General features: G+C 32.0%; 8 protein-coding genes across 10 annotated transcripts in view; 4 read left to right on the top strand and 4 right to left on the bottom strand.

Moving 5' to 3' along the window:
- The window catches only part of LOC124910678 (pentatricopeptide repeat-containing protein At2g27610-like), a 4,477-nt gene extending 213 nt beyond the window's left edge, over positions 1 to 4,264 (bottom strand). Inside the window, exons 1-4 of one of the 2 annotated variants that reach the window (XM_047451352.1) lie at positions 3,997 to 4,264; positions 503 to 2,609; positions 315 to 370; positions 1 to 13 (exon numbers count right to left, since the gene is read on the bottom strand). The exon at positions 1 to 13 is cut by the window's left edge and continues 213 nt beyond it. In XM_047451352.1, coding sequence (XP_047307308.1) covers positions 640 to 2,609; positions 3,997 to 4,138 — 2,112 coding nt within the window. In that variant the 5' untranslated portion in view covers positions 4,139 to 4,264 and the 3' untranslated portion in view covers positions 1 to 13; positions 315 to 370; positions 503 to 639. Of the gene's footprint in view, positions 14 to 314; positions 371 to 502; positions 2,610 to 3,699; positions 3,779 to 3,996 lie in introns of those variants that run through there. The other variant, XR_007096438.1, reaches the window with a different exon arrangement.
- Positions 4,265 to 5,826: 1,562 nt separating this feature from the next.
- Positions 5,827 to 7,505, bottom strand: LOC124910445 (copper transport protein ATX1-like). The gene is made up of 3 exons (XM_047451088.1): positions 7,372 to 7,505; positions 6,256 to 6,331; positions 5,827 to 6,172 (listed from the first exon to the last, which is right to left on the bottom strand). Exons 1-3 carry the CDS (start codon positions 7,378 to 7,380, stop codon positions 5,958 to 5,960), a joined length of 300 nt encoding a protein of 99 aa, XP_047307044.1. The 5' UTR covers positions 7,381 to 7,505; the 3' UTR covers positions 5,827 to 5,957.
- A 4,979-nt stretch (positions 7,506 to 12,484) lies between these two features.
- Positions 12,485 to 15,914, top strand: LOC124945527 (kinetochore protein NDC80 homolog). Of its 2 annotated transcripts, none has more exons than XM_047485982.1 (5): positions 12,485 to 12,666; positions 13,744 to 14,852; positions 14,950 to 15,196; positions 15,286 to 15,432; positions 15,510 to 15,914. In XM_047485982.1, exons 2-5 carry the CDS (start codon positions 13,744 to 13,746, stop codon positions 15,723 to 15,725), a joined length of 1,719 nt encoding a protein of 572 aa, XP_047341938.1. In that variant the 5' UTR covers positions 12,485 to 12,666; the 3' UTR covers positions 15,726 to 15,914. The 2 variants fall into 2 exon arrangements, with proteins under 2 accessions (XP_047341938.1, XP_047341937.1); XM_047485981.1 differs by having other exon boundaries at positions 13,741 to 14,852.
- A 4,725-nt stretch (positions 15,915 to 20,639) lies between these two features.
- LOC124945697 (pleiotropic drug resistance protein 2-like) lies at positions 20,640 to 30,709 on the top strand. Its single transcript, XM_047486176.1, has 19 exons — positions 20,640 to 21,046; positions 22,244 to 22,364; positions 22,502 to 22,675; positions 22,763 to 23,053; positions 23,124 to 23,214; positions 23,294 to 24,194; positions 24,294 to 24,454; positions 24,817 to 24,920; positions 25,002 to 25,167; positions 25,256 to 25,309; positions 25,885 to 26,030; positions 26,121 to 26,453; positions 28,685 to 28,975; positions 29,037 to 29,120; positions 29,201 to 29,334; positions 29,401 to 29,634; positions 29,708 to 29,879; positions 29,949 to 30,203; positions 30,279 to 30,709. The coding sequence occupies exons 1-19, from the start codon at positions 20,640 to 20,642 to the stop codon at positions 30,546 to 30,548; spliced, it is 4,389 nt and encodes a 1,462-aa protein (XP_047342132.1). The 3' UTR covers positions 30,549 to 30,709.
- Positions 30,710 to 44,758: 14,049 nt separating this feature from the next.
- On the top strand, positions 44,759 to 49,452 carry LOC124945695 (pleiotropic drug resistance protein 2-like). The gene is made up of 9 exons (XM_047486173.1): positions 44,759 to 44,879; positions 44,963 to 45,295; positions 47,465 to 47,755; positions 47,817 to 47,900; positions 47,981 to 48,114; positions 48,181 to 48,420; positions 48,494 to 48,665; positions 48,736 to 48,990; positions 49,066 to 49,452. The coding sequence occupies exons 1-9, from the start codon at positions 44,871 to 44,873 to the stop codon at positions 49,333 to 49,335; spliced, it is 1,788 nt and encodes a 595-aa protein (XP_047342129.1). The 5' UTR covers positions 44,759 to 44,870; the 3' UTR covers positions 49,336 to 49,452.
- A 1,443-nt stretch (positions 49,453 to 50,895) lies between these two features.
- LOC124945696 (pleiotropic drug resistance protein 2-like) lies at positions 50,896 to 57,763 on the top strand. The gene is made up of 16 exons (XM_047486175.1): positions 50,896 to 51,309; positions 51,408 to 51,528; positions 51,643 to 51,731; positions 51,825 to 52,200; positions 52,285 to 52,375; positions 52,893 to 53,784; positions 53,886 to 54,046; positions 54,725 to 54,828; positions 54,917 to 55,082; positions 55,170 to 55,369; positions 55,444 to 56,151; positions 56,229 to 56,362; positions 56,440 to 56,667; positions 56,737 to 56,908; positions 56,993 to 57,247; positions 57,338 to 57,763. The coding sequence occupies exons 1-16, from the start codon at positions 50,918 to 50,920 to the stop codon at positions 57,605 to 57,607; spliced, it is 4,359 nt and encodes a 1,452-aa protein (XP_047342131.1). The 5' UTR covers positions 50,896 to 50,917; the 3' UTR covers positions 57,608 to 57,763.
- Positions 57,764 to 58,298: 535 nt separating this feature from the next.
- On the bottom strand, positions 58,299 to 64,344 carry LOC124944852. Its single transcript, XM_047485197.1, has 3 exons — positions 61,697 to 64,344; positions 59,397 to 59,701; positions 58,299 to 59,046 (listed from the first exon to the last, which is right to left on the bottom strand). The coding sequence occupies exons 1-3, from the start codon at positions 64,111 to 64,113 to the stop codon at positions 58,661 to 58,663; spliced, it is 3,108 nt and encodes a 1,035-aa protein (XP_047341153.1). The 5' UTR covers positions 64,114 to 64,344; the 3' UTR covers positions 58,299 to 58,660.
- Positions 64,345 to 66,441: 2,097 nt separating this feature from the next.
- LOC124910546 lies at positions 66,442 to 68,030 on the bottom strand. The gene is made up of 2 exons (XM_047451210.1): positions 67,540 to 68,030; positions 66,442 to 66,729 (listed from the first exon to the last, which is right to left on the bottom strand). Exons 1-2 carry the CDS (start codon positions 67,894 to 67,896, stop codon positions 66,619 to 66,621), a joined length of 468 nt encoding a protein of 155 aa, XP_047307166.1. The 5' UTR covers positions 67,897 to 68,030; the 3' UTR covers positions 66,442 to 66,618.
- Between the last annotated feature and the right edge of the window lie 3,283 nt (positions 68,031 to 71,313).

The following is a 71,313-nucleotide window of genomic DNA, read 5'->3' as shown; positions in this document are numbered from 1 at the left end:
AAGGACTCCAATCCTGACAATGAAATAAATCAAGTGGTTATTAATATTGACTTCAATCAAATTACACCAAAGAATAAAGAAAGAAATATCATGTTAATTTAAAGGATATTATTTATGCAATACAAATGAATTCATTTTTAAAACACTTTTTATGTAACCGAAACCTCTTGCTAACGATCCAACCATATATGATTAGCATACGATTTTAACATTTTGTAAATATCGAAATTTTTGTATTGTCCCAAGTTTGATCATAAATCTTCTCAAGAATCCAAGAAAAAATTCAACAAAAACAAATATCTTAAGCAGCAAACCTTTCATCTTCTCCGCGACCCCTCTCATATGACAAACCAACCTTTAGAACAACAGTCTGCATTTATACCAAATAGTGTTAGAATAGAAATAAAACATTAAACATTGTAACATTTTCTGTCAAAACTTGTAAGATCAACTGAAACTCATTGCCCCAGATGCTGAAGCTTTCATACTAATAATGATATACCTCTAAGGATGGTTGTTTCAATATGCCCCGATAACCAAAAGGGACGCGTCGCTTTGAGGGAAGAACAATGGAGGAGAGTATACGGTTATTGAGAGAATTTTCAGGAATGTGCAATGAAATGAACTTTGTGCTTAAATCTACAATTCTTGTTGAAAGTTACCGCCAATTCCCATAGAAAGCTTAGCACCAGGAAGATATCCTGCATCACACAACTGAGCAGTCAAACCATCCAAAACTTCATGGGCTTTAGATCCTTCGAATCCCAAACTATGATCTGCACCAAATAGGTAAATTTGGTTATTTAACTCAGACCAGCTATATCCGGGATCTTTCTTAAGTGCCTTTTCCTTAACAGTCCTTCTCATTTGAGCAGCTTCATTCCACATCTTTGCCTCTGAAAAAATATTATACAGCATGATATGAACAGATGCATCATCTGGATCAATGCTCAAAATCTTATCAGCAGAATATCTCGCTAAATCCAAATCTCTGCTACCTCTGCAGCCTGATAGAAGACAACGCCAAGCCACCTTATCGATTTTCTCAGGGAAACGTTTAATAAACTCAAAGGCTTTCGCTGTCTGTCCTTTACGTGCAAAAATACTAACCATACAAGCTACGTGGTCTATTTCAGGAGTTATATGGTAAACACTAGTCATGCAATCGAAATATCTCAATCCTTCGTCTAAGAATCCCGCATGACTACAAGCAGATAATACTCCAATAAAGGTAATTCCATTCGGCTTCACCTCTCCTTTCTCCATCATATCGAAGATTTCTAAAGCTTGTTTACCAAATCCATGCTGAGCATATCCAGTAAGCATCGTGTTCCAAGAAACCAAGTTCTTTACATGTAGATTATCGAAAACTCTCCTGGCGATATTTAGTTGTCCACATTTAGCATACATGTTTATGAGTGCACTTCCTATAACAACATTAGAAGTGTAACCCGGTTTCAAAATACAAGCGTGAGTTTGCCTGCCCCATTCAATAGCTGGGGTATCCCCACAAACATCCAAGATGGTCGAGTATGTGTAAAAGCTTGGATTAAATCCTTTTTCCAACATAGATTTGAAAAGTTCAATAGCTCCTCTGTATAGACCAGTAGTGGCGTACCCAGAAATTATCGTATTCCAGGAAACGATATCGTGTGCATCCATTTCCACGAATGCCTTCCTGGATTCCTCTAGAAGGCCACTTTTTGAATAAAAATCAATTACTGCATTGCCAACATAAGCAAATGAAAATATTCCACATTTCATAATTAATGAGTGGAACTGCTTTCCTACTTCAACTTCCATCGTATCAGAAAATGCTCCTAAAACAGAAGCAAATGTTCTTTCATTTGGTTTGAGCCCATAAGAGTGAAGCTTACAGAAAAGGTTAACGGCTTCTGTTCCCTTTCCATGCTGAACATACCCTCCAATCAAAGCAGTCCATGCTGACAAATCAGGATAGTTTATCTCTGAAAATACTTTATGTGCCGAATATAATATGCCAGACTTACCATAAAAGTTAATTAATGCAGAAGAAACAAACTTGTCCATTTTGATTCCACATTTGACAGCTTGTGAGTGAAGTGTCATACCAAGCTGTAAGAACCCGAGGTTAGCACATGCGCCAAATAAGGTTGCACAAGAGAATTGGTTCAACATTTGTCCCGCCCTTTGCGATTGCAAGAAAATATTTAGTCCCTCCAAATTGTCTCCACTTTGGCAGTAGCAGGAAAGAAGAGAAGTCCAAGAAACGGGATTTGGCTCAAAAATCATATCAAACACAGATCTGGCAGACCTCAACATCCCACATTTACCATAGAAATTTACCAAGCCATTCATGACAAAGCTATTTAAAATTTGCTCTCTCCTATATATCCTACCATGAATCTCTTTACCAATTCTGATGTTACCAGTGCTAGAACAAGAAGATAGAGCACCAGCATAAGAATACCTGTTTGGCTCAAAACCATCCATAATCATAGATCTTACACAATCTAAAGCATCTTCAGCCAAACCCTTTTGTGAATACCAGGATACGAGTTTTGTCCATGAAATTAGATTCCGTTCAGGCATTCTATCAAACACCTCTCGAGCATCATCTAATGGACTACCTGAAGAATAGAAATCCAAAATTGCAGCCAATATTTCAGGTTTCAAGAGATCCTATTCACCATCTTCTGATTCTGTTAAGCACGAATTCTGGCCATAGAAAATACAAGTAATCCCTAAAACAAAACAACACTACATGGATACACCAATCTGGACTAAAATCAAAACCAAGGTAATAGGTGATGTATTTAACCAATAATCAAAAGAAAAAGTGCACATATTTCAGAATAAGTAAACAAATGCACTTATCTAACATACCAAAAGACAAAGAAACCATGTCAATAGTAACACTTCAATCAAGTTGTACATGTATTAGAGTTAGGTTTAGTGGAGGGTACATAATTGTAGGAGACCCTCAAAGTTATTATGTCTTTTAGTTTTAGCTGACAGTTTTGGAAGCTCATTAGTTTGTCAGCTTATTGGACAAACAGCACTCTTTAGCTATAAGAGAGTTGTTAGTCATAGAGAACAATATTAACCACAATCGAGACTTAAGTTGTTAAATGAACCGTGTTCAACTTAAGTGTTAAACATTCAATATTTTGAACAAAAGTTCATGAATCATTTCATAGAGAATATTATCAAATGAATAAAGAAGAATAGTCTTGGCCCCTCTCCTTCCTTTCTTTCTAGGGTCTCCTCTCCCATTCTTCTAGTTCACCATCTCAACTTTCTCTCTTTCGAGATCATATTCTATAAACCCTAAATCACGTCACAACTAACAAGTCGTGTTAGAGCTAGTGATTCTACCCTGAAATAGGTTGGATCACTAGTGGATGGTGTTTGAAGGTGGCACGAATTTCAGTGTATCCCAGCTAGCCACAACTTTTATACCTATCGGATATGGATTTGTATCCATAAATCCATCGACAGTTTCTCATCCATATTCAAATTCAGATAAAAAAAGAAGAAAAACAAACAACAAATTCATATTTATTCGCTTAATTTTTAGTTTGATCGAATAGACGCATATCCAAATGTATGTAAATCATACCAACAAAATAACATACTCATAATGAAATGAAAAAGTGAAGGTAAACAGACTGAAACAAGGAGAAGCAAATCCCCATATGTTCATAATCATTGGATTACCTAAAGAGCTTGACTTCACATTGTTCCTGCAATCTTTAGATATCTCCTACAATTCTTGCTTCTCGCATCAAAACAGACCCTAAAGAAGGATAATAAAGAGACTAATTCATTCAAGGTGCAGCCATCTACTTGCACAATCCTCATCTACTTGCACACACTAGTAATATCATCTCTACTAAGTTTAAGCTAACAACAGTCTGTGAACTGAAATGTTTAAAGCTAAAAGAGATCAAATGGAAACATTAACAACTTCATGTACAAGTGGTTGAAAACAGTAATACAAACAAATTGACGAACCTGCATAAAGACCCAAATGTGAAGGAAAGAAATCCGATGAAGAACAGAAGAAGCGGCTTGAAGCATAGAGACGGCCAATTTGATTGAAAAAGTCCTTGTTGATAGTGGACAAACTGATTGGCTTTCCTATACCGCACATCATCTCTTCGTCTGCAACCCTTCCTTAGTTTAATCAATCGATGAGTTCCATCGTTGGTTTTCCAGCTTCACACTAGAAAGATCTATGCTTTGTTCGAAATGAGATTATTTGGAAAAAAAAACAGGGGTTACCGAGGATGTTCCAAGTCCAATTTACTTCGTACTCTAAATCGAATTTAGGCTGTTTTCATATTTATCAAAAATTATTTTAGTTATAATTTAACCCAAAAAAATTCATAAGAAAGTATTTTATTACTTTTTTTTTATATGATTGTTTTTTTTTTTTTTAACTTTTTCGGAGTATAACTAATATGGCTACGAACCTTATAATCTTCTTTTTTTTAATGTAATTTTTTATACCTCATTCGATTTTCTCGATGTGCTTCATTTTATCTTTTACATATGTTTTTGGAGTATTCATTCGGTAATGTCGTTAACAAAATATTTCAAAGTAACTAGATTCTTGATTCGGATTATTTGTGTTGTGCCTCAACTTTTTTCCTTGAGCCTTAGCTCTTAGATTTTAAATGTTGAGATTTTAAGTTTGGAAATGATTAAGAATGTTTTGATTGTATTATGTTATATAAACTTAAGTTGGGAAAAATGTATTATAAAAAATAATAAAATAAATAAATTTAAGGTTGTATTCGACAAAATTGGTCTCTATATACTTAATTTTTATAAAAAATAATAGACTACGATTTGTCAAGTTTCAGTTCACCTCCTTCTAGGTTTATAGTCAAAAAAGCAAAATATACACTATTTATCCTCCTTCTAAGGCTATAGTCTAAGCAAAATATACATAGTTTATTTTAAAACCTATAGTCTATTGTTAGTGGAGACTTATAGTTAGAGCAAAATATACACTGTAGATTTTAAAATCAATATTCCATTGTTAGCCTAGTTCACCTCCTTCTAGACTTATAGTCAAATCGAAAATATACATCGTTTATCTTAAAAATAAAATCAATAGACTACCGTTCACCTCCTTCTAAACTTATAGTTATAGCAAAATATACAATGTTTATCTTAAAAACTAATAGACTATTGTTCGTCTAGTTCACCTCTTCTAGGCTTATAGTCAGGCCAGAATATACACCATTTATCTTAAAAATCAATCGAGAATACGACTACTGTTCGTCTAGTTCGCCTCCTTCTAAACTTATAGTCAAAACAAAACATATGTTATCTTAAAATAAATAGACTATCCTTCTAGACTTAAAATCTGAGCAAAATTATTTATCTTAAAAATCAATTGACTAGTCTATTATAAATTTAAAAGATTTGAATATATATATGTATAGTAAATAATACATTTTATTTACTTTTTGAGTCAAGTCATCACATTTTACCTACATCTATTCATAAATATATTGTAATTAAATAGTTAAAAATATTTTTTTTATTTATAAAGTATAGCATTGAAGTTATAAAGTACAGCATGACCTTCAAATTAAGACGGTTTTAAATAAGAATCAAACTTATTATCTGCACGAGTGAATTATTTTTGTTAATTAAGTTACATTGATTCAACTTTTTTCCAATTTAAGGATGAAAATAACGTAGTAACTTTTAAGTTAAGCTCTAAATTTGACAATTTTTTAAGTTAAAAGGATGGATATGAGCCAATATTATGATCAAGAAATAATGTATAAATATGATAGAGAACTCCATTTTAAAGAAAAGCACCACATAACCAAATTTAGCAACCACCCAATAAAGGGAAGAAGCATACTTATTCTTCTTTAAGAGAATTACAAAGGTTAAGAAGTAAAACATAGATCATCATGATTTGCATCAAACTTCAAAGACAAATTTGAGTATCATTCAGCTTCTACAGGCTTTGTTTCAGTTCCAGCTAATACTGCTTCGCCTTCTGCATCAAGTTTAACAGAAGCCGGGATTGGTGCAGCTACCTCTTCAAAGAAAGCGGTTTTCTTCCCAGTTTTGGAAACAGTATGAAGAACTGCCTCTGGCTGCACATTTCCTTTCACTGTCACTTTCTGTTCCTTCATATCAATGTCATAAGACTCCACTCCTAACAAATCATGTAATAGTCCTAAGGTCATTTGAACAAAATCTATAATCGGATTCTTAGTTTTTCAACAAATTCAATCAAACCTTCCATCTTCCCAAGGACCCTTCTCACGGCTCCAACACAGCCTTCACATGACATGCAAACCTTGAGGACAACAGTCTGAATTTGCACCAAATACAACCAATTGAATTTGAATATTTCGCGCAAAAACTTAGCATTGAGAAATAACATATTCATCTCTTCTTTATTATATCAATTGGAAGGGAATAGAATATCATAAGTCATAACCAAGGGGATTAGGCAAATTAAGGCCCTCAATTAGGAAAGATCTTCAAGAGGAAATTGATCTAAACAATCAAGCTTTCAATGAATAAGATAATTACTGTCCAGAACAGATAATACAAACTAAAGATGATAATTGTCTAGAACAGATAATACAAGCTAAAGATGAATAAGAGAAGAAAGTAGATGATACCTGTCTATCACAAATAATACAAATTAAAGATGATAACAGTCTAGAACAGATAATACAAACTAAAGATGATAATACAAACTAAAGAGAAGAAAGTAGATGATGATAACTGTGTAGAACAGATGATACAAACTAAAGATGATAACTGTCTAGAACAGATGATACAAATTAAAGATGAATAAGAGACGACAGTAGATGATGATGATAACTGTCTAGAACAGATAATATAAACTAAAGATGAATATCACAATCGCAATAAGAATTAGCAGTTGCAATGTCATTAATAGAAGATCTAAACTAGTGGATTAAACGAGGAAAAAGGCGATCAAGCATATCAAAAGTTGATTTATACTCAAAGATCAGAGATATTGATTAGAAGAACTACGTCCGAACTTGCTTAAGAAGTCGCACTCGCAATAAGAATTAGCAGTTGCAATGTCATTAATTGAAGATCCAAACTAATGGATTAAACGATGAACAAGGCGAAGATCAAGCATATCAAAAGTTGATATATACTCAAAGATCAGAGATATCGATTAGAAGAAGTACGTCCGAACTTGCTTAAGAAGTCGCGATGTAAGATGGAATTTCGTCTAAGCAAAAGGAGATTCATGAAAGCTAACATTGTAGTTGGATTATGCTAAGCATAAACAATCAGACATTAACGAGATTTGATCAACACTACTAGATGAAGGAAAAAAGTAAGTTCATAAGAAAGACGATATACCTGAGACATGCTGATGAAGATGAAGAAGGTTGAGAGAAATGGAACTTTGTCTTAGCAAAATTGAATTTCAGGAATTTGAAAAGCTTAATTGTTGAATATGGAAGGTCTTTAGGTCGGTTTATATAGATAAGAAAAGGAATCTGTTATTACGAAATTAAAATGTGAAAGGTTTAGTTAGAGTGAGCATAATATTTTTAAAATATTTTATTACGGATTTAATTCTCACGCAAAACGTTTTAAGTTTTTAGTCTTTCAGCAAAAGAAGGTGAATATCTCATCTCTGAAGTCCTGGGTTCGAGCTCATCAGATGATAAGTTTTGCGTCTAATTAAATTGATTTAGTAGGTTTGCGACAAGTTTTGCGTCTAATTAAATTGATTTAGTAGATTTGCGACAAGTTTTACGTCTAATTAAATTGATTTAGTAGATTTGTGGATCATGTGCTTAACTCGCGGGGACTAGTCGTTAGTCACACTCCGAATGAGTTGTAAAACCCAACGTCTGATTAAATTGGTAGAGTAGATTAGTCTCACTCCGAATAGTTACCGAAGTCATTGTTCAACAGAAAAAAGTTGAAATGGTGTTACTCGAGTTAGTTATTGTTATTTAATTAATATAATCACTTATCTTAAACTCACTAAGACAGTAAGATAAAAGTCAATTTAACCAAACGAACTCAATTATATTTGAAAACGCTTTGAGTTTAAGCGTAAAGTCATAGTCATGGAGTGCACGTCGGATGGAAGGGCAATACAACCAATGCAATTGCATAGACCCTACTTTTCAGAGCTCCAAATTTTTAATTTTAATATAAAATATTATTAATTATATATTATAAAGTATCTAGTAATATCATATTCCTTTTATATTTATTTCCTTATAATAATTTATAAGCTAATTTTTTCTATATATATTATATAATAATATTTTTTTTCTCCCTCCATATTATATAATAATATATTACTTATTTCTCTCTATATTATATATAATATAATAATTTTTTTTCTCACTCCATATTATATCTAATATAATAATATATTAATTTTTTTTTTCTATTATAATTTGTAAACAAATTTTTTATTTTTTTATAGCATTTTTTTATCTTTAATATTAGACTTATTTTCTATCTATCTCTATTTTAACTCTTTTATATTACTAACTCTATTTATATTATTTACATTGTAGATGTTTTTATATCTATAATGTTTTAATTTTTTTATCATAAATCCAACTAACCATAAAATCATTTTTGAGATTACATTTTAATACTCTTAAATTTATTTTTTTTTATTTGTTCTTATTCTTATATTTATCTTTATAATCTTTTCTCATTTTAAAATATCTATCATATTTTTTTATTATAGAAATATTATACACAATATATCACAAATATTATTAAAGAATGCTTCAAAATCATCAAAAGCATATCAATACCTATTACTATAGGTATTTTTTTCTTTTTTGAAATTAATAATCTAGTTATATATTTAATATATTTTTATAAAATGTACAACTATTATATTTATTTAATTTTGGGGTCATAAAATTTGAATTTGCATTAGGTATCCCAACTCTCGGAACCGGCCTGTCGCCCTGATAGGGTGTCAAGCATTTCTTTAATTCTAAAAAAACACACATATTAATATAAGTTATTATAAAAGAAAAAACATTTATTTTTGTTATAAGTTTGTAGGGTAAGGGTATATATGGTGGGTGTTGGTGGCGGGCACGGTGGGTTAGCAACCGAACTTCAAATATGCTCTCAACAAATTTAAAACCTTGTTTGTTTTGGAAATAAAATAAGAGAATCTATTACTTTCAAACAAAGCTTTGTAGTACAAATTCTCAATCACCTTTCTATTTTATTTGCTTAGTATGAATTGGTGTAGTACATTTTTTGTTTGAAGTACCAAAATACTTTAAAAAATAAAATATAGTACCAATATACCTCAAAATGCTTGTACTACAATTACTACTCACAAGTCATAGTTTTATTTGGAGATAAGAATATGAAATACTTTTTAGATTTTTTTATTTGATGTTTGAATGTATGTGGTTTAGATGAAAGTTATAACTTTTATATTAAATTGTATTCGTGATATTTGATTTTTTTTATATATTACAGTGTTGAAGCCATTTTTCGTAAATAACCAAGCACCCAACAAAATAATAATTCCTGAAAAACAAAATAGAAAATATAGAAACTCAAAAGATTAAAAAGCTTAAATTAAGATTTATTTTCTAATTTTTTAAAAAGTTAAATTATGTGATGATTCATAAACATAAACTAAACGGACGGACGGTAGAAAGATGTCCAAATTTGTAACGACTTATTTTTAGATTGTACAATAATACATTGTTTTTAATAATTTTCTAATTCATAAAAAGGATAATTCAATTAAAAGAGGTTGACTTTAAAAATCAATTTAGTAAAAAAAAACATGCTTTTAACATTTATCCTATTTAGAAAGACATGTTTTTTTTATTTGTATTCAAATTCAAATATATATATAATAATACATAATTTGAATTTGTCGGGTCGAAAACGAGAACGGTAGTTAATTTGGATATATATATATATATATATATGAGTAAATGGTTATTTGAGTCCGATCGTGGGTTAATCCGCACATAAGGTTCAGCCACGAATGATGATTCAGGGTTTAAGATAACGCCGAAATGTGTAATCGAATGTTGAAAATGTCGGTTTGAGTTAAGCATTATAATAAATATTAGTAAATCCACGTGGGATGCACACGAAAAACATAAAAAAATCAAAATAAATTCGACAACAAAAAAAAATTACAATAATTTTAAAATATGTACTCAATGTGTATTGTACTCACTAAATAAAATTATGATAAGAAATTTAATTAATTTTATTATATATAATGTTATATATCATTATTAACGAAAATATTTTTATTTAATATTAGAATAAGAGATATAATTATTTTTATTATATTTTTTTCGTATGAATATGGAAAATTTATAATAATATATATACTTATTCAAAATATAACTTACAATATATATATATATATATACACACAAAATTATAAAATTATTTGAATAATCATAAGTATAATGGGTAAAGTGTTAACATTTCATTCATATTGGTAGATGAAGAGAAAATGAGAATGTGGACTTGAGTAACGCAAATATTGGTGAGAAAATCTAAGGATTCGTCCGCGGAGGGTTAACTAAAGTAAACATTGGTGAGAAAGCATAAAGATTCGTTCACGGAGGGTGATTTAGAGCCTATGTTTATGTCAAAAAGTATAATTGAATGTTGGGAATGTCAGCTTGTGTAAAGAAAATATTGGTGTGAAAATCTAAGGGTTCGTCAACGAAGGGTGATGCAAGGCTCTAAGATTATGCCAAAAAATATAATCGAATGTTTAAGAATGCACATTGAAAACCGAAAAATTCTTTCATAGAGGGTAAACAAAAGCCAAAAAGTATATACTTAAGTATAGTAAGAATTGAAAATGATTATGGTTAAAAATGCATTATTCAAAAAAATTATTTAAATTATATAGATATAAATATAGATATAGATATAGATATAGATATAGATATAGATATAGATATAGATATAGATAGGGGAAGAGATTTTAATAATTCTTTTTTTAGTATTAAAATTATTAATTATATATATATATATAAATTCATAAAACATAATAAATATTTATTATTTTAATTTATAATATTTATCTATCTATATATATTTGAAATAATATTTTAAAACCGAAAAAAAAAAAATCAATATATATATATATAAAATATATTATTAATTAAAAAAACTAAAATAAAAGAAATAAAAAATATTTGTTAAAAATAAAAACGAAAAACCTATTAATAAAAATATTTAAATTAAAAATATATTTAATTAAATATGTTAAGTTTTAAATTTATTTAGAAATAGATTTGAGACTTATTTATTATTATAAAAAATAAATTAAAATATTTGAAAGAATAATTTTTTATTTAATTATTTATATATCTATATATATATATATATATTAATTTTAAATAGTTTTAATAATTTATTATTTTAAAAAAATAAATTAGAATTGTAGGTACAATTTTTTATTAGCACATACTTTTTGTTTAATTATTTATTAATATTTGTTTAATTATTTATTATAATAATGTTTTATTATAAAAAATACCATATAACAATTTTATTACCACATATCATTTTTAATAATTTTATATATATATATTAATTTTAAATATTTTATATTTGTTTAATTATCTATTATATTAATTTATTTATTTTTAAATAATTAATTATATTCAATTTATTTATTTTTTTTATTTTTAATAAATATCAATTCTTACTAAATTTGGTTATTATATAATTAAAATTATTATAAATATAAAAATATAAAAAATTTAAATGAATTAATTAGACAATATTTTAATATTTTTATTTTTTAAATAAGTATATAATAATAAAATATATTACACCCAATAAAACTTTAATTTAATGAATTTTTTTTTCTAATTTTTTTTTTACATAAACGTTGTCAGAGTTTATATGATGGGTCTGAATGTATTATAATTTTTTTTTAGATATTTTTAAATTTTATATACTTGATTAATTTAAAAATATAAATAAATATTAAATTTAGATTAAATTTAATTTTACAAAATAAAATTAATTCAAATATTTGAATAATATTATTTTTATATAAATAATTTTTTATTTATACGTAAATACACGAAATTTATGTTAATAAAAAATATATCATATTAAAGTAGTTCAATGATAGAAGTCAGCTTAAAAAATTAAAATATAACGAATTTAATTAAATCTGTTTAAGTATTTAAGTTTAAGCATGAATCATATCTGTGTGGGTGGGGGCGTTATTGTAATTAATTTTAATAAAAAATAATAATAATATATGCATAAATTTAATAAAGAAGAAAAAAAAGTTGAAATAAATAACTTTTAGAGGGCACTTTGGGCCTCGCACTAAATATCCAATCCAATGGAAATAGTTTGTTTTCTTGGCGGGATTACAACTTGAATTTTTTAAATAAATCTTAAAATTAAAATCTTTTTTATTTTATTTATTTATTTTCTTTCTTACCGCTCTTCACTTGGACCTAATCTTCTTCTTCTTAGTCGGTTCTCCACTATTCCGATCAGTACCACGGCAATCGTCGCTCGGTATCCGGTAGCACGGATCAACATCAACTCAGGCAGTCGGAAGTTAAGCCTTCTTCTACTGTTGTTCACTCTTCAGTCCAGCAGTAGCGTCCACGGTCCAGCCTCAGGATCCAGGTACAAGTTTTTACGAATATGGTATCAATTTGGTCTACGATTGAGTTTCTGAATGAATTTGATATCAATTTGGTCTACAAGTGAGTTTCTGAGCGAATTAGGTATCAATTTGGTCACCTGGTATACATGAAACATTGGTTTATTTTTCTTAACTACTTATTTGGTTAACTGTTAGTCTCATAGTCTGTTATGTTAGTAATTAGTATATACTTAGACTAAGTAATCAGTATGTTAGTTTGTGCTAGACTGTTGGTTTAGAAAGTTGGATTTAGGAATTAGGTTAAATGTAAATAATGTGCATCCTAATTGCTAAGAAGTACCATATCACAAGAGAAACTGCAATGATATCAATTGAAAATTGGTACTGGGATAAGATTGAGTACAATGACCTAATTGAAAAGTTTGTTTTCATTGGATCGGACTGTGCTAACTAATTGAAAAGTCATGCTAAAATTCAATATAATCTCTCTGGTTTGATTTCCACTAAGAACACCTTAAGTTGAAGTGGGGGGCCATGTTTGTGGGGATCTTGCTAGTTTCCAAAAATTTAAAAAGAAAATTTGCAATACAATCTAAATTTTGTTGCCGTATATATTATGATGCAATTGTGTTTTTTTATTTGTGTTAAATAATTGTGATAGTTGGGTAATATTGAACCATATGAGTAGTTGAGGATTAAGTGGGAATCATGTGAGTTTTAGATGATTTTGGTTATGTGTATTCTCCAGGGATAAGTTTAAAAACTATGGTAATATGCTTCATCTTCTTCTTATTTGTTTTGGCTTACCATATTGTAGTTGCAGACATTGTAAGAAATATGAACAAGAATTTGGAAAATGTGAAATGAAGAGCAACAATGATTTGATAACATTGGTGACCAAATAAATTTAGGAATTAGGAATTTGGAATTTGATGCTCTTCATTTAAGAATTTGGAATTTGGAGCACTTAATGTAATAGATAATGCAAAATGTCAAATTTAGGAAGATTCATACATACGATTTTTTGTTGTTGTTGTTGCTGCTATGTGTATTAATTCTTTCATTTTATTTATTTATTATGTCTGTAATTGTAGAAGATGAGGAACACCAGCCGTCGCCCTCCGAACGAGTCCTTCGCGGATGACAGAAAGCCCCCGCCGACCCCCATGTCCTCTGGAGATCCCTGGTTATACCCCGGAGTTGGAGGGCGTCGCGATTCTGACGCAAGCTTTTGCAGCAACCGCTCTGCTGCGAGTTCTGTTCCGATAACTGATCGAGGGAACCAAATTTCAGCCATCCGAACTATCAATTCGTTTCTTGCCTCTCACTCATGTCCAATCATCATCAAGCCTTCTTTACCATCCGGAAAGGAAGTAATTGAAACCCTAAAATTCATACTCAACTGCCTTGAGTTTCCTTTAAAAAAACTCGAAGATGATCTTTTCACTGTTTTAAAATTCCTCAACTGTCCAATTAAGATCAACAAATCGGCTCTTAAATCTCCTGGAACTCCTCATGTATGGCCGAGTCTCCTAGCTGTAATCCATTGGTTGGTCCAACTCTGCATGTATGACGACTGTTCAACCGAACCTACGCAGGTCATTTCGATGTTTGAGGACAATAAGATGCTGACTAATTTGACAGAGAGTTATAAACACTTCCTTCAGGGTGATGATGAGGCAGCTGAAATGGTGGATAGGGAGTTCATTGATAAGTTGGTGCTAGATAAGGATGCTGTGCAAGAAGGTGTGAATTTGGCGGAGGAAAACGTAAAGAGTTTGGAGGCAAAGTTGGAAAGTCTGAGGTCGGAGCCATCTCTTATAGAATTGAGGGAAAGAGAGATGAGATCTCTGGAAGAAGATTATGGAAAATTTCAGGTGATAGTTGATCAATATAATGGACATAAAGTAAGTTTGGAAAAATCATGTGAAGATAAAGAGAAGAAATTGGAAACAAAAGTTATGGAGACTGTCAAGGTTTGTGAGGAAAACGAGGAGTTGAGAAAGAAGATTGAAATTCAGGGTATTAATGCGAGGGATGCAGAGAGGATGAAGAAGGAATTGCAGGCAGTGGAAAGGGATATTGCAGAGGAAGAAACTGCAAGGAATTCTTGGGAGGAGAAGGCTTGGGAGCTCGATTCTTCTATTAGCCAAAAGTTAAAAGAACTTGAGACACTTTTGATGGACGGCAATCAAGCTCTTAAGAGGTTTTCTTTTCAATCAGTACTTAATATTCTTTTCACTTCAATAGGTTTCTGTTATAAACCCTAATTATCATTCTGATTCTTGTGTGATCGTCTCTAGGATAAAGCTTGGGAATACATTCCAGTATGAGTTAAATAGCAGAGGTTCAACGGCTGCTGACGTTTTGGGAATTGATTATAAGTCAACTCTAAAGCCTGCTCTCGACTCCTTAGCTAATGATATAAAGAACAACTCAATGACAAAGCTGGAAGAGCGTATATCTCTTCAGCAACAGTCAGTTGATATTGCAGCAAAGATAGAGGCAAAAAAAATCCGCCTTTTATCTCTTCAATCGTGTTTGGATGAAGTAAGTGGCATATTTTTTTCAATGTTTCTCTCTTTTGCAACAAAAAGTGTTACAGTTGCTGAAAATTTTTCACTAACCAATTTACCCAGGTGGAAGAACAAATTAATTGGTTGAAGAAGGACAGCCAAGATTATATTTCAAGATGTGCTTCCCAAGCACAAATGATGGTAGAGAACGTTGAATCAGATGCTCATAAATTGGAAGCTCTCGAAAAAGAAGTAGAAATGTTTTTGAACGTAAGTTAGCATCTCATCATTTCTCTCATTTGTATTTCGACACTAATAATGAATGTTTTTTTTGCGTGTGTATGAAGAATTCAAAACTAGAGTTGCAGAAAACAGTATCAGAAGATGAAGAAGAGACTCAGATGTGCGCCCGTGAACTTTTTGCAGTGGTGGATTCGGTTTCCAAATATAAGGAAAATGTTGCATCGAAAATCAATGAGATGGAGACAAAGCTGTCGGAGACCGTTAATGCCATCTCAGATATGCACAGAAGTTCGTACTACGCACAATTTGATAACATCTAGGCCATGTAAAACATGGATCATCAACATGTTCCCTTTTTTATGTTTGTAATATCTATGGAAGTTAGTTTACTCCATTCACTTGATGTTAATTTCATAATTGGCTGATTAAGTTTAAATTGTAAGGAAATGTAGATTTATGTGGTAGTAGTTTGTACCTCAAATTTGTATAAATAGATTTTTGTGATACAAGAAGAGATGAAAAACTAGGGTTAATAGAAGGAAGGAGATGAGAAAGAAATAGCCAAATATCTAGGTAGGGTCGCAAATGAGTCAAATTAGCTCGGTTTATTTATTGACTCGAGCACGAACAAGTTTATAAATTTTAGCTCGAGATTGTCTCGACTGTTTACTTATAGACTCGATTCGAAAATTTGAACTAAAATTAAATTTTCAAAGATTTATGAAAAAAATATTTATTTTAAATTTTAAGTTTTAATATTAAGAAAGTAAAAAAAACATATTATTTATTAAGAGGCTCGACAAACAATCGAGCTAGTATAATATGAGCTCGACTCGAATATTAAACGAGCTAGACTCAAACTTAATCAAAGTCAAACTCAATTTCTCGAACTTAATCAAAGTCAAACTCAATTTGAGCTTTGACCGAATAGTTTGCAAGCAGCTTGACTCATTTGTAGGCCTAGAGTTCGATGTGTTGATTTTTTTGATAAATTTATGTTTCATCCTAACATATTAATGAAATTAAATAAACTTGTTAACACAATAACAATTTCAAACACATTCTCTAATTAAATAATTTGAATAAATATTTTCCAAAATGACTGTATTATTTGAATTGGTTGATTATTGCTGAATAAATTTATGAAAATATTAAATATATAAAATTAATAACCAATTTTTTAAAATATTTTTAGAACTTTTAAATTATAAAAAGAATTGAGATTTCATACTTAAAATTAAGATTTGACAAAAGAAGAGATTGCATTGCCTTGTTTTTTTTTAATATTTTTTTAGTCAATCATATATTTACAATATTCAAACATTGTTTCCTTATTTTTGGTACATAGTGAAATAGAAGCAAACTAAAGAGAATTTGGTTTTCTTTTAAATTTTTAAAAATTTAATACTTTTATTTTTAAGATAAATCAAGTAAAATCTACTGTTGAAAAACTAGTAGTTTTAATACCATGTTCCATTCCTATTTGAGATAATAAATAATATATCATCAAATCATTGAAATTCATGATAAAGTCAATTTATTAGTTTTATAATCATTTTAATGTTGTTTAAACTTTAATTTATGTCTATAATTTCTAGTATTGATAATTTATATAGACCAGTTCAAGATGTTTAATCTTTTAAAGCATATTTTGGACTCATCTATGTTAACCTAACCTATGTTATTATATATTTGGACATATATAATAACCTACAAGAACATAATTCTTAAACTTAATAAATTATTTAAAATAAATTAATATAAGTTTCACTATTTGGACTGATAATAACCTACAAGAACATAATTCTCAAACTTAATAAATTATTTGGAATAAACTAATATAATTTTCATGTAGTTATTGACACAATTCTAATAGAATTAAAATGCTAGCCTATATAACTTTAAATCAAAATATAAATTAGATTGCATATGATTAATTAATGTTTATCTCATATTACAACTAACAATAATTATATAAATTATTTTCTTATAAATAGAAATGATATAAATAATGTTATTTAAACCATTATTTTAATTATTTTATATTAAAGTTATTTGGATTGTATACAGAAACCCAACCAAACATTATTGTAAATAATAATGTTGACAAATACATATGAAAATTTTAATTATTTTATTAAAATAAGTACAGGCCTGCATCAATAATATGTAAAACATACACATCAAGGACGGCATGAACATTATTTATCAATTAAGCATCTCAATCTTACTTAATTATTTTTAATTATATAAAAGTAGGAGTAAATTTATTAGTTTATTATTAAATAAAATTTAAAATATATTTTTAAAATAAATATCCATAGAAAAATAAATAAAATTCTTTTAAACTACTTAAAAATGAAAATAACAAATATGGAAAAAAAACTAACTTATAATTCGGCAGGTTAAGTTTTTAAATCTAAATAAAAATAAAACAAAACATTGTTTTTGACATTTAATTTCATAAATTAAAAAAAAAATATATTAGTTAACCTACTAAATTAAAAATTAATATATTGGTTTGACATTTTATCTTTTTAAATTTAATTTTTTTTTATCAATTTAATATGTTATCATAATTGTAAATGATAAAATAATAATATATTTTTGTTTAAAAAACATACAAAAAAAAATTTAATTACAATTTTGAGTTAAAAATAATTTAATTGAGAATTATAAAAACACTAGTTTGAATTTCATTCAAATTCTAATTTCAATTACAATTTTTAAATCCTATATCAAACTTAGGAATTGAACCCTAATTCCATTCTAATTCCAAATCAATGAAACCAAACTCACCCTTAAATAATTTCTACTTTATAACAAAAGTATATTAAAAAAATATTGGATTGAAATGGGGAATGAGACAAATGGGCTTCTAGAAATGATGGCCCAATTGTCCTGTTTATAGTCTTTTGACAAATAAGATCAAAAAAGAAAAAAAAAAAGAGAGTATATCTTAAATGTTTTTATTTACATTAAGATTATTTATTTTAAAATAATTTATTATTAAATAACATGTACTTTTACAATAAAATTAATAATTCATCAATTAAAATATTTTTATAAAATTTAAATATAAAAATTATTTTCATAATTTAACTCAAATAATTTATTTTTTCATTATATAAAATTTTATATTAATAATATTTTTCCAAATAACCAAATATCAAATAATTTATTTTTAGAAAAGATTGAATGTATGTATTTTCTATCACTTTCATCACAAGGTGTTTGTTTGATAAAGTGGGTTATGCGCAGTGTAATTATGTAATCTGTATTATTATTCAACTGCCATAATATATCAAATAATTGAAAAGGACTGCATCTACCTAAGCAAACAAAATATACAAATAAGATTATTTGAAAATTAATATTTTATAACTATTAATATATAGTCACTTTTAAAAGTTGTAAAAATAATTTTATTTTCATTTGATATATAAAAAATTAAATGAATTGGATAAAAAAGTTTAAACAAAAATGAATGATTTTTTTTTTTTGATAATTTTTTATATAAAGTTACCATTTAAAACAATAATGTAATAAATAAATTATTAAGTATTTAATTATCTAATAAATTATTTAAAATTAATTATAAATAATTAGTATTATAAACTTCCAAACATCTCTATTTTTCTCTACTAGTTAAAAAAAATATGATTAAACCATTTAATTCAAATAATTTTATTTTATTTTTATAAGTTAAAAAGTTAACCCAACCATCATAATCCCTCCTCAACTTAAAATATATTAATATTATCAATAAGTAACCAATGTAGACATTAATTCTTATAATTTGACCTATCATATTATATTTAAAAAATTTAGGCATAAATGAACTCGTTAAAATAATATTTTCGTCCAAAATTTTTTTGACGAGATTAGTTGCATTTGTGTTGATAAGAATGTATAATTTGTTATTTTATCCAATCATATTTTTCTCACAAATCCTTAAAAAATAACCCAAAATAAAACATCAAAAAGTTAACTATCACTTTATTTAAGAAAAAAGAAATAAATATTAAACCCTATAGGCATTAAACTTAATTAAAAAGTGTTACCTAGATTAATTTAACTTGAGGAGAAATGAAAGAAACAAACAAATGAAGCCAAATTCATAATCATTATCTTAATAGTCAAAATCAAATTTCGAAAGCCAGTCATTAATTATTTAAAATAATCTAGACACGGAACCACTCCTTTATATGATCTTAATTTATTATTGATTATTAAGACTAGTTTATTAAATACTACTAACTTATTCAAATAGTTAATGCTATTTTTATCACTCCAACTTATTATTATTACTAATATATGTAGTTACTAAGAAAAAAAATTACCATTAAAATTTAATAATATTTTTAATTTACTTTTTTATATATATATCTAAATTAACCACAACTCTCACTCCGGTAATTCGGACACTTTAAAAATTAAGCATAATTATATATATAGATTATTATATATATAGATTAGTTAGTTAAAAGTTGAAATTATATTTTTAAAACGTCCGGCGTTCATCAAATTTAGTGTTCAATTTAAAATATAAAGTTTTATTAGTCTAGTTGGTTAATTGATTTACTTGTTTTTTTTTTTTTGTTAGGTGATAAGTTCGAAACATACCTATAGTATTTTTAACCGTTTTAAGTGTATGAGCAGATTAACTCACAATTCGATCCAAATATCTACTTACTCTCAGTCTCTCACATATATATCTAAATTAATCACAACTCTCGACCTGACAATCTAGACACTTTAAAAATTAAACATCATATTATATATATAATTTTGTTTTAAATTATTTAGCTTATTTATAAGATGAGTATAATAAGATAATCCGGATATGAGTTATTTAAAACTCGTTTACATCAATTTATTATTTAAAATATTTTTATTTTAAATTTTTATTTTTTATTTTTTTATTTATATTAATACTATTTAAATATTTTATATATTTTTTTTAATATTTTTATCCAAATTACCGCGATTATTATTTTTTCAAATAACTCGAATCCAAACAAGACTCTATTACAAAATCACACCTAATTAAAGTTTATAAGCCGAATCAAACTAACCCTATATATATTACCTTCAACAAGTTATCAATAAAATGATCTCTTCTTAGTCAATCACATGATCATAATCAACTTCCAAGCATCCTAATTACCCTTCTTGCACAGTTGCACACCACCTGTTCGATACAATTCCCAACTCAAAGAATTTCTTAAAAAATGGCGATATCCTTGGCCGGAGAAGATCTAGCCCGGTCACTAAGCCGGCGGCGGAGTGAAGGTGGATCCGGTAGCCGGAAAATGAGGTGGGCGTCGGCTAGTTTAAGGGAGGCATGGTCGGCGCCAGACATATTTGAGAGAAGTGGGAAAGGAAGAATGAACGATGAAGATGATGATGAAGAAGATGAACTTATGTGGGCGGCTATTGAACGGTTGCCGACGTATGACCGGCTGAGAAAAGGAATTCTCCGGCGACAGGTTCTTGACGGCGGGAAGGTGGTACGTGAAGAGATTGATGTTTTGAATATGGGAATTGAGAATAGAAAACATCTGATGGAGAGTATATTGAGAGTTGTTGAAGATGACAATGAAAGATTTCTTGGATTACTCCGAAATCGTACTGACAGGTACTATTCACTGTTCTTTCTTTGCCTCAATAATTTCAGAAAAAAAAAATTTTAAGTTTGTAATTTTATTTTTAAATTAAAAAAATAATTATAAAATGTTTTTGTTTATAAATATTTGGATTAGAATTAGTTCATTAAGATAACAATCTAAGAAAAACTGAGATTAAAAAATTTATTTTAATTCTCACTGAAATTTCAAAATTAAAGTTGAACTCATTCTTAATACTTAGATAATGAAATTTGATGTAAAGAAAAGAGTAAAATTATAATTGAAGTTATAAATTTGATGTAATATCAAAAGAGTAAAATTGTAATTGAAGTTATAATTATGATGTAATATAAAAGGAAATAGAATTAGAATTGAAGTTATAATTTTAATGAAATATAAAAGGAAATAGATTTAGAATTGAAATTATAATTGTTTTTTACAAAGAATTCAGGCCCCAATTAAGAGATAAAAGTATTTATTCTCCTTTATAACATCTTAACTTCAAATTGTGTTATTTTTTTTTAAATGCTCCTGGTGAAATTTGAATCCATGATAAGACATGATGATTCTTTGTCTCATTCTACTTCTAAGACAATTTTTATTATCTTCTTATTCCGTTTTGTTTTGGGAAATTCTCATATCATATATATATATATTTATAAATAATATTATATTATTAAAAAAAATAAATTTAAAATTCTTATAAAATATAAATAATAAATAGACATATAAGTGATAAAATATATTTAATTATATTTATTAATGTTCGATAACACAAATATCATCCCACCACAGGATGATCACTGAATTATGAATACCTGGGTCATAAAAAAGGAATTAAGACTAAATTATAATTCGTTTATTTATTTATTTATTTATTTAAATTTGAATTAAATATATATATATATATTTATATTGTTTTATTATTTTTTTAAATGGTGCATGTATAATATAAAATAATGAAAGTGTTTAAACATTAGGAAAGGAGAAAAAAACCCACCAAACATGTAAATGAGAATTAAAACACAATTAGGACTAACAAATTATTAAGTAACTTTTTAAATATTATTTGAAGTTCTTACACAAACATTATAGTTGAAATTGGCCCATTTATATATATATATATATATATATATATATATATGATTAAATATTTTATTTTGAATTTATTATTAGTTTATAATATTTTATTTTTTGATGTAAAACAGGGTTGGCATAGAAATACCGAATATTGAAGTGCGGTTTGAGAATTTATCTGTAGAAGGAGATGCATATGTGGGGAGCAGAGCACTTCCAACCTTACTTAACTCTACCATCAATTCTATACAGGTATTTAATTCTTACTATTTATTTAATTTTGTATCAAAACTACAAAATCAATAAATAAATGGTTTGATAAAATTCTAATCATCTTTTATAGAACTAACACCTACATGTTTGATTCATCTTTGAATGATTATAAACAGGGCATTCTTGGTTTCTTAAAACTTCTCCCATCCAAGAGAAGAGTTGTAAAGATTCTAAAAAACCTAAGTGGAATCGTGAAACCTTCTCAAATGACACTCTTACTCGGTCCACCGGGATCAGGAAAAACGACGTTATTACAAGCACTCGCTGGAAAATTGGATAATGATTTAAGGGTACTTTTATTCTCTTATATACATATATTAACAAAATTTAACAATTGAATTCAACAATGTTATAAATTTATTTGTTTTTTTGGACAGACAAATGGAAAGATCACTTATTGTGGCCACGAAATGTATGAATTTATTCCTCAAAGAACATGTGCTTATATTAGTCAACACGATCTTCACCAAGGTGAGATGACAGTTCGCGAAACATTAGATTTCGCTGGGCGTTGTTTGGGAGTAGGAACTCGATACGAACTACTTGTTGAATTATCGAGAAGGGAAAAAGAGGCGGGTATTAAGCCAGATCATGAGATTGATGCTTTCATGAAGAACACAGCAATGGCTGGCCAACAATCTAGCCTTATCACTGATTATGTCATTAAGGTAACTACAATTTATTTATTGGGTAAATCTAGAAAATATTATTTTTACAAAATTATATCAATTAAAACAGATACTAGGATTAGATATATGTGCGGATATCATGGTCGGAAATAAAATGAGAAGAGGTATATCGGGTGGGCAAAAGAAACGACTTACCACAGGTAACAAACTAAAACATTTTCAAAAAAAGTTCACGAAAATATACATGAATCTATTAATAAAGAAGTGTAATATTGACAGGAGAAATGTTGGTCGGACCAGCAAAAGTGTTCTTCATGGATGAAATATCAACAGGGCTCGACAGCTCAACAACATACCAAATCACGAAATTCATGAGACAAATGTCGCACATCATGGATGTCACAATGATCATTTCTCTTCTTCAACCCGCACCCGAGACATTTGAACTCTTTGATCGTGTCATTCTTCTTTCAGAAGGCCAAATTGTTTATCAAGGTCCAAGAGACAAGATTCTAGATTTCTTCGAAACTGTGGGATTCAAATGTCCAGAAAGGAAAGCCATTGCTGATTTCATGCAAGAGGTTACTTCTATAAAGGATCAAGAACAGTATTGGTTTAAACAAGACCAACTTTACAGGTATATATCTGTGCCAGAGTTTGTTGAAAGCTTCAAGAATTTTGAAATTGGGAAGAAGCTTGAAGATGAACTATCAGTTCCTTATGATAAAGATAAGACTCATCCTGCTGCATTGGTGAAGGAAAAATATGGGATTTCAAATAAGGAGCTTTTGAAGGCGTGTTTGAATCGAGAATGGTTGTTGATGAAAAGGAACTCGTTTATTTACATATTTAAGACGACGCAGATCACGATTATGTCTGTGATTACATTTACGGTGTTCCTTAGATCGGAGATGAAAGGTGGTGAACTTTCTGATGGAGGGAAGTTTTATGGGGCATTGTTCTTCAGTTTGATTAATGTTATGTTTAATGGAATGGCTGAACTTGGACTGACAATTTTTAGACTACCTATTTTTTATAAACAGAGAGATGCTCTGTTTTATCCTGCTTGGGCTTTTGCTGTTCCTATTTGGATTCTTAGGATTCCTCTTTCTTTAATGGAGTCTACTATTTGGGTTGTTCTTACTTACTATACTATTGGATTTGCTCCTGCTGCTAGTAGGTAATTGTTTTTTTTATTGAGTTTTCCGTGTTCGTGTTCGTATTCATGTTCATGTTCTGTTAGTGATAATAATAATAATGATATTGTTGTTGTTTTTAGGTTTTTTCGTCAGTTATTGGCGTTCTTCGGTGTGCATCAGATGGCGTTATCGCTCTTCCGTTTTATTGCGGCAGTTGGAAGGACGGAAGTGGTCTCGGCCGCTCTAGCTACAATTACATTGCTAGTGGTTTTTGTGCTTGGAGGATTTATAATTGCCAAAGGTTAGAAATATTTTACTTATTTGATTCAATTTATTTTGTTACCATATAATGGAAGAATAGCATCTAGTATGGTCTTGGAGATTCATACTTAAGTAGTAGTAGAGTTTTTTCATCCAAACAATTTATAAAGAAAAAGGAAAAAAAAAATGGTTTGTTTAAGTTTGCATTGTGCTGGTGTTGTGTTCTAGAGGGTTAAAAATGAGTGTGCATATGATAGAAGAGAAAATTGACTCATTTGTTATATCACACTTTTCTTGAACATGCATTGTAATTCATGAATGATAAACTTCTTTATAGCATACTTATTTAAATAATATCAAATTTTGATAAAGATGGTTCATTTGATTTAATTTATGTGGTAGATGCAATTGAACCATGGATGATATGGGGATATTACATTTCTCCAATGACATATGGACAAAATGCTATAGCAATGAATGAATTTCTTGACAAGAGATGGAGCAAGGTTAGCTAAAGGATCAACTATTTTTTAATCTTGAAATGAACTTGTTTTTTCTTCTCATCATGTAAATCTTTTATTTCATAGCCCGTTAATGACACCAACTTTCTCGGAGAAACAGTTGGAAGGGTTCTTCTTAAGTCGAGAGGAATGTGGCTTGATGATTACATGTATTGGGTCTGTGTTGTTGCTCTATTCGGGTTTTCTGTTCTTTTCAATATCTTGTTCGTAGTTGCCCTTACTTATTTGAATGGTAAGCTATGTTTCTCATTTGGATCGAAATGTCAAAATCTCTTATTTATTGTTTTGGCAATTTGATTAAAGAAAACGATTCATTGCAGCTTTTAAAGATTCCAAATCCATTCTTGTTGACATGGACAAGAAAAGTAACAAAAGTGGAGAGTCATTTCAAACAACATCATCTAAAGGTTTGATATTTCCTTAAGTAATATACATATTTTTTGTTTTAATTTATTTAAATTTTTAACTATTATTTTATAACAGTAACAAATTAACAATACAACTAATCAGACTAAAAATATAATTATTGGTCCAATTGTTGTTTAAGGTTGGAGTCATTTTGGCTTGAATTTGAATTGTGCTAATTAGAGTTTGAACTATCAAAATTTTATTTTTTTTAGATTTTTCCTAAGTAATTTTATTTTAGGGTAATATTTTTATTTTTTTAATTAATTTATCACGTTTTTTATAAAAAATAATATTTAAAGAAGTTTTTATAAAATATTTAAGTTCTAATTTGTTGAAGTTAATTTGACTGACAACAAAATTGTAATCGAGAAAAATTGGAAGTTTTTGAATAGAGATAAAATTTATATTTATTTTTATTTATTTTTAGTTTTAACTTTTTTTTTATTTTTTTTTATGATATATTAGAAGTATGGAGAATATGATTTGAATATCTTCAAAAATTGATAAAGTATATTCATATAGCAAATCATATGAACTATAGGTAAGGATCCTGATCGTGATCATGATCGTGATGGAACAAATAGTTCGCCGGCGACTGCCGCCGATGGAAGAAAGGGAATGGTGCTGCCTTTCCGGCCATTATCTCTCGTTTTCGATCACGTTAATTACTACGTGAACATGCCCGCCGTAAGTTAAATCTTCACTTCCAGTTCAATCTTCATTAGATTTCAACTAGATCTATTCAACGGAACTTGTGATTTCCATGATCTCTCACAGGAAATGAAGAGTCAAGGAATTGAGGAAACTAGACTCCAATTGTTACGAGATGTAAGCGGAGCTTTCCGGCCCGGTGTTCTGACCGCATTAGTCGGCGTGAGTGGAGCAGGAAAGACGACGCTAATGGATGTGCTCGCTGGAAGAAAGACGGAGGGTTTTATACAAGGAAATATAATCGTCTCCGGTTACAAAAAGAATCAATCGACATTCGCTAGAGTGAGTGGCTATTGCGAGCAGAACGATATTCATTCTCCTCATGTTACAGTTTACGAATCTCTCGTCTTCTCCGCTTGGTTACGACTTTCAATGGAAGTTAACATTCAAACACGAAAGGTATGATGCATTTCATTCACAAATCACAATCATCTCTAGTTTTTAGTTGAAGAACACAAAAACAAGTATCTATCTATTACTATTATTGCGGAGAAAAGTTGAAAGTTGAGTTTCAGTTAGTTAGTGTTGTGGTCACCTAGGACCTCCGAAATACATCGCCCCGTGACCATCTCTAGGCTGACTGGTTCTTCTATCTCCTCTCCTTCTTCTGGTCATGTTGTCGAGTCCTTGAGAATCTGTAGTGTTCTCTTGAAATTGAAAATCGACATTATTAGACGGCGAAGGTGGCTCCTCCTCCTCCTCTGGCTCCCAATATACGTTCATTGGCATGTTGTTATTGGTTGGTACAGGATTCTGCTGCATACCGTAACTGATTGGGACCCACCAGGGCCACCACGACTGAGCCATGTTTGGATAAGTAAAATACTGAGGACCACCTGGTAAAACTAAGCTCTGCTGCATTGGCACTGTCTGAAAAGGGATTTGATATGAGTGCAGTGGTGGAGAAGGAGGAAGAGGAGGTGGTGGAGATGAAGAAGATAGATGTGTTGGTAGAGTTAGCGTTAGAGTTAGCGTTAGAGTTAGAGGAGGTATATGTGGAGATGATGGAGAAGGAGATGGAGGAGAAGGAGGAGGTGGAAATGGTGGTTGAGATTGAGATGGAGGTGGAGGTGGAGGTGGAGGTGGAGGTGGAGGTGGAGGTGGAGGTGGAGGTGGAGATGGAGGTGGAGATTGAGATTGAGATTGAGATTGAGATTGAGATGGAGGTTTAGATGGAGGTGGAGGTGGAGGAACCCACTCCCCCCGTGGCATTCCGGTCGATGAAAACTGATTTGGATGACTTAAATGGGGAAGACATTGATGTTGCTGCGGCCAGTGGGTAGGGCTTACATTCATCAAAACTCCACTAGAAGGTGGTACTACTACCTGTGCAGATGGCGGTTGAAATTGAATTGAATTAGACATCACAGGAGCAGTAGCAATAATGTTGACTCCATAATGATGATGATGATTCGAGTCATTCGATGGCACTCCGGTTGGAATACTTTGTTGGGTTTTCCCGGCGGCGTTCGGAAGCTGTTTATTCGTTTTCTTGTTTCTTGTACCCGTTTTCCTCTTCATCTGGTCATCTGAAAAGTCTACACCGGTGGCGTAGGATCCTTTCTTGTAGAGACTTGTAAAGTCTGGAACATGAATGGCAAACTCAGAAACGAAGGATACCAATGTACCTTGTTTGACTCCTTCAGGAATACCCTTTTCGGAATTGTATCGAACTATATAGAAAGGATTCTTGAAGGATCCAAAGATTCCATCGACAAGTCCTAATGGGGATCTGGTTTTGGTAATCCATAAGATAGAACCCTTGTTTAGAGGCTTGTGTTTCTCCATCCCATGGACGATAACTAGTTTATCACTAATAGATTGGACTTTTCCAACGGGAATAGTTATGTGTTTCGATTCCAATTTTACCTTTATTTCAGGAACAGCAGGGAGAATCTCATCCTCATCCTCATCATAGATGCCATCTTTATCTTGATCTTTTTCGCCACTCTCACTATCTTCATCTTGATCTTCTTCGCCAGTACTCTTGCTAACAGTTTCTTCATTATCGCACAAAACAACTATGTCATCAACATTTGAATCAACCTCTCTTTCTTCCATTTCATACTCACTTACTCCTCTCTTCTCTTCTTCATTATTGTCGCCCCCTGAAACAACTGTGTCATCAACGTCTGGATTTCTTATCTCCCCTTCTTCCATTTCTGGGTCACTTGCTAATCTCTTCACCTCTTCATCTTGATCTTGATCTGGATCTTCTTCGCTACTCTTGTTAACTACTTTCTTCTCTATCTTTTTGTCATCATTCTTGATTGCATCATCTCTATTATCAATGTCAACACCACCCAGTTCATCCGGCTTACTCACGTCAGCATTCTTTGCAACATGACCCATATCTTCAACAATGGAAGGATATCTCAATTCTGTGCATTCAGCAAATTCGGCTGAATCGTTTGTTCTACCACATTAAATAATAGTGGGTTTTTTTCATATAGGATGGAAATGGAGCCGTATTTATAACATCCGGTCATTTTTGATTTAAATCTCTAATATATTTATTTTAAAAGAATATATTAATTAGTTAAAAAGAACTTTATCAAGAATTCAGAGAGATATCTACACAACCTCTGATATATATAATTTTTGTATTGCTTTGATGATCATGGGTTCAGATGTTTGTTGAGGAAGTAATGGAGCTGGTGGAGTTGAGTCCTTTAAGGGATTCATTAGTTGGTCTTCCTGGAATAGATGGTCTGTCCACAGAACAGAGGAAACGTTTGACAATAGCGGTTGAATTGGTTGCTAATCCATCCATCATCTTCATGGACGAACCCACGTCTGGTCTTGACGCTAGAGCCGCCGCAATTGTGATGCGAACAGTGAGGAACACAGTCGACACTGGAAGAACTGTTGTCTGCACCATTCATCAACCGAGCATCGACATTTTCGAATCTTTTGATGAGGTAATTCATTCATAATTCCATTTTCTGTCAATCTATGTATAATTCCCTACTTCCCTTCCAGCTCTTGTTGATGAAAAGAGGAGGACAAATCATTTACAACGGACCTCTTGGCCGCCACTCTTGCCATTTGGTAGAATACTTCGAGGTAACAGTTTCTGATCTAGCTCTAATGAATGTGAGAACTGATATGACTCATTAACTAATATTTAGGAATTGTTTACACAGTCTATTCCAGAGGTAACAAAGATAAAAACAGGTCAAAATCCGGCTACGTGGATGCTGGAGATAACCTCTTCGAGCGTTGAGTCTCAATTAAGCCTCGATTTCGCAGAGATTTATGAGAAATCAGACTTGTATAGGTACTGTCGAGTGATTGTGGACTATATATTATCAAATAAGACTTATAATAACTGAATCTCCCTCAGGAGGAATGAACAAGCTATGGAGGAACTAAGCAAGCCAGCAGCAGCAACTGGTTCAGAAGAACTGTATTTCCCAAGTAAATACTCACAGTCATTCTTGACTCAATGCATTGCTTGCTTCTGGAAACAACACTGGTCTTACTGGAGGAATCCTAAGTACAATTGCATTCGTTTTTTCATGACTATATTCATCGGTCTTCTGTTTGGACTTATTTTCTGGAAGAAAGGAGAGAAGACGTGAGTAAACTAATCAAAAATACAAATGTGTTGTTTCTTATATAAATAAATAATAATGTTTAATTTGAAACAGGGATCAACAACAAGATCTGGTGAATTTGGTGGGAGCAATGTACATTGCGGTTATGTTTCTTGGAGGAACAAACACACACGCAGTGCAGAATGTTGTGTCGGTTGAGAGGACAGTCTTCTATCGCGAAAGAGCTGCTGGGATGTATTCGGCTCTGCCTTATGCCTTTGCTCAGGTAAGTTAATGATATTTGTGTTGTGTGTAATGTATTAATATGATTAATGAATTAATGAAATTGGTGCAGGTTTGGATAGAGGTGATTTATGTTGCGATTCAGACATTATCGTATAGTTTGATACTATACTCGATGATAGGATTCAAATGGGAAGTTGGAAAATTCTTATGGTTTTATTACTATGTGGCAATGTGTTTTATCTACTTCACATTGTATGGGATGATGCTTGTTGCCCTGACTCCTAATTATCAAATTGCTGCCATCACAATGTCGTTCTTCCTTAGCTTCTGGAATTTGTTTTCGGGGTTCCTCATCCCCAGAACAGTACGTAAATCACAAGATTCAGTTTCATATCCATATAGTGTCTTCAATTATAAATTAAAAACTTGTTATGTGCAGCAAATTCCAATATGGTGGAGATGGTATTATTGGGCATCTCCGGTGGCATGGACGATATATGGGATGATTACGTCTCAAATTGGGGAGAAGGAGAGTGAAGTTTCAATTCCGGGAGGTGGGAAGATGAAAGTGAAGGAATATTTGGAGGAATTCATGGGGTTTAAATACAGTTTTCTAACTCCAGTTGCATTGGCTCATATTGCCTGGGTACTTCTCTTCTTCTTTGTCTTTGCATATGGCATCAAGTTTCTTAATTTCCAAAGGAGGTAAATTGTTAGCTTAGATTTTTACTTTAATCTCTAAAGCCTTTTATTTTTGTATATTTGTATGACAATCAATGAATATGTTATAATATCTATATTCCTACCATATTATTGGTTGGATAGATTATGTTTGAATTTGAATATTTCTAATAAATAGATATTTAAATGTTGGGGTATCTACTATTGATGATAAGAAAAATATCTAAAAAAATATCTAAAAAATATTAGTGTAAGATATTAGGATTTAAAATCTCAAATAGACCCTTATCAAATTATGTTTTTTGAAAATATTCTAAAAAATATTTTGATATTGTTTTCTATTTTTTTAGATTCGTAAAAAATGGTTCGTGGCTTTAAATTAAGAAAATAATTTTTGAAATTTTAAAATTCCAACCAAACAGGCCTCAGGATCGGTCCTTTCAGTCGAGGGTGTCGATCCCTTGGTCTCAGGCTAAAACCCCTCAGTCTAGGTCGAGAACCTTCGGTCGTGTGTGAAGAACTATCGATCGAGGTGCGAGGAGTCCTCAGTCGGGATGTGCGGACTCTCGGTCTTAGGCTAAAGCTCTCGGTCGAGGTGCGGGAAACTCTCGGTCATGGGCTAGGTTTCCTCGATCGGGACTAAAAATCCTTGGTCGAGGTGCGAGGAACTCTTGGTCCCGGACTAGAAATCCTCAGTCGAGGTGCGAGGAGCTCTCGATCCTAGGTCAGGTTTCCTTGGTCGAGGTTATAACTCATCGGTCGAGGTCCGGGGAGCTCTCGATCCTAGGCCAGGAATTCTTGGTTGGGTGCGAGATTCATCGGTCGGGTGTATGGGAGGGTTCAATTTTCTCAGTCGAAAATCGAACCTAGGTCAGACCCTCGGTCGGTTGTCAAGAACATCAAATTGCAGGTTTGATGATTTGTCTACGCCATAATCTTTCGATTTAAAGGTATGGGAAGCTTCGTCTAGTCCCATGATCATTTATAACATCATCCTAATGTATCTTTCGACTGGGATGATGTTCCATTCAAATAAAACAATTTTGAAGTAAAAAATGAGATTTTTGATTTTTATGGTCCGTTGAAGTGTAAGCAGCTTGACAATAGCTTCCTTATACTTCATAGGATCGAATGAAACCAAAACATGAACACTGACAATTCATTTTAACCAATTTAAGAACTGGAATTTTATTTTTTATAAAAAAAATAATTGTTGATCAAACATGATTGGAATGACTTAGAATTGGTTTGGATATGCTCCTAACATCCTTAGAAATAAGGATGGCAATTTAAAACCGCCCCGCGAAAACCGAACCGAATTGTCCCGTTTGGGACGGTTTTTCCCCGAAACCGAACGAGGATGGGGCGGGGATGGTATTTGTGTCCCCCGCCCCGCCCCGCCCCGATTTCACCCGGTTTTCACCCCGATTCTGCCCCGAATACCATAAACATACTTAAATATATTAAATCACCAATATATTTATTTATTTACTATATTTTATAAGAGTATTAAAATTATTTCTTTATAATAATATAAAATTTTAATATATTATAATATATATTATATTAAAAAATTGATTTATATAATTTTATTGTATAATATTTATTTATTTCTTTTAAATAAAAATTATTAACGGTGCCCCGCGGGACTCCCCGAAACCGAAAAAAACCGAACGGGACGGGGATGGTATTAAAAAAATCCCCGAAATTAAAACGGGGCGGGGATGGTAATTGCATTCCCCGCCCCGAACCGCCCCATTGCCATCCCTAGTTAGAAACGTGTTAGAAAGTTTTCTGGGTTGTTGTTCTTGAGTTATAATCTAAGAACATAAACCCAATTTTGAAAATTTTCAAATCAAAATTGAGTATTCTTGATTTGGATCGATTGATTCAAATTAGTTTTGGAAGAAAACTTATAAATGATCTTAGTATATTTTTCCAATCAAAAAATCGAACAATTAGATAGTTTATAAAACTGGTGGAACTGAAATATAAAAAATTCAATTAAAACTTATAAATCGAATTATAATATGATTGAAGCTTACTATGAGTTGGAGAACACTCCTGAACTTTTGTAGAAACTTTATGAATGCCCATATCCGAGCTTTGTGTGAGGGTAATGGAAGGATAAAACCTAGAGTGGGCAAATGTTGGTGTGATCTTCGCGTTGTTGTGTGTAAGATTTGTCGATGTTTTCCGAGCATTCCTATGTGATTAAGAATACTTCTTTGGTAATTATCCTAACAAGTAATAATTTTGGATCAAGGGTTGTTTCGATCTTTGGATCATTGTTCACAAATCTTAATAAAGTATCTGCAAAGTCTATAAGATGATGGTGTAGGAATAACCATGAATATTGTTGAAAATCAACTTTTATTGGATGTGAATATCAACAACTATTCATGTCAAATGCATTTTTCTTATAATTATCACCCTATAGTATTTGGTTAATGTTTGGTTGGGATGAACATATACAATAAATGATCAAAGTTAATGTCAATAAACAAGACATAAGGGGACATGAAAGTTTGATAAGCTTATTTATGTGAGTTACTCACAGGTAATATTTAAAGCAATCATGTGCAAATGATCGGAATAATTATCAATGAATAAGTTTACGTGATAGTTGACAAACTTGATCACGTGATTTACCAATAATAACATTTTTTTTTAAAATGATCATGGTAAAAAATGATCAAGGTACTATCAACAAATATATTTATGTGAGAGTTGACAAACTTGCTCACGATAGTTACCGACAAGTAATGTTTATAGTGATCGTATGTAAATGATCGTGAGTACTATTAATAGATAGGTTTGCATGAGAGTTTGACAAACTTGCTCACGTGAGTTACTAACAAATATTGTGTAGAGTGATTATATATAAATGATCGTGGTACTATCAACATATAAGTTTACGTAAAAGTTGATAACCTTGTCACGGAAGTTACTAACAAGTAACATATAGAACTATCATATACGAATGACAACATATAAGTTTACGTGAAAGTTGATAAACTTATCACGGAAGTTAGTAACAAGTAACATGTAGAACGATCATATACATAAATGATCGTAGTACTATAAAGATATAGGTTTACGTGAAACTTGATAAACTAGTCACGGAAGTTACTAACAAGTAACATGTAGAGCGATCATATACATAAATGATCGTAATACTATATATAAATATGTTTAGTTTGATGTTAATATTAAGAAACTATTCACGGGAATTACTAACAAGTAACATATTTAAAAGATCATATATATATATAAATAATTGTATGTACATATTGGCCAATAGGGTTTATTGCGAAAGTTAATAAAAAAATTTCACGCGGGTTACTAACAAGTAATGTTTAGGACGATCATATATAAATGATCGTGGTACTATCAACATATAGGTTTATCGTAAAAGTTGATAAACTTGTTATGGAAATTACTAGCAAGTAACATGTAGGGCGATTATGTATAAATGATCGTGATATTATCAACAGATAGATTTACCTTGAAAGTTGATAAACTTCTCACGAAAATTACTAACAAGTAACATGTAGAGCGATTATATATAAATGATCGTGGTACTTATCAACAAATTGTATTAGTTTTAACGCGATCGTATAAAAATGATATTATGCGCCTATTGACAAATAGAGGTTTGGTGGATCATATATAAATGATCTCTTGTACCTATCGACATATAAGATTTTTGGTTGGATCATGTACGAATGATCTCTTGTACCTATTGTCAGATAGAGTTTTTATTGAATCGTATAAAAAACAATATCATGTACATATCAAGAGATAAGGTTTTGCTTGGATCATGTACGAATGATCTCTTGTACCTATTGGAATATAGGGTTTTGGTGGATCATACACAAATGATCTCTTGTACCTATCGACTTATAGAATTTTTATTAAATCGTATAAAAACGATATCATGTACCTATGGAGAGATAGGGTTTTGGTTGGATTATGTACGAATGATCTCAGGTACTTATCAACATATAATGTTTTAGTTTAATCGTATAAAAATAATATCATGTACCTATCGAGAAATATGATTTTTGTTGGATCATGTATGAATGATATCGAATACTTATCAATAGATAAAGTTTTAGTTGAATCGTATAAAAACGATATCATATACCTATCGAGAGATAGAGTTTTTGTTGGATCATTTACGGATGATCTCTTGTACCTATCGACAAATATAATTTTTATTGAATTGTAAAAAACATATCATGTACCTATCGAGATATATGGCTTTGACTTGATCATGTGCGAATGATTTCGGGTACTTATCAATAGATAAAGTTTTTATTGATTGATTGCTTATTTAACTTTTGTAGTACGAGCTTTGGCTTCTTTTGCCTTTAAATGGATTATTTCAACAAAATTTGTTTTCCCTCTTTTTCAAACTGACCTTCACAACTAGTCAAAATTCGTCGGTCGACGGTTTCAAGTTTAATTTATGAACATGTAACTTATGTGTTTGGATAAAATGACGTTTTTCTACTTCTCAATTTCTTTCCTTTTTTCCTGGAGATTGACATAAACCTTGATCCCTTTAATGAACCATGATATTTTAGATTCGAAACGTATTGGGAGCTTAACTCTGAACATCTTTTCTCGTCCTCTTATGATTCTTATAAGGAAATTAGATTTCTTTTTCTCCGATGTAATGCCTTGAAATTGCTCGACTCTTTGTTTTTAATTTTTTTAATTAGTCTTTTAATTCTCGGATTTGATTTAGAAAATATTTTAAATGTTTTAAATAAATCAGGAACTAACTTTTTAAATTATAGAGTCGGCACCTAATTTTTCTAAAATTAGGAAAATTTTGTGCGTAATTAAATGCGTTTTAGAGATTATGTTTCGGTTCGGGGCTTGGTTATACTCAGGAAAGAGCTCTTGCGCTTACTCTTCCGTTCCCGTCAGAACGACGGTCTATACTTTAATTTTTTTTGGTCAATTTTAAAATTTTATTGTTTTACACTTTTAATTTGTAGATAATTATTGTATATGTGACTTATATATACACATGTTAATTAAGTTTAGAATTAATGGACTAGGTCTATAGTAATTTAGTATTTGTGAGTCAATTACTACTCTATAAATACCATGTAATAGCTCTAAGAGTGAAATAATATATTTAACGACACTCCCGAGGACGTAGGCAGTTCGACCGAACCTCGTTATATCTTGTTTTTCTCTTAATTTATCTATTGTAATTAGTTTACATGGTAACTCGATTCAACAATGATTTAAATAATAATCATTCAAGTTATTGAAATTTCAGAATTTAAATCATACCCGGAGATCGAATTTTGATTGATTTTTTTACTTGAAAATAATAACAAACTAACAAAGTTAGTTTTTAGATAGATCATTAATTTTATTTTTATTTTTATTTTTAATATTTTTTTTAAAGAATTTCTAAAAATGATTAACAAAAAGATAACCGAAATAATCCTTATTATTGAAAAAGTAATTATTAAAATTTATTTTGTTAGTATTATTTTTATCATGATTTTTTTATAGATGAAATAGAAAGTATAAATATGCATAAAGTGTGTAAGAATACCTAATACGTACCGAGATGAAATGGAAGGAGGCGGCGCGGCGGGCGGAAGAGGTGCGACGGGCAAACGATGGATGGAGGCGGCGCGTCGGAAGAAAGAATCGCGAGAGAGATGAGAGCGGCTACAGAGAAAAGAGAAAGAAGAAGGAAAAAAGAAGTTGCGGATTTGATTTATACATGTTATCAACATTGACTTTATGGTAAAGCCGACGTTACTATTAAAAACGTTTCATTTTCCAGTAGGTCTTCATTAATAACGTTGGTACCATAAAGCCGACGTTAATATTATATTGGTTATCAATGTCGGCTTTATGAAAAAAGTTGACGTTACTATTAAAAATATTTCAAAACAATTCATTTTCAAGTATGTCTACATTATTAACGCTAGATTTGCCATAAAACCGACGTTACTATTATATAGGTTATCAACGTCGGCTTTACCATAAAGCCATAAAGCCGACATTAATATTAAAATAACATTTCATTAACGTCGGCCTTACCCTAGAGCCGACGTTAATAATTACCTAGATTTATTGTTTATTAATCAAATTCAACACTGAACTTTCTAATTAGTTTAAATGTTATTCATAATGTAAAAGATCCTTATTCAAAGAGAGTCGTCTAGTTTTCAACATGACATATTAATTTCTTAAAATATAATTTCAGTCCCCAAATTAAATTATAACCAAACAAAGTTTGAAACAACTTTAAATTGTTCTCTTTTAATTAATTTACTTATTCTCTGAGTGTAGCTATACCTACTTATGGATTAAATTGATAGATGTTCACATATAATAATAAATTAAAAGTCCAAACGGAAATTTTCTTTACTTTCTGGATCACATATATAAAAGAAAGAAAACAAAATAAATAAATAATGTTTCCATGTGGAATTGTTATTAAATATAGAAATTTGTGACATATTAAAAATTTTGTGACAATCCTCAATTATTTTTTCAATATTAATATACTTCAATTGAAAAATAGAAGAGTTTTAAGTTGAATATTTCAAGATGAAATATTACTAGTACACCTCACATTCATCAATTATTTGTTTTGGAATCATAATTTAACACTTGATGGACGACTTGAATAGACAATAGACAATCAGGCTTTCCTGGAAATCTTCATCTTCAATTTTAACCAATTGAAGATAGAGATTTCCCAGAATAGATTGATGATCATTGATAAAATTCTACCAGAAGAAGTGGTTCTAACCAATAGACAATCAGACTCTTCTTGGAAATCCATCTCCATCTTCAATTAATTCATTCTAACTAATCAAGATCGATGGATATGCCCAAGAAGAGGTTGATTATCATTGGGAAAATTCTTTAAGAAGACGTGTTTCAAACCAATAAATTTTTTAAGGAATTGGTTTCTCCTTGTGATCTTTAACCAATGTGCTTCTAACCAATAAACAATCGGGGTCTTATGAGAAATCTTCAATTTTATTTTAACAAATTGAATATAGAGATATCTTAGAAGAATCCCGATTGCATATTGGTTAGAAGGAAAGTAGTTTAGGAGAATCTCAAATTCCTTACGGAGTAACGAAGGATGAGTGTTCTATTTATAGGACTTGAAAATTATCTAGCAAAGACTATCAACAACGATATTTTTTGGTGGGTCGTTAATAGTCTGAATATTATTAGCCACGACTTTATGTTAACGTCGTCCCTAATATTTATAGGTCCCTTGAAAATTATTTGGACAAAAAATCTTGTCGGTGACATTTATTATGGACGACGTTAGCAAAAAGCCATGGCTAATAATAATATTATTAGTCACGGTTTTATGTTATTGCCGTCCCTAATATTTGTAGGTCACTTGAAAATTATTTGGAAAAAATATCTTGTCGGTGACAATTGTTAGGGACGACATTAGCATATAGTCGTGGGCTTGTGGCTAATAATATATAATATTAGCCACGACTTTATGTTATCACCGTCTCTAATAGTTTTAGAATATTAGCCACGACGTTAAACTATCTTTAAAAATGGCAGGGAAACCTAACATTTAGTCACGACATTTATGACGAAAATTGTGGCTGATAATATTGGCGGGAGAGTGGCGATAAAGTCGAAACATTAGACACGACGAAGACAACAAAAGTCGTGGTTAATAATAATGACGGAAGAGTGGCCGAAAAGACAAAATATTAACCACGACGAAGACAACGAAAGCCGTGGTTAATAATATTTATTAGTGTCGACATTACATCGTCGACACTAATAATTATTATTAACCACAATGATCATTCCGCTGTGGTTAATACTAATTATTAGTGTCGGCGTATGTTAGCCGTCGCTAAAGTTCGTCGTAAAAAAGTCTATTTCTACTAGTGATTAAAACAATTAATTAGACTAATTAATTAAGGAAAATGGTCAAATAAAAAAATGGGATAAATATTGTACTCATTTATCTTAAAATAATTTTATAAAAAATTAAGGGATTAAAATAAATAATTTAAGATGAAATGAGGTACTTCAAAATAATTTATTTAACCTTAAAAATAAAAAAATAATAAAAAATTAGTAAAATATTTGCCATATTTATTTCAATATTTTTTGTACTTAAAAAGATCAAAATTAAAGTCAAAGGGAGAAAGAAAAATCAATTTCAAACAATTCCTTAAGGTTATAAATAAAAAAAATAAATTCATAATCGGGTGTAGCCAAAATCCCGTGAAATTGCTACAGCTGAAACCGCGTCCGTTGGATGAACATCGGATCTTCCTCCAATGCCCAGGAGCAGGTCGCGTACTCCGCTGAACCTGAAAATGCGCGCGCCCGAGAAGCAGACGATCATTTAACGCCCGTTAGCCGAGACACTAATGGAATGCTCGATCACCAACCGGTCACTAACGGAACGCGTTAAAACGCATAAAACGATGTCGTTTCATGCGCCACCGTCTTCTCATTGCGATGCCGGGAGGATAAAGATGAAATCCAATCATTTGATTCTCTGAATTTGGAACTCAACCGATAGTCTACCTTTTCGGCTGATTCAAAAGCTGAAATGATCACCCTACTTCGGTGATCATTTCTGCTACTTCCATAGTATGATTCATCCATATATCGTCAAGTGACTGGAAGAACAACCAAAACGTCATTAATGGCTTTTGACTGATTCGATCTACTTGAAGCCTCCACTGACTTAGGGATGCTATAAATACACCCCCTGAATCATTCTAAAGCCAAATAATTCACTTTCCACCTTCAAATCAAAGAAAATAAGAAATTCGTCATTAAAGCTCCAAGCTTTAGAATTTTTCGAATTTTCTGTTTAAAGCCTTAAAGCTTGGATCTGAGCATCCTAAAAACTTCCTTAAGGATTAAGGAGTGTTCTTCAATCATTAGTAAGGTTCAAATCACCCTCTAATTCATATTTATAGTTTGAATTTAAAATTTTTATATTTAAAATTACATAAACTTGTATGCTTGCTGTTTATGGTGTTTTATAGTTGGAAATCGATCATAGGATCATTTACAAATTTTATGTGTTAAAAACAATCAATCAACCTAAATTAGAAAAACCAAAATTTGAATTTAAAAAAAAAAAAAACGGATTTGCTGTTCTTGAGCTAATTCTTTTGAATCATAGCCCAGAAACATCCCAACATGATTTTAATCATGTTGGGTAGCTACTTGGATCATGTTTGATCCTTCCCGATCATGTTTGACCAGAATCAAAAATTTCAAAATAATTGAAAATTTTGTGTTCTTGATTTGGTCAAAACGAACAACCAATGTTCTTGTTTTGGTACAAATCATGTATACATTGGATATAAGAAAGCTAACGGGTAACTCATTTCTCCTCAAAACAAATTTAAAATCAAAAATCAAATTTTTGAGCACAAAATGTTTTAAAAGATTTGATCATCATCTAGGTTGATTGATAACTTGAGTTGATGATCAACATGTTTCTAGGAGCTATGTAAAACTACTCAAGCACTCGAATCATATAATTCAAGCTAAAAACAAAAATTAAAAAAACTACGCTTTGGTGTTCTTGAGGACCGAGAGGTCTGACCGACAATCATCGGTCCAGACTCCGGACCGAGACCTAGGACCGAGAGATTCGACCGATGATTTTTACATCTAGGACTGAGCGGTCCAACCCAGTGCCGAGAGGTCTAACTTAGGACCAATGATTCCCGAACTTAGGACTGATAACCTCCACCCAGGACCAAGGAATCTCGACTTAGGACCGAGAATTCCTAAACGCGGGACCGAGGGACTTAGTCTAGAGCTAGCCTAGAACCAAGGGGTTTATACACCCAGACCGGTAATCTCAGCCAAGGGCTGAGAGTCTTTAACACCCAGACCGAGGGACTTTGGTACCCCGGTCGAAGATCCCAAGTCTCGACCGAGATGCTTCTCTACCCGGACGGAGGGTTTTTAGACCCTGACTGATAAAAACGGGCCCAAAGCTTAAGACTCCGGTCCTAAGGCCTGTTTGGTTCCCTTTTCAAAATTGTAATTTTTTGTAGTTTTGGAATCTCAAATCATTTTCTAAAAATCCCAGAAAATTTGAAAATAATTTAAAAATATTTTTGGGATATTTCCACAAAAATATTTTGACTAAGGTTTGTTTGGTGTTTATTTTTAAACCTAACACCCTTAAAAATGACCAAGTTCTTCAGTTATAATCCTCCCTGGTTATTATCTGCAATATGTTGTTGTTTCAATATTTTAAATAACGCTAAAACCTAGAAGCATGACTAGGACCGGAAAAATAATTGGTTAAAACTTAAACGTTATACAACCAATTTTTAAAAATTCAACTTTATAAGCAGAGACCGTTTTTAAATCGGGTACGGAGGATGCGCGAAAGCCTTTCCCGAGTATCACTAAACTACATACTAAAATAAACTTTGGACGATACGTTTGTACACGTGTGTCAACTTTTATTAATTTTTAAAAATCAATTTCCGACTCTATTTCAAAATAAATAATCTTTTAAATTAATTATGTTTAATTAATTTAAACTAAATTATTTCTAAAAAATCAAATTGTTATTTGATTATTGCAAATCCCTGATTATTTAAAATTGAACCCCACAATTATTTATTTCTAATAATTTTAAAAACTACTCGGGATCATTAAAAAAAAAATTAAAATAATGTTTTATTTTTTCTTAAAAAAATCTGACACGCAAACCAATGTTGTTTCGAATCTTGAGTTTTTCGGCAAAATCCTATACATTTTTTCGAGGTTACAAGTATGAATTAAATTTATCTATTCCTTTAATTGAGTGAATTAAAAAAAGATATTAGAAATATTAGAAAAACAAATATAGGAATATATAAATAGACAAATTTAAACTATAAATAAATATAAATTTATTTATTATATATATATAAATACATCAACACAAAAAAATACATCACTAAATATAACAATAAGCATCTAAAACAAAATTGTTTAATTTTTTATTTTCATTATATAATAAAATATATTATTTATATTAACACAAAAAATAACCATTTTTTTTAATTTTACCAACATATTTGAAAAATATTATAATTTATACATATTAAATACAAAATGTTTATTTATTTATTAAAATCACATTTTTATATTAAAAAAAAAATAAATTACTTTATAAATATTGTTTTTTAGATAAGTATACTATAACTTCATAATACTTGTAATTAAAACTCATAGCATTAGCCTGCATTCTAAGTTAAAATTTAAACAAAACTTTGTCATTTTAGTTGACATCAAAAGTTTTATCTTATTAACATGGATAATATATTAATATTTATTAAAAAATTTTTTATTAAAATATTAATCATAAAAATTATACTTATCCTATTTTAGACTTCCTATTTTTTATAAACAGAGAGATGCTCTGTTTTATCCTGTTTGGGCTTTTGCTATTCCTGTTTGGATTCTTAGGATTCCTCTTTCATTAATGGAGTCTACTATTTGGGTTGTTCTTACTTATTATACTATTGGATTTGCTCCTGCTGCTAGTAGGTAATTGTTTTTATTATTGAGTTTTTGGTGTTTGGTTAGTAATCATAATAATAACATTGTTGGTGTTGTTGTTAGGTTTTTCCGTCAGTTATTGGCGTTCTTTGGTGTGCATCAGACGGCGTTATCGCTCTTCCGTCTTATTGCGGCAGTTGGAAGGACGGAAGTGGTCTCGAGCGCTCTTGCTACAATTACGTTGTCAGCGGTTTTTGTGTTCGGAGGATTTATTATTGCCAAAGGTTAGAAATAATTTACTTGTTTGATTAAATTTATTTTGTGACTAGTAAAAATGGAAACATAGCATAGTATAATATGTTCTTGGAGACTCATATCTCAGTAATAGAGGACTACAATACTACAATCAGCCATAACGATGAGTTTGAGTTTTTACATCAAGACCATTTAAAATATAAAGCAAAAAAGATTTAAAATAAAAAGCAAAAAAGATTGACCCGTTTAGGTTTGCACGTGTTCGAGGGGATAAAATGAGTGACAACTTATAATCGATGATACGTAGGTAACTAGTTACATAAAAATAAAAAAGTAAAAAAATTTATTAACAATTTCTGTTTATATTTAAATTCATTAAATCCTAAATTTTAAACACTAATTAGGTGCAAGACTTAAAACACCTATTTTTAGGGGACAAGACTTGTACTTTGAGCAATATATGGTGAATCCTGATGTTTTGTCCAACATATCACACTTTTTCAAGAACATTCATGTGTAATTCAATAATAAACTTCTTTATAACATATTTATTTAAATCATATCAAATTTTGATAAAGATGACTTATTTGATTTAATTACTATGGTAGATGCAATTGAACCATGGATGATATGGGGATATTACATTTCCCCAGTGACCTATGGACAAAATGCAATAGCAATAAACGAATTTCTCGACGAAAGATGGAGTAAAGTTAGTTAACCGATCAACTATCTTTTAATCTTGAAATCAACTTATTTTTTATTTTCATCATGTAAATCTTCTATTTCACAGTCCTTTAACTTTCTCGGAGATACAGTTGGAAGGGTTCTTCTTAAGTCGAGAGGAATGTGGCTTGACAATTACATGTATTGGGTATGTGTTGTTGCTCTATTCGGATTTTCTATTCTTTTCAATATCTTGTTCGTAGTTGCCCTTACTTATTGGAATGGTAAGCTATGTTTCTTTCTTGGATCAAACAGTCAAATTCTCTTATTTAATGTTTTTGATAATTTGATAAAAAAAAATGTTAATTGCAGCTCCTAAAGATTTCAAATCGATTCTTATTGACATCGACGAGAAAAGTAACAAAAATAGAGAATCATTCAATACTACACCATCCAAAGGTTTGATATTTTATCTATAATAATAATTTTTTTCTTCGAATTTATAAAGCTAACACGATCTCACCTTTACCTTATGACGACGGGATTCAACACAAAGTGTCGTTGAATACATTCGAAACACAACGCGAGTAAAATACACACAAAAATAATTTAACTAACATTTAAAAAATGGGAAGAATGTCAATTTTACACACCAAGTTGTAGGAAAGTGTCAAATTTACTTATTAAGTATCAAAATTCTATTTATATGTATGAACTTGTCAAAAAGTGTCAAATATATTTAAAATAACAGAAATGTTAAACGGTGTTAAAATTTTTGTCACATGTAATATCCACATATTTTTTATTTTTTTAAATTGACATTACTTTAATTATTTTTCCATTATTTTTTAATTTAAACAAAACTTATTTTTACTTTCTCTGTCAGTCCTCCACAACTCTCCATTTTTTTTTCTAATTTTTCTCTCTTTGATTAATTCAAGTTCTTTTGGATTTTTACCTTCTTCTAACCTCCAAGTGTTCCCTAACTGAACTTTAAATAGTCATCATCGTTGGTGGAAGTTTTTGTTGGCCGATTCCTAAATCATAGACGTTGTGGCCAAAATCTTCATTAGTCGAACCCTAAATCATTGTCGCCATTAACGGACAATGCCGAATCAAGGTAAAATCTCCCTTAACCGACTTGTTTTAATTTTAGTTTTCATAATACTCACCCTGTTAAACTTTATCAGCTCCCAGACGTAACCCCCAAATCCAAGTCTTTCTCAGTTAAACCTTACACTATCATCATCATTGGTTGAAACATTCATTGATCGAATCCTAAATTGTCAATGTTGTGGTGAAGTCTTTGTTGGCCGAATCCTAAATTGTCAGTGTTGTGGCGAAGTCTTAATAACTCGTTACTTTTTAGAACAATTTTTATAATTAATCAATTAAATATTATTATTAATAATAAAATTATTCATAGATGGAAAAATGAAGAGAGAAATATTTAAAAAAAATGGTAAGTTGTGACGGTAAAGAAAGAGAAAATAAATAAGAAAAGATTTTAATGTTTTGTTTGAATAAAAAATAATTAAAGTAATGTCAATTTAAAAAATAAAAAATATATGAATATTACATGTGCTAAAAACTTTAACACCGTTTAACATTTATGTTATTTTAAATATATTTGACACTTTTTAACAAGTTCATACATATAAATAAAATTTTGATACTTAATAAATAAATTTCACAACTTTTTACAACTTTGTTTCGCATTCTTCCTTTTAAAAAATAGGTTTTAAAATTGATGAAGTTCGTTCATATAGCAAATCATATGAGCTATAGGTAAGGCTCCTGATCGTGATGGAACAAATAGTTCGCCGGCGATTGCCGCCGATGGAAGAAAGGGAATGGTGCTGCCTTTCCGGCCACTATCTCTCATATTCGATCACGTTACGTGAACATGCCCGCCGTAAGTCAAATCTCACTTCCAGTTTAGATTTCGACTAGCTAGATCTATTCAATGGAACTTGTGATTTCCATGATCTCTCACAGGAAATGAAGAGTCAAGGAATTGAGGAAACTAGACTCCAATTGTTACGAGACGTTAGCGGAGCTTTCCGGCCCGGTGTTCTGACCGCATTAGTCGGCGTGAGTGGAGCAGGAAAGACGACGCTAATGGATGTGCTCGCAGGAAGAAAGACGGAAGGTTTTATACAAGGAAATATAATCGTCTCCGGTTACAAAAAGAATCAATCGACATTCGCTAGAGTCAGTGGCTATTGCGAGCAGAATGATATTCATTCTCCTCATGTTACAGTTTACGAATCTCTCGTCTTCTCCGCTTGGTTGCGACTTTCAATGGAAGTTAACATTCAAACACGAAAGGTACATGCATTTCATTCACAAATCACAATCATCTTTAGTTTTTAGTTGAACATCACAAAAACAAGTATCTATCTATTACTATTATTGCGGAGAAAAGTTTAAAGTTGAGTTTCAGTTAATTAGAGTGTTGCGGTCACCTAGGACCTCCGAAATACATGGCCCCGTGACCATCTCTAGGCTGACTGGTTCTTCTATCTCCTCTCCTTCTTCTGGTCATGTTGTCGAGTCCTTGAGAATCTGTAGTGTTATCTTGAAATTGAAAATCGACATTAGACGGCGAAGGTGGCTCCTCCTCCTCTGGCTCCCAATATACGTTCATTGGCATGTTGTTATTGGTTGGTACAGGATTCTGCTGCATACCGTAACTGATTGGGACCCACCACGGCTGAGCCATGTTTGGATAAGTAAAATACTGAGGACCACCTGGTAAAACTAAGCTCTGCTGCATTGGCACTATCTGAAAAGGGATTTGATATGAGTGTAGTGGTGGCGGTGGTGGAGGAGGAGGAGGAGGAGGAGGAGGTGGTGGTGGTGGTGGAGATGGAGAATGTAGAGGTGTTGTTAGAGTTAGAGTTAGAGTAAGTGTTAGAATTAGAGGAGGAGGTGGTACATGTGGTTGTGGAGATGGTGGATGTGGAGGTGGAGGTGGATGTGGTGGTGGAGATGGAGATGGAGATGCAGGTGGAGATGGATATGGATATGGATATGGAGGTGGAGATGAAGATGAAGATCGAGATTCAGATTCAGATATAAATGAAGGAAGAGGAAGAAATTGAGGAGATGGAGAAGGAGATGGAAGTGGAAATAGAAGTTGAGGTTGAGATTGAGATTGAGGTGGAGATGAAGGAACCCACTCCCGTGGCATTCCGGTCGATGGAAACTGATTTGGATGACTCAAATGGGGAAGAGATTGAGGTTGCTGCGGCAAGTGGGTAGGGCTTACATTCATCAAAACTCCACTAGAAGGTGGCACTACTACCTGTGAAAATGGCGGTTGATCTTGATCTTGAAAAGGAGCAGTAGCAATATTGTTGACTCCATAATGATGATTCGAGTCATTCGACGGCACTCCGGTTGGAAAACTTTGATGGGTTTGTGCGGCGGCGTTCGGAATCTGTTTATTCGTTTTCTTCTTCATCTCTTCATCTGAAAAGTCTACACCAGATACTTTCTTGTAGAGACTTCTGAAATCTGGAAGATGAATGGCAAACTCAGAAACGAAGGATACCAATGTACCTTGTTTGACTCCTTCAGGAATACCCTTTTCGGAATTGTATCGAACTATATAGAAAGGGTTCTTGAAGGATCCAAAGATTCCATCGACAAGTCCTAATGGGGATCTGGTTTTGGTAATCCATAATATAGAACCCTCGTTTAGAGGCTTGTGTTTCTCTGTCCCATGGACAATAACTAGTTTCTCACTAATAGATTGGACTTTTCCAACGGGAACAGTTCTGTGTTTCGATTCCAATTTTACCTTTATTTCAGGAACAGCTTCATTATCTTGATATTCTTCGCTACTCTCACTATCTTCATCTTGATCTTCTTCATTATCGCTCAAAACAAATATGTCATCAACATTTGAATCTCGTATCTCTCCTTCCATTTCAGAGTCACCACCCGAAACAACTGTGTCATCAACGTCTGAATTTCTTATCTCCCCTTCTTCCATTTCTGGGTCACTTGCTAATCTCTTCTCCTCTTCATCTTGATCTTGATCTTTTTCGCTACTCTTGCTAACTTCTTTCTTCTCTATCTTTTCGTCACCATTCTTGATTGTATCATCTCTTTTATCAATGTCAACACCACCCAGTTCATCCGGCTTACTCACGGCAGCATTCTTTGCAACTTGACCCATATCTTCAACAATAGAAGAATCTCTCATTTCTGTGCATTAATAATAGTGGGTTTTTTCATATAGGATGGAAATTGGAAATGGAGCTATTTATACCATCCAGCCTCGTTCTAGTTTTTGAATTAAATATCTAATATTTTTATTTTAAGAGAATATATATTAAGATATAAAAATAGCTTCTTTATGGGTGTATTTTTAGTGTTCCTAGGCCGATACGAACAGTCCAAATTTCAGGGTTATCAGACATGATCCAATGATTTCTACACAACCTCTGATATATATATTCTGGTTATTGGTTTGATGATGGGGTTCAGATGTTTGTTGATGAAGTAATGGAGCTGGTGGAGTTGAGTCCTTTAAGAGATTCATTAGTTGGTCTTCCTGGAATAGATGGTCTGTCCACAGAACAGAGGAAACGTTTGACAATAGCGGTTGAATTGGTTGCTAATCCATCCATCATCTTCATGGACGAACCCACGTCTGGTCTTGACGCTAGAGCCGCCGCAATTGTGATGCGAACAGTGAGGAACACAGTCGACACTGGAAGAACTGTTGTCTGCACCATTCATCAACCGAGCATCGACATTTTCGAATCTTTTGATGAGGTAATTCATTCATAATTCCATTTTCTGTCAATCTATGTATAATTCCCTACTTCCCTTCCAGCTCTTGTTGATGAAAAGAGGAGGACAAATCATTTACAATGGACCTCTTGGCCGCCACTCTTTCCATTTGGTAGAATACTTCGAGGTAACCGTTTCTGATCTAGCTCTAATGAATGTGAGAACTGATATGAGTCATCAACTAATATTTAGGAATTGGTTACACAGTCTATTCCGGAGGTAACAAAGATTAGAACAGGTCAAAATCCGGCTACGTGGATGTTGGAGATAACCTCTTCGAGCGTTGAGTCTCAATTAAGCCTCGATTTCGCAGAGATTTATGAGAAATCAGATTTGTATAGGTACTGTCGAGAGATTGTGGACTGTATATTATCAAATAAGACTTCTAAAAACTGAATCTCCCTCAGGAGGAATGAACAAGCTATGGAGGAACTAAGCAAGCCAGCAGCAGCAACTGGTTCAGACGAACTGTATTTCCCAAGTAAATACTCACAGTCATTCTTAACTCAATGCATTGCTTGCTTCTGGAAACAGCACTGGTCTTACTGGAGGAATCCTCGGTACAATTGCATTCGTTTTTTCATGACTATATTCATCGCCATCGGTCTTCTGTTTGGACTTATTTTCTGGAAGAAAGGAGAGAAGACGTGAGTAAGCTAATCAAAAATAAAAATGTGTTGTTTCCTATATAAATAAATAATAATGTTTAATTTGAAACAGGGATCAGCAACAAGATCTGGTGAATTTGTTGCGAGCAATGTACATTGCGGTTATGTTTCTTGGAGGAACAAACACACACGCGGTACAGAATATTGTGTCGGTTGAGAGGACAGTCTTCTATCGCGAAAGAGCTGCTGTGATGTATTCGGCTCTGCCTTATGCCTTTGCTCAGGTAAGTTAATGGTATTTGTTGTTGTGTGTAATGTATTAATATGATTAATGAATTAATGAAATTGGTGCAGGTTTGGATAGAGGTGATTTATGTTGCTATTCAGACATTATCGTATAGTTTGATACTATACTCGATGATAGGATTCAAATGGGAAGTTGGAAAATTCTTATGGTTTTATTACTATGTGGCAATGTGTTTTATCTACTTCACATTGTATGGGATGATGCTTGTTGCTCTGACTCCTAATTATCAAATTGCTGCCATCACAATGTCGTTCTTCCTTAGCTTCTGGAATTTGTTTTCGGGGTTCCTCATCCCCAGAACAGTACGTAAATCACAAGATTCAGTTTCGTATCCATATAGTGTTTTCAACAATAAATTAAAAACTTGTTATGTGCAGCAAATTCCGATATGGTGGAGATGGTATTATTGGGCATCTCCGGTGGCATGGACGATATATGGGATGTTTACGTCTCAAATCGGGGAGAAGGAGAGCGAAGTTTCAATTCCGGGAGGTGGGAAGATGAAAGTGAAGGAATATTTGGAGGAATTCATGGGGTTTAAATACAGTTTTCTAACTTCAGTTGCATTGGCTCATATTGCTTGGGTACTTCTTTTCTTCTTTGTCTTTGCATATGCCATCAAGTTTCTTAATTTTCAAAGGAGGTAGATTGCTTATATTTTGGCTTTAATCTCTAAAGTCTTTTATTTTTGTATAATTTTATAACAATCAATGCATATGTTATAGTATTTTATAATATCTATATTCCTACCATATTATTGGTTTGATCTGTTATGTTAGAATATTTCTAACAAATAGATATGAATGAAACAACGATAAACACTAGTTGGTTGTTAATTAGGGTTTAGTTATATTAAACTAAAATGTCCAAATAATCTTTGTTCATATTTGAATACTTTTAACTGGTTATGATACTATTCAAGAAAATATATTTTTTTTTGGATCATTTAAGTTAGTTACTTTAACTTTTGGTGGATTGATTTAGAGATAATATTTTAAAATATATATATATAAATAATGATGCTTAATTTTTTAAATATCCGGATTGTTGCGTGGAGAGTTCCGATTAATTTAGATATATATGAGAGTAAATGAATACTTGGGAAAATATTATATGTATGTTTCGAACTCCCAATCTAAAAGAACAAGTACAACATTTTAACCAACTATACTAATAAGTCTTTTATTTTAAATTCAACAACAAATTTGATGAATGCGACAAGTTTTAACAATATAAGTTCAACTTTTTAACTAACCAATCTATATATATATAATTATGCTTAATTTTCAAAATGTCCGGATTGTCGAGTATAAATTATATTTTTTTAACTAATGATGCTTAATTTTGAACATGTCTGGATTGTCCGGTTGAGAATTGTGATTAAGTTTGATATATATATATGAGAGTAAATTAAAAATTCTATCATATTTTTATCGTAATTTTTTTTCTCGACTTTATATATTACTCGTGCAAATGCACAAGCTACATGATAGTATAATTTATACATTTATTAATAAATTTTAACTACCTAATCCAACAAAGACAAGATTGTTCTGCCTTATATATTCTTTAAGGCCATGTTCTCTTTGAGTTATTAAAAAAATCCAACTAAAATCTGTTTTTTAATCAATCACTTCTAACAATCATATCACTCGTTTCATTAACCAAAATACTAAAATACCCTCTATTTTAAATTATTATTTTTTATTTTATTCACATATATTAATACCTTTTAAGTCTTTTTACCAAAAATAATCATCACTTTCTCAAAATCTATCACCCATCATTATTTTTTTCTCCTTCTAGATTTTTAAAAAACTACACTCCGAACCAGACCTAAATAATTTAATTCAATAAAAAATAACTCAAAACAAATAAAAACAAAGTGTGGAATTTGTCAAAGGCAAATTTCAATTCCAACAAAGACAAGATTGTGTTCTACCGTTATATATTCTCTAAATAATTTAATTCAATAAAAAATAACTCAAAACAAATAAAGACAAAGTGTGGAATTTGTCAAGGCAAATTTCAATTAATATTCAACTCTATTATACCAAACCTTGTCATCTTGTTCTAATTCATATCTTATATTGTACATATAAATAGTCATTCATTTCAACATTAATCACCACTTCAAAGATCAAACAACAATTCTTCATTCATCAAGAAAACCATTATAATTCTAGCTATATAAATCATTTTCTTCTCGGGCTAAGCCATCCACAAAGGATGGCGGTTAGGGCATTAGCCGGGGACGATCTAATGAGGTCAATGAGCCGAAAGGCGAGCCTATCCTCGGCCAGTCGTAGAGGCGGAGGATGGGCATCAACCAGCATCCGAGAAGTGTTCTCAGCTCCCGGAGGGGATGTTTTTCGCAAGAGTGTAAGGGAGGATGATGAAGAAGAGTTGATGTTGGCTGCCATTGAGAAACTCCCAACATACGATAGAATAAGAAAAGGTATTCTTAAGCAGATTTTGGACGATGGTAAAGTTTCTCATGCTGAGATCGACATTGCACATCTCGGATTGCACGACAAGAAACAACTCATAGATAATATACTCAAAGTTGTTGAAGAAGATAACGAGAGGTTTCTCTTTAGACTACGTGATCGTATTGATAGGTAATTTGAACTTAGTAGAAAAATTCATAAAAGAAAAAAAAGTACTTCTTTAATTGTGTTTATTTTAAATATTTTATACTTGTATGTAAAAATTATAGGGTTGGAATAGAAATTCCAAAAGTTGAGGTTCGATTTGAACATCTTTCAATAGAAGGAGATGCATATGTTGGAAATAGAGCACTTCCCACTCTATTCAATGCTTCCATCAATGTAATAGAGGTTAGTTACTTTTTCTATTCTGCCCTTGAAGTATTTCCTATTGTGCAAATTTAACTCAAAATTTATTAAATTGAACAAAAGTAACCCATTTTCTTTTTATGTCATTTCAAAAAGGATGTTCTTGGATCCTTGAAGATATTCCCTTCCAAGAAAAGAGTTGTCAAAATACTCCAAAACGTTAGTGGAATCATCAAACCATCAAGGCATGGGAATCGAGATCGATCAATTTATTTATTTTGAAAAGAAAAATGTCTAACGTATAAATGATGGATTTCGATTTTTGTTTATTTTTGTAGGATGACATTATTACTTGGTCCTCCAGGATGTGGAAAAACGACGTTTCTAAAAGCACTTGCGGGGAAATTGACAAAAGATATAAGGGTAACCGGAAAGGTGACATATTGTGGGCGAGAAATGAAAGAATTCATATCGCAAAGGACATGCGCGTACATAAGCCAACACGATCTTCATCATGGTGAGATGACGGTTCGAGAGACATTGGATTTCTCGGGACGATGTTTGGGAGTTGGAAGTAGATACGATTTGTTAACTGAATTGTTAAGAAGAGAAAAGAATGATGGTATCAAACCGGATCCTGAGATTGATGCATTCATGAAAGCAACTTCTCTTTCGGGTCAAGAATCAAGTTTGGTTACTGATTATGTCCTTAAGGTTTGATTGTTTCTTTTCATTAAATTTGTTTGATACATTCAATATGATATGATTTTAATGTTTGTTTTGTCGTATGATATATAGCTACTTGGATTGGATATTTGTGCCGATATTATGGTTGGTGATGAAATGACTAGAGGAATATCTGGCGGTCAAAAGAAACGCGTCACAACCGGTAAATAAAATTATGCTCGGAGCTTGTTCGATTTGGAAAAATATACATATGAAATTGTAATCGTGTTTGATGAAAAAGTAAATTATTCAAATATTTTTTAATTTAATATTTAGATTTGATAATAAATTAAGTAAGGGTAAATTTAGATAAATATATTGATGATAGGAATGATTTAATTAACATATAATAAACTTATTCAAAAAAAATCCAAGAACCCTAATTTTGTTGTTAATAGTTGAAGGGTTGATTTCAAAATCGAAAAATATTTTGAAACAAAGTTAATATTTTTGGGTTTATTCAATATTTTTTTTAACTTTGTTTAAGGTAAATAAATATATACTTAATAGAAATACAGCGACGGTAACACTACTGTCGCTAAATATTACCGTAGTTATTGATTCAATATAAATATCAATAACAACGGTTGTTTTATCCGATCGTGATTGATTTTACCGTGAACCGAATAATTGAATTAGTAAAAGAAAACTTTTAAGAACGATTTACCCGAATTTTTCAGGAGAAATGTTGGTTGGACCTGCGAAAGTATTTTACATGGACGAAATCTCAACCGGGCTCGATAGTTCCACCACATTCCAAATTGTAAAGTGCATGAAACAAATGGTTCACATAATGGACGTAACCATGATCATTTCTCTTCTTCAACCTGCCCCGGAAACTTTCGAACTCTTCGACGACATCATTCTCCTCTCGGAAGGTCAAATTGTCTATCAAGGCCCGAGACAAAACGCTCTCCCCTTCTTCGAAACCCTCGGATTCAAATGCCCCGAGCGAAAAGGAGCAGCCGATTTTCTCCAAGAAGTGACATCTAAAAAAGACCAAGAACAATATTGGTCGAGAAAAGACCGTCCTTATAGATACATTTCCGTTTCGGAATTCGTTGAACGATTCTCGAGTATGGGAATTACTCGCGACGAACTCTCGGTTCCTTACGATAGATCGAGAGAGCATCCTGCAGCTCTTGTGACTAAAAAATTCGGAATTTCGAATATGGAACTTTTCAAGGCTTGTTTCGCGAGAGAATGGCGGTTGATGAAAAGAAACTCGTTTGTTTACATATTTAAGACTAGCCAGATTACGATAACTGCGGTTCTCGCTTTCACAGTATTTTTTAGGACACAAATGAAGTATGGTGAGCTTGATGATGGGGGGAAGTTTTTTGGTGCACTTTTCTTTAGTTTGGTTAATGTTATGTTCAATGGAATGGCTGAACTTCCAATGACAATTTTTAGGCTTCCTATGTTTTATAAACAAAGGGATTCTCTATTTTATCCAGCTTGGGCATTTGGCTTACCTATTTGTCTATTGAGGATTCCTGTTTCATTTGTTGAATCACTTTTGTGGATCACAATCACTTATTACACTATTGGATTCACTCCTCAACCTGCCAGGTATTTGTTACACTAAATTATTTTTAATTTTTGTAGTTATTTTTTATGTTTAATAATAATAACCGACGAAATCTCCGCCTTCTTGTTGTTCGTGTACTCAGCTTTGTTAAACAGTTCTTGGCGTTCTTTTTGATACATCAAATGGCGATGTGTCTTTTTCGATTCATTGCTGTTTTGGGGAGATCGCAAATTGTTTCTCAGACGATTAGCACATTTTCTATGCTAGCAATTTTCATTCTCGGGGGATTTATCGTGTCCAAAGGTAATATATCATTTTATTTATAATAAAGCTATATGATAAAACATAAAAACTCATGTATACAATGTTAAAAAAAATGAAAGAAATTGGGAAGAAAATGTCAACATTAGTAAGGGTGTAAGTATAACCCTAGTAACTGATAAATCAGTCTAGATCATTGTCGTGTGAAACCTAAACCGAATCGAACGGTTCAATTTATCGATTTCGTGACGAACACCAAACTGATTGACATATTTTTGATTGACATATTTTAGTTAAATTTTAATAATTTTGTGACAATTTTAATTAATACATAAATATTTCTCTTAATAATTAAATTTTTAATTTTAAATTACAATATTTATTTTTCGAATTAAATATACATAATATATTTGTTTTTTAAGCAAATTCTAGGTATAATTACACTATTTATCCATAGTTTTTTGCGAACAAATAAACCTGATCGAACCAATCTTTTAGTTGATGAACAAATTGAAATTGAAGATTTGATTAAACCGACTTTAATTTCAATGTACAACACAACTGAATCGAACTGCTTAAACCGAAAAGTCTAAAGTACAAAATATTTGAGCTCAATATTTCTTTCTTTTCATCAATACAAACTTTTCAAAAAAGGTTTTACCGCCAAATAACAAAATCAAACTGATATCTCTGAATGAACTTTAACAAATATTATTACAGATGATCTTCAACCTTGGATGAAATGGGCATACTATCTATCTCCAATGATGTATGGCCAAAATGCGATCGCCATCAATGAATTCCTTTCTAAGAGATGGAGCACGGTAAGTAATCCAATATACGCAACAATCTTCTCTCCTTTTTCATCCGCTTCTTACCAAATCGTTTTGTTTGATTGATTGATCGATGCAGCCTAATACAGATTCCAGATATGATCAACCAACAGTTGGAATGGTTCTCCTTAAGGAAGGAGGTTTGTTTTATCAAGAACATTGGTATTGGATTTCCATTGCAGCACTCGTTTCCTTTTCCGTCCTTTTCAATGCCTGTTTCATCGCTTCATTGACCTATTTGAACCGTAAGTTCTTCAAATCCTCGTTTTCACTTTCCATAAATTTGAATATCGATTCTGATTAGAGAGATCTCTCTCTTTAACCCTAACCAGCTCCTAGCGGCAATAAGCATACTATTGCCGATGATGATGTTGAAGAAGATGGTGAAAGGAAGAATCGGAGTGTTGAATTACATGAATTCCAGTCTGTTAGTAGTGGAAATGGTGGAAAAAGGAACAGAGGAATGGTTTTACCTTTCCAACCACTCTCACTTGCGTTTGATCATGTCAATTACTTTGTTGATATGCCTTCTGTAAGTGAATTGAATTGAATTGAATTTCTACTCTCGATCTGTTGTTAACGAACTGGTTTGTGGACGAAAACTAGGAAATGAAGAGCCAAGGAATTGAAGAAAACCGTCTCCAGCTATTACGCGATGTAAGTGGTGCATTCCGTCCTGGAGTTCTGACCGCGCTAGTCGGTGTGAGCGGAGCAGGGAAGACGACATTGATGGATGTGTTATCAGGAAGAAAAACAGGCGGTTATATTGAAGGAACGATCGCCATTTCTGGATATACGAAGAATCAAGCTACATTCGCACGCGTTAGCGGTTACTGTGAGCAAAACGATATCCATTCTCCAAATGTAACTGTCTATGAATCACTGTTATACTCTGCCTGGCTTCGATTAGACGATGGTGTAAGCGTTCAAACGAGAAAGTTATTTGTCGAGGAAGTGATGGAGCTTGTTGAATTGAAGTCGATTAGAGACGCTATTGTAGGTCTTCCAGGTGTTGATGGTCTTTCAACAGAGCAAAGGAAAAGGCTAACCATTGCTGTCGAACTTGTTGCGAATCCTTCAATTATCTTCATGGACGAGCCGACGTCTGGCCTTGATGCTAGATCGGCTGCAATTGTAATGCGAACAGTCAGAAACACTGTTGATACAGGAAGAACAGTCGTTTGCACGATCCATCAACCAAACATTGACATTTTTGAATCATTCGATGACCTGCTTTTCATGAAACGAGGCGGACAAGTTACATACGCTGGACCTCTCGGTTCTCATTCGAATCTATTGATAGATTACTTCCAAGTAAGTAACCAATTCTCAAATCTCGTTTCAAGTTAATGGATCATATACATGTAATGAAAACATCTGCATATTTGCAGTCTATTCCGGGGATACCTATGATCAAAGATGGTTATAATCCTGCGACATGGATGCTAGAAGTGAGTTCAACCTCGGTTGAATCCAGGCTTGGCGTGGATTTTGCTGAAATCTATAGCAACTCCAATCTTTACCAGTATGTGAAAACGCGAATTGAGATCTTGGTTTCCTTTTCTAATCAAGAATTCACTAGTTATTGTTTAACTTGTGCAGGATGAATCAGAAACTGATCAAAGAACTCAGCATTCCAGCTCCAGGCTCCCATGATTTGCATTTTCGAACCAAGTATTCACAATCATTTATAACACAATGTAAAGCTTGCTTCTGGAAACAGAACCAATCCTATTGGAGAAATCCACAATACAACGCCATTAGATTCGTCGTCACAATTGGAATCGCCATTCTCTTTGGAATCATTTTCTGGGGGAAAGGAAATAATCTGTAAGTAAAAGTTTACAAACATCTAAAGCTTCGAGTTTAATAGCTAATACTAGTGTTTTTCACATATAGGAAACAACAACAAGATTTAAGGAACTTGTTAGGTGCAATGTATGCAGCGATCTTCTTCTTGGGAGCAACCAACACTTGCACCGTACAACCAATTGTCGCGATAGAAAGAACTGTTTTTTATCGCGAGAAAGCAGCTGGGATGTACTCTGCACTACCATATGCATTTGCTCAGGTAAAAATAAATTCAAAAAAGCTCTTGTTTTAATATGAAAGTCGGGTATTAATTGATCATGAATATGTGTTTTGTTTTATGTAGGTGGCTATTGAGACGATTTATGTGATGATACAAACATTCCTATATAGTTTGATCTTGTACACGATGATTGGATTCCCATTAAGTGCGACCAAGTTCTTGTGGTTCTACTACTTCGTGTTCATGTCGTTCACTTACTTGACGCTTTATGGCATGATGGTTGTAGCGCTAACACCAAACATTCAAATAGCCTCCATTGCCATGTCTTTCTTCCTTAGTTTTTGGAATCTATTCTCCGGTTTCCTCATTCCTCGATCAGTAAGTGCATTAGTTTCGTAGATTAGTTTCATATTTTATCAAATCAATATACATGTTGTAATGTATTTGTTTTGTTTGGGGCATGCGCAGCAAATACCCATTTGGTGGCGATGGTATTATTGGGCTTCTCCAATAGCATGGACCATTTATGGCCTTCTAACATCTCAACTCGGGGATTTAGAAACTCAAATTCAAATACCGAAAATTGGTGTGATGTCTGTGAAAGACTACCTAGACAAGATGCTCGGGTTCAGGTACGACTTCCTTGTGCCGGTTGCAATGGGCCATGTCGGTTGGGTGTTAATGTTCTTATTTGTCTTTGTGTATGGGATTAAGTTCCTCAACTTCCAAAGGAGATAATCTAGATTCAAGCTTTTGATGTCATGAATAGAGGAAGTTAGTGTGTTTATTGGTATGTAATATGAATGTTCATATCATATTTTTTTTTGATTATATTGTTTGTTTGTATTAATCCAACCAAATATATATTGAAATTTTAAATTGTATGAAATTTAAGACTAACTTTTTGGTACTCCAATTTTGTTGAGGAATAAAAACTAGTATAATTTAAGGGGTAAACTATTCATTCGGGTTAGTTTATCTATTGAAATTCACAACCAAATTTTATAGATTTGATTTGATTGGTTCACTCCTATGAGAGTAAAGCTAAATAAAATAAACAAATCATAGTTTAAATTAAGGAAGTAAAGCGGTTTGATATGGTAGTTAAGAGATCGAAGTAGAGCGGAATGAAAATGAACAAATCATAGCTAAGGGAATAAAGCGATTTGATCGGTAAAATATTATTTAGATAGTGAGTTATTGTTTATCTAAAAAATTCAGATATGATAAAAATAAAGACTGACGGTTGAGCAACATGAGAGGAATAGATTTCTAATCATCAACGATAAAAGTAAGAATGTTTTTACATAAGACATGTACTTTTCAAATCTATTAAAACCATTCAAATTCATTTATGGTTCCAAAGTGTAATCCAAATGAAGAAACACAAATATTTCCAAATATGGATAATGTATTATATTCAAATACATTAAATCATGCAAGAGTATCTCCAAATTCAACCTCCACAAAAAGAGAGTATTTCTCATAAAAATATCTTCTCTTGGATACCAAAGACAAACCTAATTTGAATATTTGGTCAAACTGTTAAGGGCAGGCAACAGGGTTAGTACACATACAGTTAAAACACCCTCCTTATTCAGTAACTGCAATTTCCATCCTCTTCCCCCCTCAACTCCCAATTAAAGCTCTCTCTAGACCAAAAATAAGAGAGAGTGTAAGTAAGTAAGATCAACTTTATATAAAGTATAAACCCTAAACTCTAAACCAAGAGGAGCGGGTGGGTGGGCGGGTGGGTATTACACATACTCCATAACTGTGTAACCATATCAGTCAATTTCGAGGCATAATAATAGGTGCATGGGCAAGGTCTTGTATCTCCTTTTTGCTCTTGATCACGCACTTGTTCATTGTTTCAAGGTCAATAATGTCCAAATCTTCTGAGATCCCCATGTAACCATAATAGCTGTTTTCTTCTTCTTCCTTAGAACCACTATTCTTCTTGTCATCGTCATCATTGCTACTACTAATTGTGGTGCTGCTGCACTTGTTAGAAGAAGCAACTCTCTCAAAATCAGCCCTACCACGCTTATTATCCAAAAAGTATTTCTCAATCCTCTTCGCGTTCTGAAGATTGGAGAATATGCCCAAATACTTCAACACCACAGTGTTAGCTGATCTCCCAAGGCTTGCCTTAAAGTTTCCTCCTATACCTTTACCTGTCAATATTATACAATAAAGGGTAATAACCACCACCATCACATATAAATGTGACTCATAAATTTCATTTTTTCTTCAACAAATGTCATTATTGCATAGAAAGTCGTTTCAACACACCCACCAAAGATCTGGGTCTAGGATCTATATGAGAAACAGTTGATGAATTTCTTTGGAACACTTTTTTTGTGTCAAGTATCACGTGTGGGGATGTGGATACAGATTATTTTGAAACAGAATTTAGTTAGACGCCGATTGACAGTTTCTCATCCAGATGGGCAGAATGTCTATCTAAAATGACTAAAATTAACTAATAAAAACAAATGACTTAAAATGAATGTCAAGAACTCACCTCTAAGAAACTCCGTCACTGCATCCACTATGTTGAGTTTTGATTTATCCTGTGCGACGGAAGTAGTATGTACAATAACAACAGGAGGCCAAAGGATAAGGTCCTCTTTTTGGGCTAAAGCTTCTTCTTCAGAAACGGGCTCTGGAATGTATAAGTTAATATCAGGTGCCGCCACCACACTCTGCCAGCCCAACAGAACACAAATCGCTTTGTGAAGACCCAGATGTTGTGCTCTCAATCCAACCTCGTCAGATGTAAATGCATGGGTTGCCAGCTGTTTCATGTCCATGAACTCCTTCGACTCGCTGAAAGGAGAATTTTTTTTGTGAGTGTACAATGTATTACTAAGGAGAATAAGTACTTATTTGATGAAGAGTTATACGGATTTAATCTAAATAACAAAATTCTCATTATCAAACAAATCATAGTATTGATAATATTTTAGTCATTTAACCCAAATAATCCACTTTTTCATCAAACAAGGTTTTTTCTAATTAAATAATCAGGGATATTTTGGAGAAAAAGAACTACATCAAAAACAAGCTCCAAGAGTCGGCATTTGCAGATGTAGAAAAAGAAGAGTGGAACAAACCAAGCAGTGTTAATGCAGAAAGAGCATCCAATAACTTTTCATAGTTGATAATACCTGTGATTGTAACTAATCTAGAATCACAGTCAAAGCAGTAGTGAACAAACCGTTTTAAGAACCGATAACAGACTGCCGCAGCAAGATTAGCTACAATTTGTGATCAGTAACATTCCTCGAGAGCAAAAACTTTTACTGTCATCTAAGACATAACTAAACCAACATGTACTGAAGTATTGGCTTCTCAAAGAACCCGTTTGGCTGTCCTTTTTCTTTCTCCAATCTCCATTTTAACTCTTGTCATCTCAAATACGACGAATCACCAAACTTTTAGGAATAGTACAATGACAATATTATTTTACAGTTTTATACCACATCAATCTTAAATTCACACTGCTAAAATGTCACAATAGAATGCTTGCAGATCTCTGCTCAATTTCTTTCTTGAACACTTCCTTCCCTTCTGAAATTCATTTGACCGATTGTCCTCCTTAACCAGAATTTGCTTTACAGATCATTTCAATCCCTGGGACAAACAAAAAGCCAGGGGCTCGGATGTTCTATGTTCAGATCTTATCATTCTCAACAAGATGTTCGATTTTAGTACATTCTTCCACGTCGCTTTAAATTGCGGAGAGTTTACTACTAATTAACAAATCCATATATGACAATGACCATCTAATAGCCTAAGATATCTGTATACAGTGGCCTATCTCACTTTGAGATTTTGATGATCATGAAAATCTTGAACATGATCCAAAGAGTTAACTTTTCAGTTAACTGTTAGTCTTGTCTTCTAAAAATTGCTTCAATCACATCAAAGAATTCCCACAAGGTTCATAGTACCTCAGTCAACTACGAAAGGTCTTATAACTTTAAAAGTCAAACTAGTCTAAGCAACAGGATAAGAGAAAACAGTTTTCTTCAAGGTGGCAACAATTCAACTTTCTTTATGTTGTGATTTTGAGAATAAACATTTACCAGATCATCCACCTCAAACATAGGTTCAAAGAATTGTTTGCCAAACTTTAACTATCTTTCTATTATTAAACTGTTTGGGATAATTCCTAGACCTTGCAAATCTCACCTATGGTATGTAAGACAACAGGGAAAAGGGATAAGGGTTTTAAATAATCACACTAGTTAGCTCTTTATCTACAGTAACTTCGTACTCTACAAACCAAAACAAGAAAACACCCAAGTAAAATATAACATCACAAATGACAGGTTGGGGGGCAAAAGCAGGTAATCACAAAATAATTAGTATTCTCTCATTGTCCATGCCTTATTTGAATAATCTACTCATCAACTATAATACCCACTATTTTAAAAATATATTTTTTTTCATTATATATTTATACCCCTAATGTGTTTCTTTTCTCAATAATTCCAAATAACATGATTTCCATAACCTACATCAAATGGGGTTATTGGAAAAAACTACCTAATTACTCAAATAACCCCATATCAAACAAGGCCTGGAAGTAAGATAATGAACACAAAAAGAATAATTAAAGAAAAATAAAACTCAGGATGACTTTAACACTTTCTTCACCTGCCTCAACCAACAGAATTCCCTTCCCTTAAGACCATCAGGATAGGAAAGTGAATATACTAATCCTAACTTTTGATCAAAATATCAAAATCAAAATACCAATTTATACTCCTCCTGTCATGCTTGTTTTGAAAGAAAATACTGAACAAGAAGACAGACCTTCTGCCACAAACGATGCAAAGTAAGCTACCAACCCTTCCTTGCTCCTTGTAACTTGTCTGATCAGAAGAGTTCTCGTTCAACTTTTTACTAAAGCTTAAGAAGGCTTTATGTACCAATTTCTTAAACTCCTCAGAATCTTCAGGAGGCTCAGATTTCTTATTAGATGTCACCAACCTTTCTGATTTGTTAGGTTCATCATTATCGACAGTGCCTGCTGTTCCATTATACTCTTTCTCTTTGATCCACACATTGGGTTTCTTTTTTTTGTTAATATGACCCAATGAACCAAGCCAGGGAACACCACTTTTTGAAGGTTCGTCATTAATGATTGTGCCTGCTCTTCCATTATCCTCCTTCTCATTGATCCACACATTGTATGGTTTAGAGGGTTTATTTTTTTTGCTAATATGACCCAATGAACCAAGCCAAGGAAGACCTTTTGAAGGTCCATTGCCTAGGCGACTGTGTATTCCAGAATGATTTTGCAAGTGATGATCATTAGATGACAAAACATCCTGATGGGTAACATGTTCACACTCCACTAACCTATCAAATACTCTCTTTCTCCTTTGGAATGGCTTATTCTTGTCATAAAGCCTCCTTGATGGGATTTGAACATCAAGGTCTTCATCGTTCCATTCTTCAATTCTATTGTATGCATCGTGAGCATCTGACCATATTACCTTTCTAGAATTATGTATATTCATCTGTTGATCATCCAAATACTTACTCTTCAGCCTTCTGTGAGTTAAATCTTCTTTTGCTTCACGCTCCCGTTGATGGGGTTTGTATGGACTCACAGTAAGCACATCCATTTCATCTTCATATTTGAAACCCGATAACTCCCTTATTCTCTCTGTGTAGGAATCAGCATCTACATTTGATGTAAACTCCCTTACGCTTTCAGAGTTATAATCTGGAACAGCATCTCTTCCGAAACCAAAATCTGAAATCAGATTTCTTCTACTTTCAACATGAGAGTTGAAATCTGTTTCTCTTCCAAATCTATATTGTGATTTCCATGATGGTGATATATCATGGTCATACATGAGATCTGAATGAAATACTTCATGACCTCTTGATATCCTTCGGTCATGTTGGCTATATGGACTACCCAAATCTGCAAACTCCTTACCTATTTCTGATACAGCTTTCGATTTACTCACACCAGGGGAGTAGACAGAATCTACCTGCTTCTTCATGGTAGAATGTTCTCGTGCATCACTTCTTAGATATCCGTATCTATCATCCCTTGTATCGAGAGTTCTAACGGTGTCCCTAATGTCAGGTCTGAAGAAATTTTCTTGCTTATGGTCAACTTGGTCTTCAGAGACAACCCTTCTACATTCATCGGAGGGATAACCTAATCCATCAATTTCTCTCCCATTTCTGTTGTTCAAGTAACCTCCCTCACGCCTAACTGGACTCGTGTTGATGTCTCTCTGGTACCCGCCTAAATATTTATGTGCTATCTCCGAGTCACCTCTCAAGTCTGAAAGATAGCTCTGACAATTTAATCCATATGATGTAGATCCTAAACCTCCAACAACTTTGCCAGTATCCCTGGAATACTCATCTTCATATGAAGGCATGCCATTCATATAAGAACTTGAGAAATTGGGCCTTAAAGTTGTTGAAGTTGTGCCTTCTAAATCCTTGTAATGAAAGGAACCTCCTCCATTAGCTTTGGATGGTACAACATGCGGATAATAAGAAGCGTCTCTTGAATAAGTAACTGGATTATCTCTTTCTTTGTGAGATTCCATATCTGACGATTTATCCACTGTTATCATTTCTGGATAATAAGGAGTCTCTAAACTTTCCTTTGAAGTTGCATAGTTTTCTCCACGTTCACCATGATTTGAAAGGGTTTCTATGGGCCGTCTGATCAATTCATCACTCGGCCTTCTATATTGACCAGAATTCTTCAATTTACCGTCATGGAAAAAGGTTTCCCTAGTAGTAGTTCTAGTATTATCTAGCAAATAATCTGGCTTCAGACCTCTGTTGTCGTTGTAATTCTCCTCATCCAAATAACCTCTTTCCACATATCTTTCACTTGCTCCAGTGTACTGAGAGTCCCTTCTTGAATCACTATCATTACCTTGAGGTTTTATCTTCACTAACCCAAACTGAGGGGATCTTGACATCATCTGTTTATGCCTATTACGATCAACACTAAACCCCCAATCGTAATCTCTATTCTCTCCGTCTACGTCTCCATCTCCAATCAATTGTAGTCTCTGTGGCTCAGGGCTCAAACACCTCCTCCTCCTAGACCGAGTTGGATGGTCTAATTCATCACGTCGGGGCAGATGGTAAGTTGAATCTCCGCCAAACTCGTGATTGTGATCTCTAAACATCGACAGTGATTCAGACCTAGCCTCATAATCGTTATGCATTCGAAAACTCATTCTTAATCAAGGTAATTCCTTCCTTGTTACCGCGAAAACAAATTTGTTAAAGGGTTGAGATTTTCATAAAGTTGAGATAAACCCTAAAGTTATCTAGATCGGATGCGATTGAGTAGAGGGAAATCAGAATGCACGTTGACAAAGAGAAAGTAGTTGCTAAAGAATGGAAAAACAATCGTAATTGATAATCCTCTCGAGATGAGAGTGAATTGTGGGCGAGAAAGCAAGGAATCTCAAACCTTTAGAAGAGCATAACGGAGAAAACGATCCATGATCGATCGATACCTTATCTCTGTCTCTACACATTCGGTTATCATCATCCCTTTCCCTGCTTCTGTCTTATAAATATATGTAATGGAACCCTAACCAACCAACAATAGAAGAAGATTCGAAGAAAACCTCCTTACCGCAGAAAATAATAATTAAATAAAAAAAATATTCTAAATATTATAATATATTTTATTCATATTTTAAATAAAATATATCAAATGAACATCTTAAAAAACTCATATAATATATATGTTGAGACACTCATAAGAATCTAGACCAAATATTGTTATTGTTTATAGGGTGCGTATATAGTCAAAATAATGAGAAATTCATAAAATATATATATAAATAAAAAATATATGTAGAAGAGATCCTCCAAATAAAAAATTAGTTCAAAATTGACTCAGTATTGAATCAATGAAAAATAACTCTTAACTTTATTTATTTTACTGCTAAGAAGAAGATGGACACATACTCCCGATAAAAGCTTACCAGAACATTGGGTTTTTCGACTTGCTCTACTTCATTATTAATCTTTACCAGATTCTCGATAAAAGCTTACCAGAACATTGGGTTGTTCGACTTGCTCTACTTCATTATTAATCTTTACCAGATTCTTTGTTTTTGAAGTCACTCTAATAAAGATCGTTGAATCACAAGTTCTCTGTTACGAGAACCCTCTTTGTTTCCATGTTTGTTCCCTCTCAAAGGAGGACAAAATGATAATAATTTTTTTTTAAAGTATTATTATTTTGCCTATAATTATGAGAAGGAATGGAGAGTTTTTGTAAAGAACTGCTTGTTGAATTATCATCATTGTAATTTTAGTTCTTATAAATATATATTATTTAATGTTTAGATTATCATTTAACCGTTTTGAATTGTTTAGACGTTGTATCATATTATTTGTAAATTAATTTTTGTATAGGTAACTCTTTTTAAATTAATGAGATTCTTGTAAATAAATAAATGTTTTAAGCTTGGTTTCAAAGCGTGTAAGGTCCAATGATTCTTGTAGTTATATTCATGAAGTTACGTCCAATGAAGAAAAACGATAGTTTGTTTAAATTGTTTTCTTCTTTATTAAGATTTAGAAAGAAGATAAGTTGGTTTCTTCTTTATTAAGATTTAGAAAGGAAGATGAAAACTCACTCTTTCAGTTTGGTTCATTATTCATTTTCCATGAAATTAAATCTAGATAAGATTACAGTTTAAAAACAAAATTTAGTTAAACATAAAATTGAATCATTTAAGTCAAATACATATTGTCACATTTAAGATAGTTTTTCATTAGATGAATTTAGAACCAACAAAATAAAATGTTTTGGTAAGAAGTTAACTTAATTTTTCACAATTAAGATTTTTATTTTAATTTAAGACGTTTTAGGAGAGAATTAAATTCGCGATCTTTAGCATCTTAAACACCAATTCTTGCGACGTTAGAGTAAAGAAATTTCGAAGAAACTAGAAAGGATCTAGTTGACAATGGGTCATGAAGAGTTCCGTTTTATTTCAGAATATTTAAGCAGAACACTTTTATATCAAATTCTATAACTGTTCATAAGATTAAAGGATATAAAATTATTTTTTATATAATATATTAAAAATTCATATTATTAAATAAAAATAAACTTAAAATTCTTATAAATTATGAATAATAAATAAATATATTACTTATGTTATATATTATTTGGGTTGATTAATGTTTGAAACTAAGACACAAATATTGTGAAAAAACATTTCATACAGGACAATTTAGATATAAAAGAAATAATAATTGTACCTTTAAAAGGATTATTGTATTAATTTACTCCTATGCTTCTAAATATTTACTTCATTTATTTAGTATTGTTTGATTTCAATAAACACTGTATAATAAAGTGTTAGAAAAACTAGTATGATGAGAAAGTAAAAATATTATCATTTTGAAATATTTTCATATTTGACCTTTTTCTTTAATGTAATTTTGATCCAATATTCGTTTTTAAGACCAGACCAAAATCAACAGATTTTAATAACCAACTCACCTGTTTGGATAAATTTTCCGGTAAAAACATGGACAAAATCAAGCTCTACCCAAGATGACAAAACACTTAAACAAACAATTCAAGATCATAAGAACATACAAAAACATCATCTTCCCAACCTTAACCAAGTAAACAAAAACATTACAGCACCTTAAAACTCTCTATAGTTAGCTTAATAATCCACACTAAGAACAGTTATTTTTCTTACTCACTCTTGTGGGGGATCATCATCCTCTGAAGATGGGTTGTCTTTTGCCCTTCTCTCCTGCCATCTTGATATTAACCATTTCCCAACTAGTACTCCTCCGATAACATAAACCTGAAATCAGTGAGATCGACTGTCAACTCAGCTGCTGTATCAACATTCTCAAGAATAATGAAAATTTCATCATAAATGGATCTGGGGACAATCATTTTTCATCTATATTAAAACTTCTGTCTTCTGATACACAAATTGCAGAGATCAGGCACTAGGGTTTATGGAAATATGTATTCAATGGTGATTGTAGGATTTGTAGAACAATAAGAAACCATATTTTCATATCTATACCAGCAATACAGAAGATGCCAACACAAATCCATTCATTCTATACACATATTGATGCAGTCCCCATGAACAAGCCAGATCGATAAAGGAATGCAAATGCCATAAAAAGGAATCACATGCCATGATTGTGTAGAGAATCAAAGTGTTCAAAAGCTTTATATCCATTGTTGTAACACTTTGATCCCAGAAACAAAGAGTTGTAGTCTTTTCCATGTTAAGACAATTAAGAAGAAAAAATGTTGATAATCTTGATGAATGAGTTCACATGTTCAAAAGTTAGGCAAATACACTGATTGTTGTAGGCAGGGTATGAACATTTTGCACATGGATTGTTTAGGAAATATGTGCAAATCAGCTGCAAATCACAATCACTATACATTTCTCATAACCAGGATCACAATTTCTTCCATCATAATGGATTGAGCAAGATAGATAAACTGGCAACATTTTATCAGATTCAAAACCAGTCAATTGAACTTGTATCAATCATTGCAGCTCTTAAATGGTGCTATCTGAACATTTTAATCTCAAATTAGTTTCAACACAATTTTAGGGTTTTGGGTTTTGAATTTATAAGTTTACCTGCCATAAGACAACAGGATTCGAACTCTCTTCCTTCTCAGATTCCTCTCCCTCCAGCTTCAGCGACAGAACACTGGGCAAAGTCGTCGGAAACTTCACAAAGGCCGGATTCGGTTTCGGCTTCGACTCCTCTTTAGGAATTTGCTCGACTGTGACGGTTTCCTGCTTAGATGCGTCCTGATTCCGAAAGAAGAAGTTGAAAAGTGGAAATTGGTGAAGGAAGGAGAAATTGAAGTTCTGCATCTTCCGTTCATTTACATCTACGGTAGCTATTCTGGAATTATCCAGCTTCGGCGTGCTGTTGACAACATCATGAAGGAATTCTTTACCGGTTCCATCCTCTGACGCTGAAGACATTCTTGATTAATATATGCTCCGATTGCTTTCTTTTTCCGGCCGGCAGCTGAACACAGAGAGGCGGCGGCGGAGATATCGGGGGGAGAGAGACAGAGTAGTGAGAGGGGAGACAATTTATTACCAATATTGTTAATTTTAAAAATTGTTGAATCAAGTACTTTTTAAGAAAATATTCATTTCAATAGTTTATAATTTTTCAAAACAAATAAATATTCATGTTGAATTATGGGTGAGAATTATTCTATCCATTGGCACCCATCATTTAAAGAATTAATTCCAAATCCAAATCGATCTAATCCAAAATACTAATTTGTTAATTGGAAATCCAAATCGATCTAATTCAAAATATTAATTTGGATTAGTTATTTCAATTTAGATAATAAATTAATTTAGATTGAATTAAATTCGAATTAGATTAAAATTATTCAAATTACTTAAAAAAATATATTTTGTTTAAGATTATTTTTTACTAAATGTATTTTATTAAAATAATTTATTTTGTTATTCTTACCATCAAATTTCTATTTTAAAACTTTTTAAGTTTAATTGATTAAAAACATACTTCATTAATAAACTAAATGTTTGTTGGAAAAAAAATTGAGATAGTTTCATTAAATATCTCTTTATTTGGATATAGTGTTATTCACGGTGGAATTCTTACGCATGACATACATGAAAAAATTTATATTATGGTTAGTCGTATGTGTTACGAATAAGTTAAATCAGCAATTCACTTATTTTTTCATTATCGAACTAGTATTTGGAGTCTTTTGTGGAGTATTAGTAATATTGTATTACTAGAATTAACTAGCATGTATTCCTCCGTGCATTTGCACGAGTAATAATATAAAAAACTATGGAAAAAATATTACGGTAAAAATGTGATAACATTTTTAATTTTATTTTTAACCGTTTTAAGTTTATGGGCAGGTCAACCCACAATACGACCCAAATATTCATTTACTCTCACATATATATCCAAATTAACCACAACTCTCGACCCGGCAATTTGGACACTTTAAATATTAAGCATCATTATATATATAAATTAGTTAGTTAAAAAGTTGAACTTATATTGTTAAACTTTCCCGCGTTCATCAAATTTGGTGTTGAATTTAAAATATAAAGTGTTATTAGCCTAGTTAGTTAAAGAGTTTTATTTGTTTTGTTAGGTTGCAAGTTCAAACCATACCTATAACATTTTTAATTTTACTTTTAACCGTTTTAAATTTATGTGCGGATCAACCCACAATCCGACTCAAATATCAATTTACTCTCACATATATATCCAAATTAACCACAACTCTCGACCCGATAATTCGGACACTTTAAAAATTAAGCATCATTATATATATACAGATTAGATGATAACCAAAATATGTATGATAGACTTACATATTTTGGTTATCATTCAAATTATTTTTGGTAGACTATTTAGTTAGAGAGAATTCGTCAAACTTCAATGATCGTCTGATACATATCATTTATAATGTTATTAGTATGACAATTTCTGATATTCGTTCAGGAAAGTCAATAGAGTCTTTTGAAGAGTTAATCGTTCTTCTCAAATATTGTGATCTATTGTAAAGTATGTACATAATAATAATTTTTTTCTTATTTTTGAATTATTATTGATGGTTTATTTGAAAAATTCAATTGAAAAATAATTTATTAGTTTATTTAATATAAATTTTATTTTAAATAAATATTGTTTATTATTATTATTACTTATAGAATTCATTTAAATATGGTTAGATAAAGTATAACCGAGTATATACTCGAATTTAAATTTATCTTAAAAAAACTATTCAACCCAATTCACTACAACTTTATGTTAAACATCAATTCAACAAATATCATACTTGTACTAGGTTAGTGAGCAAATTCATTGTATTTTCAGTTTATGATTAATATATACGAATGTGTAGAATTTATATACTTAATGATCTAACAACTCCTTTATTTAGATCTAATGCGGAAAAATAATTTAAACTTACCTCCAGCCATTCTTCTTGATACTTTAAAGTTTCGATCTTCTAAAACCGATTTATCTCTTATCGATGGTGTTTTTCTTAGATGAGATAATGGCCTTAAGGACCTTAACACTATATTTATAATCCCTCTCTTTCCATCAAAAAGACCTTAATGGGTAGTTACTAGTTAGTGGGTAGTTATTCCAAATGGGTAGTTATTACTAATTAGTGGGTAGTTATCCCAATTATTAAACTTTAATTTATTAATTAAACCATTTAATTCCAACATTCTCCCACTTGGTTTAATAAATAAAATCATATCACAATAAGAAATTTGATACATGAATCATAGCGATAAATCCTCTAAAATTGAGAATCATCTTCTATGTATCACAATGCATCATATTTCTCAATAACAACCCATAAAACTCAATGAATAAACCATATGTTTATTCTAGGTCCGAACTTTATTATTTCTCAAAAACGATCAATATGCGCATAACGTAAATCAAATATGAGAAATCATTACTTATTAGAGTTTCACTTAAAACATTGTTCTTACAATAAATAAAATCATAAAACAGAACTAAGTCCCATTCGTTCTACATGATCCTTGAAATTCTTTGGTGGCATGCCTTTAGTCAAAGGATCAGCAATCATCAACTTAGTGCTAATGTGTTCAATGACCACTTTCTTTTCCTTAACACGTTCTCTAATGGCTAAGTATTCAATGTCGATGTGTTTACTTCGACTACCACTCTTATTATTCTTAGCCATAAAGATTGCAGCTGAGTTGTCACAAAACAATTGCAATGGCCTAGAGATAGAATCCATAATTCTAAGCCCATCAATAAAACTCTTCATCCATACACCATGCGAAGTAGCCTCAAAACACGATACAAATTCGGCTTCCATAGTGGAGGTTGCAATCAATCTCTGCTTTGCACTCCTCCAAGATACAGCTCCACCAGCAAGCATAAAAACATAACCAGATGTTGATTTTCGTGAATCAATACATCCAGCAAAATCTGCATCGGAGTAGCCTACCACTTCTAGAGTATCAGTCCGTCTAAATGTAAGCATGTAATCCTTCGTTCCTTGAAGGTATCTCATCACTTTCTTTGCAGCTTTCCAGTGGTCTAAACCTGGATTACTTTGATATTTTCTCAATACCCCAACAATAAATGCAATGTTAGGTCTTGTACAAACTTGAGCATACATCAGGCTTCCAACAGTAGAAGCATATGGAATGTTTTTCATTTGTTCTCTTTCGAGATCATTCTTTGGGGATTGGTTCAAACAAAATTTATCACCCTTAACAACGGGAGCTATACTTGGTGAACAATCTTTCATCCGAAATCTTTCTAAAAGCTTATTGATATAGGTTTCCTGAGACAGACCCAAAACTCTTCTTTTTCTGTCTCTATGTATCTTAATGCCAATG

Source organism: Impatiens glandulifera, chromosome 7, assembly GCF_907164915.1.
Source record: "Impatiens glandulifera chromosome 7, dImpGla2.1, whole genome shotgun sequence".
Taxonomy (NCBI): domain Eukaryota; kingdom Viridiplantae; phylum Streptophyta; class Magnoliopsida; order Ericales; family Balsaminaceae; genus Impatiens; species Impatiens glandulifera.
Note: the sequence above shows the minus strand (reverse complement) of the source record. Positions and strands in the feature narration are given on the sequence as shown.

Excerpts from the sequence above, each read along its gene's own strand:
- LOC124944852 (XM_047485197.1), bottom strand. The coding sequence starts at position 64,113 with ATGAGTTTTCGAATGCATAACGATTATGAGGCTAGGTCTGAATCACTG. Across the intron at positions 59,702-61,696 it reads TGCATCGTTTGTGGCAGAAG|CGAGTCGAAGGAGTTCATGG; the intron begins GTCTGTCTTCTT and ends TTCTCCTTTCAG. Across the intron at positions 59,047-59,396 it reads AGTGACGGAGTTTCTTAGAG|GTAAAGGTATAGGAGGAAAC; the intron begins GTGAGTTCTTGA and ends TAATATTGACAG.
- LOC124945696 (XM_047486175.1), top strand. The coding sequence starts at position 50,918 with ATGGCGGTTAGGGCATTAGCCGGGGACGATCTAATGAGGTCAATGAGC. Across the intron at positions 51,529-51,642 it reads CTTCCATCAATGTAATAGAG|GATGTTCTTGGATCCTTGAA; the intron begins GTTAGTTACTTT and ends CATTTCAAAAAG. Across the intron at positions 54,829-54,916 it reads TTTCTAAGAGATGGAGCACG|CCTAATACAGATTCCAGATA; the intron begins GTAAGTAATCCA and ends TGATCGATGCAG.
- LOC124910546 (XM_047451210.1), bottom strand. The coding sequence starts at position 67,896 with ATGTCTTCAGCGTCAGAGGATGGAACCGGTAAAGAATTCCTTCATGAT. Across the intron at positions 66,730-67,539 it reads ATCCTGTTGTCTTATGGCAG|GTTTATGTTATCGGAGGAGT; the intron begins GTAAACTTATAA and ends CACTGATTTCAG.
- LOC124910445 (XM_047451088.1), bottom strand. Across the intron at positions 6,173-6,255 it reads GGTCCTTGGGAAGATGGAAG|GAGTGGAGTCTTATGACATT; the intron begins GTTTGATTGAAT and ends ATGATTTGTTAG.
- LOC124945697 (XM_047486176.1), top strand. The coding sequence starts at position 20,640 with ATGGCGATATCCTTGGCCGGAGAAGATCTAGCCCGGTCACTAAGCCGG. Across the intron at positions 22,365-22,501 it reads CTACCATCAATTCTATACAG|GGCATTCTTGGTTTCTTAAA; the intron begins GTATTTAATTCT and ends GATTATAAACAG. Across the intron at positions 29,121-29,200 it reads ATTTGGTAGAATACTTCGAG|TCTATTCCAGAGGTAACAAA; the intron begins GTAACAGTTTCT and ends TTGTTTACACAG.
- LOC124945527 (XM_047485982.1), top strand. The coding sequence starts at position 13,744 with ATGAGGAACACCAGCCGTCGCCCTCCGAACGAGTCCTTCGCGGATGAC. Across the intron at positions 14,853-14,949 it reads GGCAATCAAGCTCTTAAGAG|GATAAAGCTTGGGAATACAT; the intron begins GTTTTCTTTTCA and ends GATCGTCTCTAG. Across the intron at positions 15,197-15,285 it reads TTCAATCGTGTTTGGATGAA|GTGGAAGAACAAATTAATTG; the intron begins GTAAGTGGCATA and ends CAATTTACCCAG.
- LOC124945695 (XM_047486173.1), top strand. Across the intron at positions 45,296-47,464 it reads TTAACATTCAAACACGAAAG|ATGTTTGTTGATGAAGTAAT; the intron begins GTACATGCATTT and ends GATGGGGTTCAG. Across the intron at positions 48,991-49,065 it reads GGTTCCTCATCCCCAGAACA|CAAATTCCGATATGGTGGAG; the intron begins GTACGTAAATCA and ends TGTTATGTGCAG.